Source organism: Arachis stenosperma, chromosome 1, assembly GCF_014773155.1.
Source record: "Arachis stenosperma cultivar V10309 chromosome 1, arast.V10309.gnm1.PFL2, whole genome shotgun sequence".
In the NCBI taxonomy this organism is placed as follows: domain Eukaryota; kingdom Viridiplantae; phylum Streptophyta; class Magnoliopsida; order Fabales; family Fabaceae; genus Arachis; species Arachis stenosperma.
In genome coordinates, this window is record NC_080377.1 from 46,170,118 (window position 1) to 46,242,206 (window position 72,089).

General features: G+C 38.6%; 2 protein-coding genes across 2 annotated transcripts; one reads left to right on the forward strand and one right to left on the reverse strand.

Annotated features, from left to right (window-relative positions):
• Nucleotides 1–25,384: 25,384 nt before the first annotated feature.
• Nucleotides 25,385–26,300, forward strand: LOC130979256 (uncharacterized). Its single transcript, XM_057902658.1, has 3 exons — nt 25,385–25,549; nt 25,856–25,957; nt 26,052–26,300. The coding sequence occupies exons 1-3, from the start codon at nt 25,385–25,387 to the stop codon at nt 26,298–26,300; spliced, it is 516 nt and encodes a 171-aa protein (XP_057758641.1).
• Nucleotides 26,301–41,345: 15,045 nt separating this feature from the next.
• On the reverse strand, nt 41,346–45,641 carry LOC130940856 (uncharacterized). The gene is made up of 7 exons (XM_057869126.1): nt 45,326–45,641; nt 43,739–43,845; nt 43,478–43,519; nt 43,261–43,348; nt 42,184–42,283; nt 41,832–41,932; nt 41,346–41,718 (listed from the first exon to the last, which is right to left on the reverse strand). The coding sequence occupies exons 1-7, from the start codon at nt 45,454–45,456 to the stop codon at nt 41,595–41,597; spliced, it is 693 nt and encodes a 230-aa protein (XP_057725109.1). The 5' UTR covers nt 45,457–45,641; the 3' UTR covers nt 41,346–41,594.
• Between the last annotated feature and the right edge of the window lie 26,448 nt (nt 45,642–72,089).

Sequence of the window (72,089 nt, forward strand, 5' to 3'; positions counted from 1 at the left end):
CACGCACCACCAGCTGGAATCATACATCTCTCAGACGGCTAATCCACGACTTCGTTGGAGACTTCTCGAGACACCAATTCAGCTGATTTTGGGGAGATTAGGGTCTCTGTGGTAGAGGCTAGAATCCTATGATGCAGTATTCTCTGATCCGGAAGATCCAACCTTGTCTGTGACGTTTTGAGTAAGATCATTAAAGAGAATGGATTGTACGCGCTTCACCCTTAAGCAGAGATGGATCCACACTAACCCTGGGGTTCAGATCAGGAGGACTATTGACGACCTCTCAATAAAGGCGCCAAGCACTTACAGCCTGCCATTGAAGAGATCACTCACAAGCAAAGAAGACAGTAATGCCAAAGTTAATTCAGAAAGACAAAGCAACTCCAATCCTTAACCATATTCCTATCTCTATTTATATATTAGACCTTTTTTATTCTATCAATCCAACAACCTTCTGATCTGCCTGACTAAGACCTGCAAGATAACCATAGCTTACTTCAAACCATAATCCTCATGGAATCGACCCTGACTCACTCAGGTATTACTTGGATGACCCAGTGCACTTGCTGGTACAGCTGTACGAAAGTATGGGGATTCGTGCACCAAGTTTTTGGCGCCGTTGTCGGGGATTGTTGAGTTTCGACAAGCTAACGGATTGTCTTACTCCCTAGATCAGGTAATTTATTTTATTTTTATTTTATTTGAGTCTTTTAATTTTTGATTTCTTCTTCCTTATTTTTTTTCGAAAATTTTAAAACCTTTTTCAAGAAATATTTGTCTTTTCTGTGTTTAAACTTTGTTCTTGTTTTGAGTTTTACCTATTTTCTGTCTTTCAATTACAAAAATTTAAAAACTTTTTGAAAAAGTTTATTTTCAAGCATCCTTAGCTTTTTATTTGAGTCTCTTTATTTGTGTTCTTGTTGAGTCTCTTATTTTTTTATTTTCTTCTTCTCTATTTTTCGAAAAAATAAAAAAGCTTTTCAAAAATATTTTTCTTTTCTTTGTTTAATCTTTGTTCTTGATTTGAGTCCTTTTGTTTATGTTCTTGGTAAATTTTTTTTCTTTGAGTCTTTGTTTTTGTCCTTATTACAATTTTCGATTTTTTGGTATCTTCCTTTAAAAATTTTTTCAAAAATAGTTTCTCTTTGGTTAAATCTTGTGTCAAATCTTTAAGTTTGGTGTCTTCTTGTTGTTTTTCTTTAATTTTTCGAAAATTTTATGTTTGGTTTTCTAAAAATTTTTAAGTTTGGTGTTCTTTATTTGTTTTTGTGTTCTTTAAATTTCTTGAGTCTTGTTCTTTGTGTTCTTGTTAGTATTCAAAGTGTTCTTGAGTCTTTTTTGTATTTTGATCTTAAAATTGTTAAGTTTTGTTTGCCTTTGTATTTCCCTCCAAAATTTTAGAAAATTAGGGGCATTAGATCTAAAAATTTTAAACTTTGTGTCTTTACTTGTTTTTCTCTTTCTTCATTAAATTCAAAAATAAAAAAATCTTTTCTATTTTTATTTTTCATTAATTTTCGAAATTTTTAAATAAAATTTCAGATTTCAATTTTAATTTTTTATCTTATCTTATCTTAGTCTTCAAGTTTTCAAAAAAAAAATCAAATCTTTTCAAAAATAAAAATCTTATCTTTTTCAAAAATCTTATCATATCTTTTTCAAAAATTAAAAATCTTATTGTTCCGAGGGTTACCTGAAATTGCAGGTCGATCTCGGTCGAGATCTTCTGTGTTGGTCGGAGCCGACGTATCCGGCAGGTGTTATAGCTGCCGGAGCTGGTGTGTCTGACTTGTAAAACTTGGTGATGGTGCTGATCCTTCGTCCCCGGAGGGTAGGTGGTACCTGCAAGGGACTCCGATGCTTAAGTTAGCAAGGGTATTAAGTAGGTATTGAGTAGAATCAGAGTATGAGTTATAACTAGGTGCTCCAGTGTATTTATAATGGTGAGATGTGGCCTCCTGTGGATAAGATAAGTTAGTTATCTTATTGATGAGCGGATAATTTATACGCTTTTTGGCATTGTTTTTAGGTAGTTTTTAGTAAGTTCAAGCTACTTTTAGGGATGTTTTCATTAGTTTTTATGTTAAATTCACATTTCTGGACTTTACTATGAGTTTGTGTGTTTTTCTGTGATTTCAGGTAATTTCTGGCTGAAATTGAGGGACTTGAGCAAAACTCTGAAAAAGGCTGACAAAAGGACTGCTGATGTTGTTGGAATCTGACCTCCTTGCACTCAAAATGGATTTTCCGGAGCTACAGTACTCCAATTGGCGCGCTCTCAACGGCGTTGGAAAGTAGACATCCAGGGCTTTCCAGCAATATATAATAGTCCATACTTTATTCGGAAATTGACGACGTAACTTGGCGTTGAACGCCAAGTTCATGCTGCTGTCTGGAGTTAAACGCCAGAAAAACGTCATGATCCGGAGTTGAACGCCCAAAACACGTCATAACTCGGAGTTCAACTCCAAGAGAAGCCTCAGCTCGTGGATTGATCAAGCTCAACCCAAACATACACCAAGTGGGCCCCGGAAGTGGATTTATGCATCAATTACTTACTCATGTAAACCCTAGGAGCTAGTTTATTATAAATAGAACATTTAACTAATGTATTTGACATCTTGGGACGCCTAGTCCTTAGACCTTGGGGGCTGGCCTCTCGGCCATGCCTGAACCTTTCACTTATGTATTTTCAACGGTGGAGTTTCTACACACCATAGATTAAGGGTGTGGAGCTCTGCTGTACCTCAAGTATTAATGCAGTTCTATTTTCTTTTATTCAATTCTCTCTTATTCTTATTCCAAGATATTCATTCGCACCCAAGAACATGATGAATGTGATGATTAGATAACCTTCATTATCATTCTCACTTATGAACGCACGTGATTGACAACCACTTCCGTTCTACATGCAACAGAGCTTGAATGTATATCTCTTAGATTCCCCAACAGAATCTTCGTGGTATAAGTTAGATAGATGGCGGCATTCATGAGAATCCGGAAAGTCTAAACCTTGTCTATGGTATTCCGAGTAGGATTCTAGGATTGAATGACTGTGACGAGCTTCAAACTCCTGAAGGCTGGGCGTGATGACAAGCGCAAAAGAATCAATGGATTCTATTCCAACCTGATTGAGAACCGACAGATGATTAGCCATGCGAGTGACAGCCGCAGAGGACCATTTTCACTGAGAGGATGGGATGTAGCCATTGACAACGGTGATGCCCTACATACAGCTTGCCATGGAAAGGAGTAAGAAGGATCGGATGAAAGCAATGAGGAAAGTAGAGATTCAAGAGGAGCACAGCATCTCCATACACCTATCTGAAATTCCCACCATTGAATTACATAAGTACTTCTATCCGTTTTATGTATTTTATTTATCCAATTTAATTCCATTTGACCCTATGATTCCACTCACTAACTGAGATCTACAAGATGACCATAGCTTGCTTCATACCAACAATCTCCGTGGGATCGACCCTTACTCACGTAAGGTATTACTTGGACGACCCAGTGCACTTGCTGGTTAGTTGAGCGAGACTGTGAAGTTAATTTTAGACCATGGTATTGTGCACCAAGTTTTTGGAGCCATTACCGAGGAATATTATTCGAGTTGTGTGAAAGTATAAATCACAATTTCGCCCACCACTTATCTTATCTTATCTTTAAGTGAGGTCATCTTTAAGGGAACCGCCTTTATCTTTATGGGCTTAAGCTGCCTTGGTTTTGGGACGTGTTTCTCTATTTGGGCCCTTTGTTTGGGCTTTCCTGTGACTTGGCCGAGCTCTTTAAAAGGGGGTCGGGTTGTCCTGACCTAAAGAGGTCGGTCGCTTTGTCTGTAGAACATCCCGGGTCGGACAGCTCGACCCAGGGTATGAACAGTGCCCCTGCTTGAGCTCGGTCTTCTTTTTTAGGCCGAGTCCTCGACTTCGGTCCTTCTTTGATGAAGCCGAACTCAAGCATTTTTTTCGATTCCTTTGTATCAGCTTTGAATGCAGAACGTTTCCTCTAAAAAATGCACGCTTTTACACCGGCACTTTTTTGGGAACGTGCGAGGGTTTAATGCTTTTTAATTTTGTGCATTAATTGCCCCGTTTCCCCTAGGCTCTTTACTTTGGATTATGAAAAACCTGAAAACGGTTTCTCTCCTTTTGCTCTTTCGTAACTTCTTTTCCAGTTCTCTCCATTCTCTGTTTTTCGTTTGCACTTCTGCTTTCCTTGCGTTTGCGGCGTCATTTGGAGCTTAGGATCTTGCCTTTCTTCCTGCGACATTAATCTTATCCGCATTCTTCGTGAGAAGGTGTTCCCAGATTTTGTCTTCCTTCTTTGTTGAAGCTTGCTGCTCTTTTCAGGTTGGTACTAGCGTTTCTTGCTTTTTTCGTAGCCTTCGTCTTTAATTTTGGTGAAGTTCTGGTTTTGCATGTTTGAAAGTTTGGATCTTTTTGCGATCTTATATTCGCTTGTTGCTGTGATATGCTTTTCCTATCTTCTGTCTTATGGTTTTTCTTGGAATTTCTGTCGAGTCTTTCTGGGGTTTTACTGTTGCTTTCTAGTTATTTTTGATACTAGTAGAAAATCTGCATCTGTTTCTCACTTTTGGGGATTGCTTCCTGTCTGGTCTTTGAAAAAAGGTTGCATCTTTAAGGGTCTCGTGCTTGTTTTTTGTTCGATAGGCTTGTAATGATTTGCTGTGTTTTTCTTTGATAAAAAGCACTTGTTGTTTTGAATCCTTTTTGAGAAATGCTGGGATATAATCTGTAGAGTATTTCTGGAAACCTTGTTTTGTTACTGCCTCCAAAGGATGCCCCAGGACTTTGGTTTGAGTCTTGGGGTTTTCCTTTTCTTACTTTTCATTGCCTGAGAAGTATTGACCGAGTTGTTTTCTCCTTTGTCCGAGATGTTTGAGGTAACCTTATTTTCTTTTCTTACTTGTAGGATTAGTTGGCCTCATGTCTTCTCGCAATAATATTGTAGAGATGTCGTCCAGAGTTCCTGAGGGGATGTCCGATTGGCTGGACTCCCTTGTTTTGTTGTGTGTTTCTGTTGTAGATGCGGAGTTTTGCATAGAACTGAGGAAGCGCCATAGGGTTTGTGGTAACAATGCCCGTGAGGAAGATTACGAGCTTGTTGCCCCTGATTCTGACGAGAGAGTTTGTTTTCCGACTTCTGTTGAGGGAGAGCGTCCCTTCTTTTATGCTTACGAATACTTTTTCAGTCAGTTGAACGTTTCTTTTCTTTTTACTGCTTTTGAGACCGACCTGTTGTGGTCGTGTAATATTGCTCCATCCCAGCTCCACCCCAATTCCTGGGGTTTTATTAAAATTTTTCAACTTCTCTGCCGTGAACTAGATGTAACACCTTCCCAGACTCTGTTTCTTTACTTGTTTGTTTCCGCCAAGCCTGGCGGTTCTTCAAAAAAGAAAGCTTCTTGGGTTTCTTTCCGGTCTGCCCAGGGCCATAAAGTGTTTGCGATGTATAATGAGTCCTTTAAGGACTTCAAGAACTACTTCTTTAAAGTTCGAGCTGTTGAGGGGGCCCGCCCCTTTTTTCTTGATGAAAATGACAAGCCCTCCTTCCCTCTAGAGTGGCAGAAGGATGTAAGAGTGTCTCGCTACACTTGGGAGATGCTTGATGATGTCGAACGCGCTTTTGTAGTTGTTCTAGAGGATCTCTGGGGGAAACCGCCCCATCTTGATACAAAAAGATTTTTGAATGATCCGTCCTTGGTTCGGACTGCTTTGGGTATTTGTTTGTCTATTTGCTTGATTTGTTTCTATACTTATTTCCTTTTTCTTCCTCTGTTGTAACTTTTTGTCGTGGCTGTTTGTAGAGATGTCAAAGAACAACGATTCCATGAAGGCCTTCAAAAGGGCAAAGAAGGCAACTGCTGCTCTGAACATCTCGACCAAGGTGGCCGGCGAGGGATCTTCACAGGTGCCCGTGAAGCCTCCTGTGCCGAGTTCCCTTGGGCCGAGGAAAGTAATTCCTACTCCTCGGTTTCATCAGGTCGATCCTCCACAATCTTCTGCTGCAGCTCCTGGTGCCCCTCCTAGTAAGAGGCAAAAGACATCCGAGCCTTTCAACCTGGATGCCCCAGATTTTGATGCTATCGAGTTTGTTGACCAACAAATTGCCCCCTATGGTGGGCTTTCTATGGACGACGTTTCTCATCTTCAGCATTTGGATTTTATCACTAAAAGTAGTGTGAAGATGGCTCATATGGGTGCGGCTGTATTCCGAACAGTTCAATGGATTCCAATTCATGCCACAAAATCCTTCATGGAAGAGGCCAAGTCGGAATTTGACCGAATCAAGGGTCTGAAGGAGGAGTTGGAGGCGAAGTTGGCGAAGGTGGAGAAGGAGCTAGAGGGTGAGAAGGCTAGTTCTATTGCCTTGGCTGCTTCTTTGAAGCTGGCCGAAGACATGGCATTGAAACACAAGGATAGCTATGTCTCGGCTTATAGGGAATTGATGCATCTTCGGGAGGATTTGGAAACTGCTCGGGTTAATTATGGTGAGCTTCAGGGTCACCTTGTGGATAGCGTAACTGCTGCCTCCGAGAACCTGATGGAGCAGTTCCGGGTTGTTGCTCCTGATGCCGACTTGACTCTCATCAGCCTGGACAATGTCGTGAGAGATGGTAAGATTGTCCCTGATGACCAGGATGATGATGAGACTGATCCTCCCCCAGTGCCTTCTCTTAAGGTGTCGACCTCCTCTGTTCCCCCCCGTTACATCTGATTCGGAATGCCAGATTCTAAACCGGGAGGATGGAACCGTAGACGCTGTGCCCCTTTAGACTCGCCCTCCTTCTCCCCGTATTGATGCTGCTGGGAACGCTCCCGATCTTGGCTAATCTTTTTTCTGCCTATTTCTGTAAATAGCCCGGTTTGTGGGCTTTTGAACTTGTTTTTGTGGATGATGTTTTATTGACTTGTCGATACTCTAGTTGCTGTTTTTAGCAACTTTATTTTGAAAACAAAATAGTTTTTCCGAGGCTGATTTTGGTGGCCTCTTTAAAGCTTTATCATACTATGCTTTTATTGTGCTCTAGCAGGGTGTCTGTCAGAATCTTGCTGCTTGGCCTTTTTAGATTGCTTTCGCATTTTGTTTGTAGCTTGGATCCTTTTGAGATTGTGACTTGTGGGGGGTCCAACTTGTTTTTCGGTTTCCTCGCTTTGTTTTGTGTTTTTAGCGCCTTATGACCGATTTCTTTATGTTGGTCCCCTTCAAAGTTATTCTTTGTAGTCCTCTTTCTTGGATCTTTGTCAGATCTCTTTCAGGGACTACTTGTATAACTTTTTAGTGGTAGGAGTCCGACTTGGTTATGTCGGTCTCCGTTAAGTTATTCTTTGTAGTCCTCTTTCTTGGATCTTTGTCAGATCTCTTTCAGGGACTACTTGTATAACTTTTTAGTGGTAGGAGTCCGACTTGGTTATGTCGGTCTCCGTTAAGTTATTCTTTGTAGTCCTCTTTCTTGGATCTTTGTCAAATCTCTTTCAGGGACTACTTGTATAACTTTTTAGTGGTAGGAGTCCGACTTGGTTATGTCGGTCTCCGTTAAGTTATTCTTTGTAGTCCTCTTTCTTGGATCTTTGTCAGATCTCTTTCAGGGACTACTTGTATAACTTTTTAGTTTTGGGCTGACTTTGTTATGTCAGGCCCTTCTAAGTTAAAGTAATCCTCTTTAATAGGGTTGGCCAGACCTCTTTCCAGGGTTTACTTATAACTTGGTTTGACTTGGTCCGACTTCCGAATGTCTGCCAGTCTTTAAGTTATTATATTAGCTATCCGTAAGACCTCGTCAGGTTCTTTTTGGATTGCTTTCGATAACTTCTTACATTATTCTGTGTTCATCTTTGCCGATTTGTAGAAAATGGTTGGCAACTTTAGATCGTCCTTTTGGTGAATCACGTTTTCACCTTTATCGGACGATTATCTTTATCGTGGTCGTGCAGTGAATTTGTTTTTCACTTTCTGTCGACCTGTTGCTTTATAATCGGACGATGAATACTTTAGATTAATGCGTCTTGGAATCTTGTAGAATATCTCAGTAAACTTTATTTAAAGAAAATGCAAATATATACATATGGGAATTTTCTCATCCCTTTAAGTCGGGTATGGTCTAGGTATCTACCTGGTGCCTCATTAAAAAACCTTTTCAGAAAAAAGAGCGCATCCATTTAGTGAGATCCTTTACCTTTTCTAACTGTAGTACCTTCTTAGGTTGCAGGCGTGTCATGATCGGGGAAGCTCTCGTCCTTCAAGCTCGGACAGTCAATAGTAGCCCTTCCCAAGTACTTCTATGACTCGGTAAGGTCCTTTCCAGTTTGCTGCCAGCTTCCCTTCTCCGGGTCGAGTTGTTCCAAAATTATTTCGGATCAGGATGAGATCGTTCTCTGCAAAACTTCGCGGCACTATCTTTTGATTATATCTGGAAGCCATTCGGCGCTTTAGAGCTTCTTCCCTGATCCGAGCTCTTTCTTGGATTTTGGGTAACAAGTCGAGCTCTTCTCTCTAAAGTTGGAAGTTTGCTCCCTCATTGTAGTGAACTACTCTAGGCGACCCTTCCGCAATCTCTACTGGAATCATCGCCTCTATTCCGTACACTAATCGGAAGGGGGATTCATTCACGGTGGAATGTGGTGTTGTTCGATATGCCCATAGGACTTGTGGAAGCTCCTCCGCCCAAGCTCCCTTTGCGTCTTGTAATCTCCGTTTTAATCCGGCCAATATGACTTTGTTAGCCGTTTCGGCTTGTCCATTGGCTTGTGGGTGTTCCACGGAGGTGTACTGGTGCTTTATATTCAAGTCAGCTACTAGTTTTATGAAGCCTGCATCTGTGAATTGAGTGCCATTGTCTGTGGTTATTGAATATGGAACCCCGAATCTTGTGACAATGTTTCTATATAAGAATTTCCGGCATCTCTGAGCGGTGGCATTGGCTAGGGGCTCTGCCTCGATCCACTTTGTAAAGTAATCTACCCCTACTATGAGGAATTTAACTTGTCCTGATCCCTGTGGGAAGGGGCCGAGAAGATCGAGTCCCCATTTTGCAAACGGCCAAGGCGAGGTCACACTAATGAGCTCTTCTGGCGGGGCGATGTGAAAGTTGGCATGTTTCTGACATGGTGGGCATGTCTTCACAAATTCTGTAGCTTTTTTCTGTAGAGTTGGCCAATAAAATCCCGCCTGGAGTACTTTTTTGGCGAGAGCTCGTGCTCCGAGATGATTGCCACAAATGCCGCCATGTATTTCTTCTAGCACTTCCCTTGTGTTGGAGGTCGGCATGCATTTTAGTAAAGGTGTTGAGATTCTCCTTTTTTACAGGATGTTGTTTATAATGGTGTAGTACTGTGCCTCCCTTTTTAACCTCTTTGCCTCCTTTTCTTCTGTGGGGAGCGTTCCTATTTTGAGGTAGTTGATTATGGAGGTCATCAATCCTTGGTCCTGACTTGTTATAGTCAGGACTTTTTCTTCTTCCGAAATCTTTGGCTTGGTAGCTCCCTGTTATTTGTGATGTGATCACTTGTGAATTGCTGTAGATGTTGAGTTTTTGAGCTCCGACCTCTTTAGCCAGCTTCAAACCAGCTAATAATGCTTCATATTCTGCCTGGTTGTTTGAGGTCGGGAACCCGAACTTGAGGGAGAGCTCAACTTGGGTTCCTTGGTCGCTTTCTATTATCACGCCTGCGCCGCTTCCATTTTTATTTGAGGAACCGTCCACGTAGAAATTCCATTCTGTGGGGGTTTCTAAGGCATCTGTGAATTCTGCGATAAAGTCGGCCAGATACTGTGATTTGATGGTCGTCCGAGCTTCATATTGGAGGTCAAACTCTGACAACTCGACTACCCATTGTAGAATTCTGCCTGCCAGATCTGTTTTCTGCAATATTCCTTTTATGGGCTGGTTAGTTCGAACCTTAATGGTGTGAGCCTGGAAGTACGGGCAGAGTCGTCGAGATGTTAGAATGAGGGTATAGGCAAATTTTTCTATTTTTCGGTAGTTCAGCTCGGATCCCTGTAGCGCTTTGCTAATGAAGTAGACGGGTTGTTGCCCATGTTCATCTTCTCTTACTAGTGCTAAGGCTATTGCCCGACTCCCTACTGCGAGATATAATATGAGCGGTTCTCCTTCTCGTGGCCGAGATAGGATAGGTGGCCGTCCTAAGAACTCCTTGAAGTCTCGGAAGGCTTGCTCACATTCTGTCGTCCATTCGAACTGTTTTCCCTTTCTTAAAGTAGCATAAAAGGGAAGAGATCTTATCGCAGCTCCTGCTAAGAATCGGGATAGAGCGGCCAACCTCCCGTTGAGTTGTTGTACTTCTTTGACACAGGTTGGGCTCTTCATGTTGAGTATGGCTTGACATTTGTCTGGATTTGCTTTAATTCCCCTTTGTGTGAGCATGAAGCCTAAGAATTTGCCTGCTTCCACTGCGAATGTGCATTTTGCGGGATTGAGCCGCATGTTGTGCTTCCTTATAGTGTAAAACACATGAGTCAGGTCGGATAATAATGTATCTTCGCTTTGTGTCTTTATCAACATGTCGTCCACATAAACTTCTATGATTTTTCCGATGTGATCTGAGAAGACTTTATCCATTAGCCTTTGATAAGTAGCTCCTGCATTCTTGAGACCGAAAGGCATCACGATGTAGCAGTAGTTTGCTTTCGGTGTTAGGAACTAGGTCTTTTCTTGATCTGGTGGATACATGGGAATTTGGTTGTACCCCGAATATGCGTCCATGAACGAGAGATACTTATATCCTGATGAAGCATCTACTAGAGCGTCGATGCTTGGGAGTGGGTAAGGGTCTTTTGGGTAGGCTTTGTTAAGGTCAGTGTAGTCGGTGCACATTCGCCACTTCCCATTTGACTTTTTGACCAAGACGACGTTTGCTAGCCATAGTGGGTATTTAACTTCCCTTATGAACCCTGCCTCTAGTAGCGCTTGTACTTGTTCTTCTATAGCTTGAGATCGTTCTGGTCCAAGTTTTCTTCGTCTTTGTTGTACCGGCCGTGATCCCGGGTAGACTGCCAATTTGTGGCTCATTAGTTCGGGATCAATGCCTGGCATGTCGGCAGCTTTCCTTGCAAAGAGATCAACATTATCTCGTAGGAACCGTATTAGTGATTCCTTTGTGTCTCCTTTTAGGATCGTGCCAATATTAGTTGTTTTATCCGAGGTGTCTCCGATCTGGACTCTTTCTACTTCTCCTTCGGGTCGTGGTCGGAGTTCTTCTCGCCTCTGAACTCCACCGAGCTCGATTGTGTGGAACTCTCCTCCTTCGCCTTGGAGGTTTAGACTTTCGTTATAACAGCGACGCGCCATCTTTTGATCTGCCTTTATTGTAGCTATCCCTTCCGCAGTTGGAAATTTCATGCATAGATGTGGAGTTGAAACTATTGCGCTGAGTTGATTTAGCGTTGTCCGACCTATTAAGGCATTGTAGGCTGAGCATACGTCGACCACGATGTAGTCTATCTTGAGTGTTCTGGATTGGTTCCCCTTCCCGAAGGTTGTATGTAGCGATATGTATCCCAGTGGTTGAACTGGGGTATCTCCAAGTCCAAACAGGCTGTTCGGGTATGCTCTTAGCTCTTTTTCTTCTAGGCCGAGTTTGTCGAAAGCAGTTTTGAATAAGATGTCGGCAGAGCTTCCCTGGTCAATTACTGTACGGTGAAGGTCGGCGTTTGCCAGTATGATTGTAATGACCATGGGGTCGTCGTGTCCCGAGATGATTCCGTATGCATCTTCCTTGGTAAACGTGATTACTGGGATGTCTGGCGCTTCCTTCTTTCCTTCGACATGGTACACCTCTTTGAGGTGTTGCTTGCGGGATGATTTGGAGATTTCTCCCCCAGCAAATCCGCCATGTATTACGTGAATATGTCTTTCCGGTGTGTGAGGTGATCGTTCAGATCGTTCGACATCCTCATCCCTTCTTCTCTTTCTTGGTTCGTCGTCCTGATTGGCCAAAAACCGATTTAGCTTTCCTTCTCTTACTAATTTTTCTATGACGTTTTTCAAGTCGAAGCATTCGTTGGTGGAATGCCCTCGAAGTCGGTGATATTCACAGTCTTCATTCCGATTTTCTCCTCCTCTTTTGCCTTTAAGCGGCCGAGCTGGAGGGATTTTCTCCGTATGGCAGACTTCTTTGTAAACATCTACCAAGGATACCCTAAGAGGAGTGTAGTTATGATATTTCTTGATTTTTTCTCCGGAGCGATCTTCCTTTTTCTTGGATTCTTTATCTCGATAGGCAGAATCGGACCTTGAGGCTTTGCCAAGTCGAGAATTTTCCTCCATGTTGATGTACATCTGCGCCCGTTCTTGTACTTCGTCTAGGGATGTTGGGTATCTCTTTGATATAGATTGGCTAAATGGTCCTTCTCGCAGGCCATTTATGAGGCCCATAATGGCAGCTTCTATTGGTAGACTCTGTATGTCCATGCATGTTTTGTTGTTGCGAAGACTCTCCCGATTTCCTTGTTTGATCCCTAGTAGGCTAGGTGCGTGTTTGGCTTTGTCCTTTTGTATGGAGAATCGGGCCAGGAGCTTTTTGGCCAGGTCGTCAAAACTCGAGATGGATTTTGGAGGTAGGTTGTCAAACCATTTAATGGCTGTCTTGGTGAGAGTTGTTGGAAAGGCTTTGCAGCGAACTGCATCTGAGGCATCAGTGAGGTACATTCTACTTTTGAAGTTGCTGAGATGATGGTTGGGGTCCGAGGTGCCGTCATATAGAGTCATATCCGGAAGTTTGAAATCTTTTGGGATTTTGGTCTTCATGATTTCTCTGGTGAATGGATCTTGATCTTTCTGAGAGCTATCCTCTGTAGATGGTCGAGTAGCTTTAGTTTTGAGATCAGCTTCAAGTTTTATAAGTTTATCTTCTAATTCTCGGCGCCGCCTTATCTCCCAACATAGATCTTCTTCTTTTTCACGTTGATGTTGGGCTTCTTTCTCAAGTTGCTCCAATCGATTTTGAAGCGCTTCTATTACTCCTGGATTTGATGAATTTTTGTCTCCGTTGGGTTCTGGAGTATCTTTGAGTATAATATCCGCGTTTTTATGCGGCGTTCTATCTTCCAAACCTGAATCTTGGTCGTTGTCATGGTCATCCGCCATGTTGATGGGATGACTTCCAGGTTCCCCGGCAACGGCGCCAATGTTCCGAGAGTTACCTGAAATTGTAGGTCGATCTCGGTCGAGATCTTCTGTGTTGGTCGGAGCCGACGTATCCGGCAGGTGTTATAGCGGCCGGAGCTGGTGTGTCCGACTTGTAAGACTTGGTGATGGTGCTGATCCTTCGTCCCCGGAGGGTGGGGGGTACCTGCAAGGGACTCCGATGCTTAAGTTAGCAAGGGTATTAAGCAGGTATTGAGTAGAATCAGAGTATGAGTTATACCTGGGTGCTCCAGTGTATTTATAATGGTGAGATGTGGCCTTCTGCGGATAAGATAAGTTAGTTATCTTATCTTATCTTATCTTTAAGTGAGGTCATCTTTAAGGGAACCGCCTTTATCTTTATGGGCTTAGGCTGCCCTTGGTTTTGGGATGTGTTCCTCTATTTGGGCCCTTTGTTTGGGCTTTCCTGTGACTTGGCCGAGCTCTTTAAAAGGAGGTCGGGTTGTCCTGACCTAAAGAGGTCGGTCGCTTTGTCTGTAGAACATCCCGGGTCGGACAGCTCGACCCAGGGTATGAACACTTATATTTTTCAAATTTCAATTTTCAAAATTAAAACTTTTTCAAATTCAATTTTCAAATTTTATCTTTTTAAAATCTTTTTCAAATCACTTCAGTCTCTTATTTTATCTTTTCTAACTTCCAAATTTTAAAATTCAATCTCTTTCAAATCTTTTTAAATTTCTTATCTTTTTCTAATTTCAAATTTCAATTTCAAATTTTTTCTTATCTTATCTTCTATCTTATTTTGAATTCAAATATTTTCTTAATTAATTAACTGTTTTCTCTCTCTTCTTTTTCAAAATTACCTAACTAACTCTTCTCTCTCTCAATTTTCGAAAATTCCCTCCTATTTCTCTCTTCTCTTTTTCGAAAATACGCTAACTAATTTTGAATTCTTTTTAAATTATTAACTTGATTTTCAAAAATAATTAATAAATAAAATAAAAATAAAAATATTTTAATTCTTATTTATCTCTTTTATTTCTACTTCTATTTATTCGAACTCTACTTTCTCTCATCTTCCATCTTCACTTTTATTTCTCTCTTCTTCTTCTCTCTTCACATCTAACTGGAAGCTCTTGGGTCCAAGTAGCACAAAAAGCTTTCTTCTTTTCTTATTTATGACCAGGAATAGGGATAAAAAACCCCTCTTGATTCCTGATCCTGAACTTGAGAAGACTCTAAGGTGGCGTTTACAACAAGCCAAAGCACAACACTTCAGAATAGACCTTTCAGAAAGTTTGGAACAGGAAACAGAGGACATGGCCGAACCTCAAGATGAGCCAAGAAAGGTCCTTGGTGACTTCACCATGCCTACTTCTGACTTATATGGTAGAAGCATCTTTGTACTTGTCATTGGAGCTAACAATTTTGAGCTTAGTCCTCAGTTAGTCTCTCTTCTACAGAAGAATTACAAGTTTCATGGACTTCCAATGGAATATCCACATCAGTTTTTAGTTGAGTTATTGCTAATCTGTGATACTATAAAGACTAATGGAGTAGATCCTGAAGTCTACAAGCTTATGCTCTTTCCCTTTGCTGTAAGAGAAAGCTAAGACGTGGTTAGATACCCAACCTAGAGAGAGTCTTGACTCTTAGGAAAAGCTAGTTAATGCTTTTCTTGCTAAATTCCTTCCCCTCAGAGAATGAGCAAAATTAGAGTGGATATTCAAACCTTCAAACAAAGAGAAGGTGAATCCCTCTACGAAGCTTGGGAAAGATACAAGAAACTAGTCAGGAGATGTCCTCTTGACATGCTCTCAGAATGGTCAATCATAGGCATGTTCTATGATGGCTTGTCTGAGATGTCCAATATTTCATTGGACAGCTCTGCAGGTGGATCACTCCACTTGAAGAAAACACCTGCAGAAGCTAGAGAGCTCATTGAGATGATTGCAAACAACTAATTCATGTACACCTCTGAGAGGAACCCTGTAAACCATGGAATCCCTCAGAAGAAAGGAGTTCATGAAGTTGAGACTCTGAATGCCATATTAGCTCAGAGCAAGATTTTGACCCAGCAGGTCAACATGATCTCTCAGTATCTGACTGGGATGCAAGCTGCAGCTGGCAGTACTTAGGAAGCTTCTTCAGAAACAGAAGCTTATGATCCTAATCAACCCACCATAGAGGAGGTGAATTATATGGGATAACCTTATGGAAACACTTACAATCCTTCATGGAGGAATCATCCTAACCTCTCATGGAAGGATCAACAGAAACCTCAGCAAAGTTTCAATAACAATCAAGGTGGAAGGAACCAGAATACGTTCAATAACAGACCACCATTTCCATCTTCTCAAGGGAACATGGAAACCTCTAAGCAGAGCCTTTCTGACTTAGTTACTCTGGTTTTCATCCTCTCTAAGACCACTCAAAGTTTCATGATTGAAATAAGGTCCTCCATTAGAAACTTGGATGTGCAGGTTGGTCAACTAAGCAAGAGGATCCCTGAGACTCCTCCTGACGCTCTTTCCAATAACACTGAAGTGAATCCAAGAGAAGAGTACAAGGCCATAACCATGGAGGTAGAGGCCGAAACTGAGGAGAATGGGGTGGCGTTGAACGCCAGTGAAGAAGCCCTCACCGGGCATTCAACACCCATCCTGGCAGCAGAGCTTGCATTGAACGCCAGCCAGGGAGCACTGGCTGGGTGTTCAATGCCCAAATAGGCAGTCATCCCATCGTTGAACGCCTAGTGAGGGATTTCCAGCGTTGAACGCCGGTGAGGAATCCCTCACTGGGCGTTCAACACCCAACCAGGAAGGCTTTCTAGTGCTGAACGCCAGTGAGGAACCCCTCACTGAGCATTCATACCTTACCATGCAGCCATTCTAGCGCTAAACACCAGTCAGAAACCCCTCACTGGGCGTCTAACGCCCACACACCCAGGGAAGCTGGCGCTGAACGCCTGCAAGGACATCCCTGCTGGGCGTTCAACACCTAGAATGCTAGAGGGACTGGCATTTAACGCCAGTAAGGGTGCACAGCATGGGTGTTTAACGCCCAAAGAGCTCATAAAGTTGGCGTTAAACGCCAGTGATAGCATACCCTTTGAGTGCCTAAATCCCACTCAAGAACCCTCTATCCCAGAACCTAAGGAAACCATAAAGACCATTGAGGTTCCCTTGCATGCACTTCTACAGTGTATGAGTTCTGATGACTACTCATCCTCTGATGAGGATGAAGACACTATAAAAGAGCAAGTTACTCAGTACCTAGGAGCTCTTATGAAGTTAAATGCCAAGTTATTTGGCACAACGTCTTTGGAGGAAGAACCTCCACTGCTTACTAAAGAACTCCATGCTTTGGTTCAGTAGAGGCTACCTCAGAAGCTTTTAGATCCTGGATGGTTTCTGATCCCTTGCACCATCGGCACTATGAACTTTGACAAGGCTTTGTGTGACCTAGGGTCAAGTATCAACCTCACACCACTCTCTGTAACGGAGAAGCTGGAAATTATTGAGGTACAAGTTGCACACATCTCATTAGAGATGGCAGACAAGACAATAAAAAAGCCATATGACTTAGTAGAGGATGTCTTGGTGAAGGTTAAAAGCCACTACATCCTTGCAAACTTCATTGTCTTGGACGTTGTGAAAGGGTGAGGATATCTCTGTCATCCTTGGAAGACCTTTCCTAGCCACTGCCAATGCTATCATTGATGTGGCTAAGGGAGAACTGACCCTACAATTAAGGGAGGACCACATCTTATTCAAGATGCCTCATCCCAATTCTCCCTCTAAAAGAGAGATAACTGTACAACACTTAGTGTGCCAACTCTCTTTTTCAATGTAGAGCTTTACAGAGCCCCCAAACATCAATTCTTAAGTTTAGTGTTGGGATGCCATCAACAAGCTCTAAGCACAAAGGTACTAAGAAAAAAATACCTAAAGGCTGGAGGGACAAGAAAGTTCCAACTGAAGGCCTCTCACCTGGCATGAGAGTTGTCTTCACCAAAAAGTCAGTCTTGCCACACACAGTGAATAACATCCTGTCTTTAGAGCATGTAGAGCTCATTCATGAGAAGACAGGAAGAAAAGTTCACTGCTAGGGCAAAAATCTGAACCGATACTCACCTCCGTAAGGAGCTAACCGTCAAGCTAGTGACGTTAAATGAGTGCTTGTTGGGAGGCAACCCAACCTTAATTATTTATTTCATTTTATTTTGTTTTTATTTTTCTTTTAGGGTCATGATCATATGCAGCAGTCAGAACAGAGATAGAATTCACAACAGTGAAAACAAAATACTCTGGATAGAGTGTTAAAGTAGAACGCCAGCCAGGGTATCCCTGCTGGGCGTTCAACGCCCTTCATGGGCAGCATTGCTGCCGTTGAACACCAGTGCAAGAGAGTAGAAAATCTGAAATTCCCTAACCTCTCTGGACAAGTAGGTCCCATAGAAGCTCCACCTACCCCCACCTTCTTCTACCCTATTCTTTCCCATTGTTCATATTTGCTCAAGGACGAACAAAACTCTTAAGTTTGGTGTTACAAAAGCTTTACTTTTTGACTTCTACCACTCCTAAGTATGGCACCAAAGACTGGTGAAACCTCAAAGAAGAAAAAAGAAAAGGCATTTGCCCCTACAAGAAGAGGATGGAGCAAACAAAGACAAATGAGCCTATGCACTACATTTGCCCCTACAAGAAGAGCATGCACATGGGCCTATGCAGCAACCTTAACAAAGACAAATGAGTGACATTAAAGAGATCAAGCACTACATGGGATCCTCAAGGAGGAGCACTAGCCACTGGATTCGTTCTCTTTTACTCCTTTCCTGTTATTTTTCTGTTTTCTGTCTGTTTATTTATCTGTTCTCTTATTCTAGTTGCATGATCATTTGCATTGATGTCTTAAAGTTGTAAAATGTCCCATATATCTCTCACCTTGCTTAGAAGAAATTTTAATTGAAAAGAATTGAGAGATGCATGAATTTCAAGTTTAAAATAAGAGTAGTTCAATTATCTTGATGTGGTGGCATTGTTTTTGTTTTTTGAATGTATGATTAAACAGTGCATATTTGAAGTTGAAATTTTAGAATGTTGGCTCTTGAAAGAATAAATAAAAAGGAAAGTATTATTGATAATCTGAAAAATCTAAAATTGATTCTTGAAGCAAGAAAAAGCAGTAAAAAAAAAAGCTTGCATGCAAAAAAAAAAAGAATAGAAAAAGCAAGCAGAAAAAGCTAAATGCTCTTTAAACCAAAAGATAAGAGAAAAAAGTCAATAACCCTTTAAACCAAAAGGCAAGGGTAAAAGGATCCAAGGCTTTGAGAATCAATGGATAAGAGGGCCTAAAGGAATAAAATCCTGGCCTAAGCGGCTCAACTAAGCTGTCCCTAACCATGTGCTTGTGTCGTGAAGGTGTCAAGTGAAAAGCTTGAGACTGAGCGGTTAAAGTCATGATCCAAAGCAAAAAAGGTGCGCTTAAGAACTCTGGACACATCTATCTGAGTCACAATCTGAAAAGGTTTACCCAGTTAAAGTGTCTGCGGCATGAATGTATTCGGTGGTAATACTGGAAAACAGAGTGCTTAGGGTCACGACCAAAACTCTGAAAGCTGTGTTCAAGAATAAAAAAGAACTTAACTAGGAGAATCAATAATATCATCTAGATTCTAAGTTCCTAAAGATGCCAACCATTCTAAGTTTTAATGGATAGTGAGATGCCAAAACTATTCAGAAGTAAAAAGCTATTAAGTCCCGCTCATCTAATTGTAATTAAGATTTATTAAAAACTTAGAAATTTATTGTATCTCAATTTTTTTCCTACTGTGTTTTTAGTTGCTTGGAGACAAGCAACGGTTTAAGTTTAGTGCTGTGATGAGCGGATATTTTATACGCTTTTTGACATCATTTTCATATAGTTTTTAGTATGTTTTGTTTAGTTTTTATTGAGTTTTTATAGGATTTAGTGTTAAAATTCACATTTTTAGATTCTAATATGAGTTTTTGTATTTTTGTACAATTTCTAGTATTTTCTGGCTGAAATTGAGGAGTTGGAGCAGAAGTCTGATTCAGAGACAGAGAAAGCACTGCAGATGCTGTCCAGATCTGACCTCCTTGAACTCAGAAGAGCTTTTCTAGAGCTACAGAAGTTTAAATGGAGCATTCTCAATGGATATGGAAAGCTAACTTCTAGAGCTTTCCAGAAATGTATAATAGTCCATACTTTGCTTCAGATTAAAAGGCCCAAAACTGACATCCAACGCCAACTTCCTGCCCCCTTCTAGGCGTCCAGTGTCCATAGAGCAGAGACCGGCATCTAAACGCCCAAAGAGGATCCTCTAGCCAACGTTCAATACCCAAAGAGCCTCATAGCACGTGAATCTCATCAAAGCTCAGCCCAAACACTCACCAAGTGGGGACTAGAAGTGGATTTTAGCACTAAATAGACTGTTTTACCCTTACTAGTCATCTGTTTAGTATTTAAAGTGTATTTTACATTCTCCTAAAGGAGTACAACCATTATTTTCGAGTTTTACTTTGTATTTTACATCAGTGAGTTTCTAAACCTCCTAGGTTGAGGGGAGGAGCCCTGCTGAGTCCTATAAATTAATAAAAGTATTACTGTTTCTTCTTCGATCTGTGTTTGATTAATTCTAAGATATATATTCATACTTCAATGTGGTGGATAGGATGATCAGTGACAATCAGTTCTGTTCATCACATTAAAATTAATGTGCCTAACAAACACCCGCGTCTACTTGGATTCGTGTGAATACTTCAGTGGAAAGCATGCACCACATCCTAGCGGTTACCAAACTTGTAACTGGTGGGAATAGTTACTTTCAAGGTACACAAGGTTCAACACATGAAAAATTTTTATTAGTTGAAGAGGTTTGTAAATATGGTGATAAACGAGATATAAGGGATCGAAAATTTTTACTCAGCAATACACTTATTCTCTCACACATTCTAGAGACTTTCTGTGATTTGTCTAAGCCAGTTCTCTATGTACATTTTCTTCCACATCTTTTTTATGTTCATTTCAATTTTGTACTCTTTATTTTATGCAAAAAGTAATTTCTTTCCTAGTATTTTATCAATTTCTCTTTTTTATATAATTTGTAATTTTTATTCTGAATTTCTGTAGAGTTCTTTATTTGTAAATATTTCAAATTTTTATGAAGTATAGTTTAATTTTTATTTATAATCAAATTATTTTATTTTTATTTTATTTCTGTAGAGGTCTAAGCACGTTTTATTTTTTACTTCATTTTTTTAAATTACATATTTTATCTTTTTCTCATGTTATTTTAATTATTTTATAATTATAATTATTTTTTCTCTCTTTTTAGATTATGTTAATATATATTAAAAATTAACTACTAAATTAATTACATATATTTTATACATATTAAAATATAGAATATAAAATATACTTTTTTTTTCTTGATTTGCCTTTTCTTTATTTTTTCAAATTACTTATTTTGTCTTTTTCTTATGTTATTTCAATCATTTTGTAATTATAATTTTTTTTAAATTATGCTAAAAATTAATTACTAATTTTTTTATATACAAATAATTTTTTATCATTTCTAAAAGTAGAAGAAAAAATACATCGATCAATTGCTTTTTCGAGGAGTCAAGTTTTTAGTTCAATAACATATGTAGATATAGGTATTTGATCATATGTACTTTTTTGAATGATTATATTCATGCGTTAATTATGAAATAAATTAGTTATATTAAAATGAGAATGTGTAATTAGATAGACATAGAATTCAAACACGAAAAATTGATAATCTGATATTCACACGTTGGAATAAAATATCTTAAAGATGCAAAATACAAGAAATTTTGGGATGAATGTTATGGAGAAGATGGTATTTTTGAAAAAAATTATTTTTTATTAAAGAACTAAAATAACACAAATAACACACTTAGGATAAAAATATGTTTAGAAAAAGATAAAATAATTAATTTAAAAAAGTGAAGAGGAAGGTAAATTAAGGGAAAAAATATGCTTGAACCTAAAGAGTAAGTATTTTTCAATCTTCTTCCTAAGTATGAGAATCAAGAGACAACTATCAATAATCAACATTATATTATAAAACTAATTAAAATTTAAGGAGACAAAATTTTGTCATCTTTACAATGACTACCGCTTCAATTGAATGATTTAGACACAATAAAAATACGTGTCAGCTTATTTAAGGTACACATATAAAATTTACACGTATGAATATTTTTGTTAATCTATACAGTAGACTTTATCTTGTAATAATATATGAATTATGAAAATAATTAGTGTTGTTCTGACGTGTGTATCTAGGATAGAATTAAAAGGAAGTGTAGAAAGATTAATTTTAAAGTAAAAGATAAATAAGTTTTTAATTTTTTAATTTAAAAATACATGAATTTTTTACTAATTTAAAATATAAAAATATTTTTAATTATCTAAATTACAAGACAAATTAGTCCTCTAGATGGACTTAGATGTCTCGTATTTTAAAAAGTGAAAAATATTTTTATATTTTTAATTAGTCAATAACTTATTTATTTTTAAAATAAAAAGTCAGAAACTTATTTATTTTTTACTCTTAATTTTATTATTGATTATATTTTTCTATTAGTTGATTAAACAGATATTATACTTATTACTTGTTAAGTATTTTCACAGATAAATTTTAATATATTTGGGTTTAGTTTTAATAATTAGAGTAACCTATTGATAGAAGAATTTTTAATTTGGCAAGTGTATCAAATCGCATCAAGTAATACTATGGGAGTAGATTATCATTTTCACGAGGATTAAACACTACAACAATTTCGGCAGATAGCGGCAAAAATTTTGCGGCGGTTTTGTAAAACCGCCGCTAAATAACATATTGCGGCGCATATCGCGGCGGTTAGGGGCGAGGCTGCAATCAAGATTGTATTTAGCGGCGGTTTTTCTTAAACCACCGTCAAATGAGGGGCTGGACTACAATCAGGCCGACATTTACAGCGATTTTTTTCGAACCGCCGCTATATTTCAATCAGGTTTTCATTTCACGGCGTCTTTTCGAAAACCGCTGCTATATGTCTGCGCGGTGATTTATTGTTTTACATTTTGCGGCAGTTTCGTTTAAACCGCCGCAAAATGGGTATTATCACATATTGCAATATTTTCCTTAGTAATAAACCATCTGGGTATAATCTAGTTAAGTAAAAACTACTATGTTAAGCTACATATGTTTAAATCATTGTTACTTAAACTCGTAACACTGCTTTCACATTCGTTTTACGTAAAAAAATTCATAAATTAAATAAGCTATATATGTTAACTCATGTGAACAAATTTACCAATAAGATTTTTTTGATTACGTTATTGGCATTTAAATTTGCTTTCAAACATGGATGTGAAAGAAGAAAATAAAATCATACTCTGAATTTATAAAGTTAAAATAAAGTCTTAGAGAGCATAAATCAAAGATACTCCTCTTTAAAGTTATGCCTTACTGAACCTAAATCAAGAATAAACATGTATAACTGCGACCTAAATCATTAAACTAAGGAAATTAGCGTAACTGTTATAATAAAAGATCAAAATTTCTCTCCAACATCATATTGACCTGGCGAAAAATGCTCTGTTAAGAATCTATGGGCTTCACGTTTTAGAGGATCTGATATTTCATATCCAAACCATGGCATTTTATTCAGATCAAAGCACATTTTCTTACCATGTATATCATCTTGTTTATCTTGTTGGTCTTCGAAAGTTTCATCGTCTTCTTCCGGAACCTTATTCAGATCAAACTGCATGGATCTGTCGACTGCGACAGAGGAGATATCATCTAAATTGTCTTCTGAATCAAACTCTTCTCCATCTAGACTGTCACGAACTATTTCTCTACAATATTCAGGTAAGACTGAAAATATCAACATGCACATAACAGAATGAGTATACATAGAAGAAATTGAGAACTTCGAAGTCATTAAATAATGACTTAGAAAAAACCAAACTATAAGATGCTAACACAATTTTAAAACTAAATGCAAATTTTCGACAATTACCATCACCCTTGTTAGTAGTTTGGGCAATTTTCTTAAACAGAAGCTCTGTAGCAATTGTTGTGCTTGCAGAGGATGACAAAAAGTCCTCAGTTTTCATCGATCTTGTTCCACCGTCATGTTATGTTCACTATTGTTTTCAAAACGTAACACTAGTGAAATTATATTGCGTAATAGATAGCAAGATTATCAAAAATGCAACCCTAAGAAAAATAACAAGTGTAGAAGGAATAAAGATTTAACATAAACTAACTTTTCCGTATTAAAATCATTGAAAGAAACAAAAATCCTGCTTTTACTCATGAGAATTCACAATAACATAAATATTTAATTGTAAATAAAAACTACACAAGTATAAAGTAACCAAAGAAAATAACGTACAACGTTGAGTTTATTTAACTTAGTTTATGACAAAAAGATCATTTTAAAATTACATTAAAATGCTTCATACAAGCATTACGCGAGATCATCAAAATTCTCTGAAGCATTTTCTATGAGGCCTTCTATATCTTACTCCCTTGTCAACAGTAAATCTCCAATGTCACCTTCCGCTGACATGTTCAACCCTGGCTGTGGAGAAAACCAACTTCAGCTTCTTCATTCTCTTCTCCCATGTCATACAAATCCCTTGGTTTCACATGAACCACAACACTCTAATCCTTAACTACTTCATCATCCACATAGTATACGGTTCATCTTCTTTATGATTACCAGTGTGTATCGAATGAGAGAAATTAACGCTAGTAAGTCCTAAATGGTGTTGTTTGATGCCTCTACTGGTAGTGGTATCAGCCCAAACACATTTGAACAATACCACTGTGAAGGAACAGCTGTAATTCAATTCAATTATATCTACAATTTTTCGTAATACGGAACACCACCAACAGCCACTCTATTATCACGCATGCTTGCATAACTTTTTGTATTAGATGATACATATACTCCACTATTTTGTGTTTTCATCCCGTTTTTCTTTGTAATAGTTATAAACTTGTACCCGTTAATATTGTATGCCCCAAAACGTCTTGCCTGAATCATGGGACTACACGCAAGCAACTTCAGGTCTTTCGAATGAAGCGTAGTTTCTATAGGAACCTCGAACCACATAACATTCATGCTTTATATTAAAATCAGTTTTCATATAGTACTAATTCCAGGCTAAAAACACATTGGTCAAGTTAGTATTCTGTCAACCTCATGCTTGAACCACCGAGAAAATTCTGCATGGACGACAGTATCTATCTTAGCCTGCGACCTTATCTGATGACGCAAGCTTCGCTTTGTCTTTTTCCTAAATGTACTTTATTGGAGAAAAGAAAATTAGTTCAACTATTCACTGGGAGAAAAGAGTTATATTGGTGTTTTAGAAATACATGCGTATACTTACTCAACGAACGGAACCACGGCATCGTAGTTGACTAGCACATGACGATGAGCTTGATGTTTTTCCATTGGAGTGAGTTCGAAATACGAAACATCCCCTAATGCCTTTCCAATAGCTAGGAACATACTTCCTCCTGAATTATGAAGAACATCAACGGGCTCATCATCAACTCGCCCTAGTTGGTTGATTCTAGTATCAATATTATCCAAATACCTAGAACAGAAAGTCAGGATTTCCTCAGATAAATAGCCTTCTGCAATTGAGCCTTCTGGTTGTGCCCTATTACGAACATATTGCTTCAGACGTCCTAAATACCTTTTATATAAATACAATAAAATGCTCAGTACATACACAATTAATTGAATTGAGTGTACTAAAGGGGTTTATCAGCAAGCTAACATTTCTATTGGATACATCCACCTATAATGTACTGGTCCACCAAGAGTAACCTCATCAACGAGATGCACCGTGAGGTGAACCATGACGGTGCAGAAGGATGGAGAAAAAAACATTTTCATTTGACACAAGGTTTGCACAACATGATTCTGAAGCTCAGCAAGCTGCATAGGGTTTATGGCTTTCCCACAAAGTTCTCGGAAAAATGATGACAAATTTGCAATCACATTGGACACCAGACTCGGAAGTGCATTCTTCACCAAAATTGGGAGTAATTGTTCCATCAGAATATGACAGTCATGACTTTTCAACCCAGATAACTTGCGTTGTCGCAAATCAACACAATGTCAACTAATTGTAGTGGGTCTTTCACTATGAGGACGATGCCGGAGAAAAATAAAGCGCGATATTATGAAGAGGATAGGAAAGATCTGGAAGGAATCAAGGCACCACTTGTATCATAGGTGTTACAAAGAAATAAGGACTTATGAAGAAAATCTTAAGCATCACCCAAAAGGAATAGAAGAAAATGAATGGAAAAAGTTCATTGACTATCGCCAGAAGGAAGAAACAAAGGTAAGCCTTGGTATATTTTATTATTTCCACAAAAACATACATGTGTATACATATTACTCCCCTTACATTTTATATTCAACATATCTTTCTCATTTACATTTGTTCTGTTATTTGTTCATAGAAAAAGTATAAACAGAACGCTTTAAATCGGAGCAAGCAACTTTACACACATACTGGGGGGCTCCAAAACATTGGCAAGAAAAAAAGACGAAGTGGTAATAAGTCATTATTTGCATTAAGATTTTGATCAATTTTTCTAAATATGTTGTTGTTATTTACTAAATTGTGTCGATATCAACGATATAGGAGAAAGATCAAGGAAGGCCCGTTGGTAGAGGAGAGTTGTTTATCATGACTCATAAGAAAAAAGATGGCTCGTATATCCATCCTGATGCGCGTGTTGTTAGTGTAAGTCATGTTTGAACATTTGAAGCAACTTAGCTTACTCTATATATCGTGCTACTATTAACTCATGCCTCTCCAATGTGTTGTATATTTGTAGGAAGCAATTGCGAATATTGAGAGGCAGGATGGATCCTCTAAGCACCTTTCACAAAATGATTCGCTAGCACAAATTTTCGGAAAGGAGCACCCAAGACGAGTTCGTGCCCTTGGTGCTGGACCATGTCCCACCCAAGTCTTTGATAACGCTGTTAGACAACCGTCGGGTTTTGCAGAGCCCAATGAAGAGTACGAAAGAAGGATTGCAGAATTGACGCCTAAGCTAGAAGAAGAGCAGGCGAAGAGATAGTCGATACATAAGGTCTTGGGATATATAATCCAATAGCAAGGAGTTTCTTGTCACCTGAGCTCCTCCTAGGTGATCCCAGGAAAGCTGCGATTCTAGCCCAGGCAATATAACGAGGTCCCAAACGAGTCCCTGAGATGGACCAGGTGCCTGATGTCCCGGACAATTGTTGAGTTGCACGGAGCAGCGTGTAGGGACACGATCGAGCCAGCGTGGGTGGATTTGGTTGGAGGGGGCCATCGATGTGATTTGAGGGGAGGGGTCATGGGCAGCGTGGTGGAAGGGGCGTGGCTTATGAGGAGCTATAGGTCGTGGTCGAGGTCAAGCCCGACAAGGAGGTAGAGACGGCCCGGATGATCGTAATGGTGAGGACGACGGTGGTGGTGATGGGGATGACGGAGGTGACGACGATCATCAAGGAGGTGGAGGAGGTGGTGATGGTGGTGGAGGGTATGATTGTGGGAGTGTGGTGGAGGTTTAGGGGGTTCAGGGGAACACCACGGTGGAAGTTGTAGGTTTAAAGGCGGTAGTGATTGTGGTCAGCCTGGAGGAGGTGAGGGACAGCCAGCTGGAGGTGATGCAGGGAAGGGGAGCCATGTATATGGTTGCGGTGGAGTGGGTGGGGGACCTAAGGCAAGCGGCGGTGTTCCTGGACACGGATTTGGAGACTAATTTGTTGGGGTTCCTACATGTGATGACAACCTTGCTGAGCATCAGACGTACATTATCCCAGGTTAGATGCTATCGGTGTAGATGGGTAGTGAGGGCCTTGACGCGGAGTTTGGTAGATCACACTTTCTTGATGAGATCAGCATGATCATACAAGAGAATAAGTTGGCCTGACGCAGGTCTCTGGTAGTTGGATACCAGACTTGGGTTGATGTAGTCCTAAATGAGCCTCCTTTCCGACCTGTGGATGACACATTTGCATTGGGTGGGACACCCACTCTGCATTCGCAACACCTAGTACATCACAGCCCGGTCCATCCACAGCACAGGCTGGCACACCGAAGGAGGTGTCCCAGGCCGGAGACGGTGACGGGAACGGTGACGGTGAGGAGGACGAGGTCCCTTTGGCGCAGAGAGTCCGGTAGGTTAGGCGTCCTCGACGTTGCTTCACCGGATAGAATTTACTATGTGCTTTGAGTAGCAACTATTTAGCATCATGTTGTGTGTTCGATATTTATTTATGGAGTCCAATGAGATGTGCATACTTGGTTGTGTATTCCATGGTTTATCTATTCCATGTTTTATGTATTCCATGTTGTGTATTTTAGTTTTAGTTATGTATTCCGAGTAGTTGTGTATTTCAGTTTTAGTTATGTATGCCGAGTAGTTATGTAATTCAGCTTATTGTTCTTTACTTGATGTTTTTTACTTCACATTATAGATGTATCTTTAGTAAAATACGAGTCCATAAGCGGTGAAACAAAATGCTCAAATAAACAAAAACTAACATAAACCATCCTTCCTAAAATAACATTAACATTGTGAAAACACAACACACATGACAGTAACGATAAAATAAACCATACAACGGTGACTAAAGATGAACTAAAAGATAACATGGTACAACAAATGCCCTAAAGCCTACACACATTACTGGCAAATGCAGAATTGATGGTCATTCTTCCTTGGGACACCTCCTACGTGTGTGGCCGGACTGTCTGCAAAGCCCACATCTCTTGGGTCTGTTTGGGTCAGCCTCATCAATGGTAGTCCGAATCCTGGTGGTCCTAGGGCGCCCCTCAGACGCACGTCTCTTGGCCTGATTAGGTATGACGGTCGGACCATCATACCTAATCAGGCCAAGAGACGTGCGTCTGAGGGGCGCCCTAGGGGTGGCCAAAAATCCTCTGAAATTGGAAGTGTGAATTCCATGCGATAAACATCAAACACGGAGCTAAGGCAATACACCTCGTGGACATAGGTGGACCAAGTCAGGCATGCATATGCACAACAAGCCAAGGTATGATGACATGGATAATGAAGTGCCTGGAAATAGTCGCAATCACATGTCTGGTCGGTGAGGGATACTCTGTATGTGCCTAGTGAAAAACTCCCTGTCGGAGTGGTCTCAGCCACAGTAAACTCTGAGTTGTCCCTGTCGTACACAGTCACGGTGAAAACACCTTGAGGCCTTTAGATTTGCCTCGATCGCCTTAATCAGATGCTAACTAAACTGTTGTCCGGTTCCTAACTGTGCCTCGGCCTATCTTCCTTTCCAAACGAATAGCTCGGCCAATCTCCCATAAGTGGCCTTCACCAACACATAGATTGGAAGGTTCCTCACACCCTTTAGTATCGAGTTCACACACTCAGATATATTCGTAGTCATGTGTCCGAATCTCTGACCTTCATCCCGATGCTGAGTCCAATGTGCATAGTCAATTCGATTAGCCTAGTTGCACATAGCAGGATCTTCTGCACGGAGAATGTCAATCCAGTAGTGAAACTCGACCTCAGTCTTAGCATAAGCAGCATTCACTAATAACCTCTGTGCATCCTTGCCCTTGAAACTCAGCGTGAAATTTGCCACCATGTGACGGATGGAAAAAGCCCTAGATGCAGTAGGCGGAAGCTAGCCACCATCAGGAGCTTCCAATGCAGCCTTTATCCTATTGTGCCTATTTGATATGATGAGTATACCTGGCTGAGGTGTCACATGTTGCCGCAGGTGAAATAGAAAGAATGACCACGACTCTACATTCTCACCCTCTACAAGTGCAAATGCAATAGGAATGATGTTGGAGTTGTCGTCCTGTGTAATCGCGACCAACAGGGTACCACCATATTTGCCATACAAGTGCGTACCATCCACACTGACCAACGACTTGCAATGATAAAAATGGCTCAATACATGGTGGGAATGTCCAAAAACGTCGATGGAAATAAGATGTAGAGACATCCACCTGCCACCAACCCGCACAGGACTCGTCTTCAATACCGCTTGATGCGCATAAACTTGTTATGCTACGAATTTAGGAAATTGCACAAACGGCAAAATTCCTTCCGGCAAGTGCACCGGTTATCGTCAAGTAAAAACTCACAATAGAGTGAGGTCGAATCCCACAAGGATTGGTTGAATGAGCAATTCGAATTAGAAGTTTGATTAGTTGAGCGGAATCAACTTTTAGATGTGAATTGCATAAAGTAAATGTGGCAGGAAACGTAAATTGCAAGGAATTGAAATTGCATAAACTTAAATTGCGAGAATTAAGGTGTGAGAAAGTAAATTGCTGAAATCAAAAGGGATGGGGGTGATTGCATGAAATTAATGGCAGAATGTAAAAGAAAGTGTAGATCAGAAATGGGGAGTTCATTGGGGTCAGGAGATATTGAAATCTCCGAATCAAAACAACTTCATCTCTTCCTCAACCAATGCATTCATTGAATTTTCCTTGGCAATCTTATATGATTGGATCCCAATTCCTTGGCTCACCAATTCTCTCTAAAAACAAACAAATTCCCAATCCCTTGGTTTAAATGTTCATAAGAAGAGATGTAGCTTGATCACTGATTATACCACACAATTTCATGGACCACAATTTGGTAGGATTACATGTCACAATATCCATCCAAACCCCAATCCAATTCACTGTGAGAAAGCTTCTCTAGCATGAATCCATCATTCCTTTCCCAAGGTTCCGAAGGATTCCAATTATGGGTAGTTTCTTTCCCAAGACAACTACCCAATGGAGTTAGATCGAGAAGCTTTCTAACAAAATTCAAGAGAAAAGATTGAAGAAGAAGATAAAACTATTATTGATTCATTGAATTACAATAGAGCTCCCTAACCCAATGAAAGGGGTTTAGTGATTCATAGCTCAGAATTCAATTACACAAGATGAAAAAAAATTCCGAAGAGTAAAAAGTGTCAACTAACTTAAATTCTATCCTATTTATACACTTTCTAAATTGAGCTTCTGTTGTGTTTCTTGGGCTTTGAGGCCTTTCCTTGATTTCCTTTTGCTTTAGGCTTATGGTCCATAATCCTGATGAGGCTGTGATCCAATTCTGTAACATTAATTGAGCAACTTAGTGATAACAAGTAATGACACAAGACTCAACAATTTGAAGTTCCAGACTCATCAATTCTTCAAGCCCAATCTCATAAACCATGATATTCACTTGGGTTTCATGCCATAATAAGTTTAAGTTAATATTTGTGCTCAATTGCTAACTTAAACTTCAATATAATTGGCCCAGAAACCTTTTCAAATGGTGGTGTTTAAGTTGAAGTTTAAGTTTTAGTTTAAGGTCAAACTAAAACTTAAACGTGGAATTGGAAGAAAGCACCCCAGGAGTGTACATAGTCGAACACGTTTAACCTCCAGTTTGAGGTCAAACTGGAGGTTAAACTTGGAAATGAAGAAAACAACCCCTGGAGGCAATTAGGATCAAACACGTTTAACCTCCAGTTTGAGGTCAAACTGGAGGTTAAACTTGGAAATGAAGAACACACCCTGGAGGAGAAAAACTATCGAACATGTTTAACCTCCAGTTTGAGGTCAAACTGGAGGTTAAACTTGGAAATGAAGAACACACTATAGAACACGTTTAACCTCCCTTGCTTGAGTCGTCACTTTGTTCTCTTGTCAACCTTGCCAATTTGATGCCAAATATAGACTATTATACCTCGTTGGAAAGTTATGGATGTCAGCTTTCTAACGCAACTGGAAGCACCTCAATTGGATCTCTATAGCTCACGTTATACTCCAAGGAAGGTGAAGAGGTCAGCTGGCCTGATTGCATGTTGGTACTATGCTCTTCTATGCACATTACGGGGCTGTTTTCTCCCTCAATTTTTAGTATCCACCATGCATGCCATATATGCTTGGAAAGCTCTAGATGTCTTCTTTCCAATGCATTTTGAATCACCTCTTTTGGAGTTTTGTAGCTCAAGTTATTTACGTTTGAAGAAGGCATGGTCAAGCTGTTCCATATAACACGTTTAAGCTCCAGTTTGAGGTCAAACTGGAGGTTAAACTTGGAAATGCTCCTGGTGCCTTTCTTACTTCTGGCGTTTAACCTCCAGTTTGAGGTCAAACTGGAGGTTAAATGTGGAATGCTTCTTGGTGAGAAAGAAGGTGTCGAACACGTTTAACCTCTAGTTTAGGGTCAAACTAGAGGTTAAACGTGGAATGCTCCTTTGGTTCAAATCATCATTCTGGCGTTTAACCTCCAGTTTGAGGTCAAACTGGAGGTTAAACGTGGAATGCTCCTTAGTGCCTTCTCTCATTCTGGCGTTTAACTTCCAGTTTGAGGTCAAACTGGAGGTTAAACGCCAGTTACAGCATTTCCTCTCTTCTCATGATTTTGGCGTTTAAGCTCCAGTTTAACCTTAAACTAGAGCTTAAACGTCCTATTTGATATTCAAGCTTCCTTTATTGATTTTGTTGCTTCCTTGCCTAGCCTCTTCTTCCCTGAAATCATCCAAACAATTTCATCAAAGTCTTGCAAAATTTCATGAGAATTCATCCATTCATAGCATTCAAGTAATATCATTAAAAACTCATGAAATTTGCATCAAAATCATAATGTTTTGGATAGTTCATTGCTTTGTTGTTCATTTAACCATTCTTGGTTACTTTAAGCTCAAGAAAATGCATAAAACAACTAAAACTAACAGAAAAATGCTAGTGAAACTAGCCTAAGATGCCTTGGCATCACAACACCAAACTTAATACTTGCTTGTCCCTAAGCAAGTCCTGAGATAATTGAGAAGAAAGTATGAAACATAAGCAATTACATTGGCTCTATTAGCAAGCAATTGAAGTTCATCAGAAGGGTTTTATGCAGAAAGTTGTAGCATCACTTTTTCATTCTTATCAGGTAGGATTATCACTTTTTATTGCATCCATTAAACACTGCTATGGCCTCTTGTTATTCTTATATCCTTGGCAAGTTTCTTTTCTTTGTTTTTCTTTTTCTTTGAGCTTATTTGCTCCTTGTTGCTCAGTGTCATGTGTTGCACAAGCCTTTGGCATTTTCTTTTTCTTATCAGTGCGCTACACATATCCACTACAGGCATTTTAGTTCACATTTCTTCTTGAGACATTGGTGCCCAGCACCTCTTTGTGTGACTAAATGTTTTGTATTTAGGTTGCTCTTGATAATGGACTTTTGGTTGATAATCCCGGGTTAGTTAACCCAAGTTACCAAGTGTTGAAACACTCCTCAGAACCTATTCATCCAAGCATATCCTTAATACATAAACACCACAGGCATTTGTCTCAGAAGTTCAAACCATTGGTGCCTAGCTTATTTTCTCAATTTTTTTTGCTTTTTGGTTGCCCTTTTTCAGTGGCTTTTTCTTCTTCTTTTTCTTTCTTTTTCATGGCCAAAGACATTTATTCATCAAGATCCATAGACAGCATCCTAATTTCCACTAAAAGTGACAATTCTAACTTTATTTCTTAGTGAGCTGACTATTCAATCAAACATGCATACCACCACTTAATCTTATTTGATTTCTTACCAAATGGAATTGAGTTACTTTTGTTCAAACATTTCTTTTATTTTTGGAAACAGAACAAGCAGGGCAAGCATACTTTTAAGCAAGTGAAGTTTATCCAGACACTTAGACTATCACTTATTTGGAAATTAATCAAACAGACAAACAAAAACTGCAATGACTCAAACTTAAAGCAGGGGTGCATGCAAACTTCTAATATCAGCAATTCACAGTACAAGCAATTAAGTGACAATACAACCTTTTAGCATCTTCTTTGTTGTTCATCATCCTTCCTAGCCTTGGTGCTCTCTTTGATGATGATGTATATTCCTTCCATGAGATTGATTGTCTTCCTGCAAAGCTATTAGAAGTTGCTTGTTCCCCAAGCACTTTGAGAATTGGTTAGCATGCATGTATGTTTGTAGGCCTCTGAACTTAGATTGGTGTGTGAACACCAAACTTAGTTCCTTGCCATATGCAGCAATTTGGATCATATGCAGAAAACCTCATGTGCTTTTATTAAGAAAATAACTATGAACTAGAAATTAAACTATTGTTTAAGTAGTTTCCCTGATTGGTTGGAGCTAGTGACTAGTCATGCTGAGGTAGAAATGTGCTTTTAATGAAGTTTTTGGTGGAACACCAAACTTAGAATCTCACATTCACCCTTGAATTGTTTTGGTGTGCAACACCAAACTTAGCTCCTTGCAATACAGATAAATCTACTTAACTCTTTTATTGAAATAACTAGAAAAGAAAAACTACCTTTGGTTGGGTTGCCTCCCAACAAGCGCTCGTTTACTGTCATTAGCTTGACCTGCTGTTCCTGACTTTCTTCCTTTTCCTCCAGTTTGTTAAGAGGAATGACTTCAAGTGGATAAAGGAGCTAGTTAGTGCCCCTTGTTGTGAATGCCTCTTTCCAGCAAGCTTTCCCTTGTAATTGGCTTGAGTGAACTTGCTTGTTGGCTCAGGAGTTGGATTGTTCTTCGACCTTCTCTTCTTCATGGATATGGTCCTTTGTTTCTCGGTCACAATCCTCATTTTGGTGCTTGTTTCTACTGCCTTCACATCCTTGATCTCAGAACTTGGTTGTTGTTGGACAGTTGGAGTATCCTGTTCATCAAAAGCTTCCTGAATTTGTGGTTCAATGAACCCTTCCTCTTTGCAACTCTCTGTTTCATTGGAGTGTGATCTCCCTTGATTGACTTTCTCCCTTTCTTGTTCTTCTGATTCCTCCCTTGGGTTTGCCATGGTATCACTAGAAGAATTGTGGGTAGGGATTTGCTTTGATAGATATCCAATTTGTGCTTCTAGCTTTTGAATGGCAACACCTTGATTTTGTAAGTTGGATATCACTTCTTCCTTAAAGCCTTTCAAATCGGCCACATCTCTGCCCATAGTTGCAATCATTCTTTCTATCCTATTTAATTGATCTTGAAATTGTTGGTTCGGATTAGGTTGGGCAGGTTGATTATCTTGGCTGTGATATGGTGGCTGGGAGTATATGTTTTGTGTGGGCTGATAGATTCCTTGGTTGGAGTGTTGGTAGTGGTATGACTCTTGTGTGTAGTGGAATGAGTCTTGTGGATAGTGAAATGAATTGTATGAATTTGAGAAGGAATTTTGTGCTGAGAAATGCTCAAGTGATGAAGAATTTGGATATGTAAAACTAGGAGGTGAGGTTGGATAATTCAGAGGTGATGGCTCTTGATGAATGGGGTGTGAATAAGTGAAATCTCTTTGGTTTTGATCTTCCCAGCCACAACTTGAGTAGTGATCAAATTCACCAAAACATGGACCATTTTGTGGCGCTGGGAAGTACCCCGTTTCCTGTTCCTGATACTCCCACCCACCATGAGCATAATAACATGAATCATTCTGTGGTGGTGGAGAGTTTCTCATGAATTTTGATTGACCAAAAGATGATGGATACTCCTTTCTTTTTTTGCAATGTGCTCAGTCTCAAACAATACTCATCCAAAGATAGTGGAAATTCCATAGTGAGGCAATATCACAAACAGCTAGTGGTTAGTATGCTAACAAGTGAATAAGCAAAGAAAACAAATTAAAATTTGCAGAAATTAGCAGTAATAAACTGAAACAAAAACTATTAACAAAAGAAAAGAAAAATTGCTCAATCTAGTTAACTTCCAATTGGAGAATTGTCAATCGAAAACCAATCCCCGGCAACGGCGCCATAAACTTGATGCGCATAAACTTGTTATGCTACGAATTTAGGAAATTGCACAAACGGCAAAATTCCTTCCGGCAAGTGCACCGGTTATCGTCAAGTAAAAACTCACAATAGAGTGAGGTCGAATCCCACAAGGATTGGTTGAATGAGCAATTCGAATTAGAAGTTTGATTAGTTGAGCGGAATCAACTTTTAGATGTGAATTGCATAAAGTAAATGTGGCAGGAAACGTAAATTGCAAGGAATTGAAATTGCATAAACTTAAATTGCGAGAATTAAGGTGCGAGAAAGTAAATTGCTGAAATCAAAAGGGATGGGGGTGATTGCATGAAATTAATGGCAGAATGTAAAAGAAAGTGTAGATCAGAAATGGGGAGTTCATTGGGGTCAGGAGATATTGAAATCTCCGAATCAAAACAACTTCATCTCTTCCTCAACCAATGCATTCATTGAATTTTTCTTGGCAATCTTATATGATTGGATCCCAATTCCTTGGCTCACCAATTCTCTCTAAAAACAAACAAATTCCCAATCCCTTGGTTTAAATGTTCATAAGAAGAGATGTAGCTTGATCACTGATTATACCACACAATTTCATGGACCACAATTTGGTAGGATTACATGTCACAATATCCATCCAAACCCCAATCCAATTCACTGTAAGAAAGCTTCTCTAGCATGAATCCATCATTCCTTTCCCAAGGTTCCGAAGGATTCCAATTATGGGTAGTTTCTTTCCCAAGACAACTACCCAATGGAGTTAGATCGAGAAGCTTTCTAACAAAATTCAAGAGAAAAGATTGAAGAAGAAGATAAAACTATTATTGATTCATTGAATTACAATAGAGCTCCCTAACCCAATGAAAGGGGTTTAGTGATTCATAGCTCAGAATTCAATTACACAAGATGAAAAAAATTCCGAAGAGTAAAAAGTGTCAACTAACTTAAATTCTATCCTATTTATACACTTTCTAAATTGAGCTTCTGTTGTGTTTCTTGGGCTTTGAGGCCTTTCCTTGATTTCCTTTTGCTTTAGGCTTATGGTCCATAATCCTGATGAGGCTGTGATCCAATTCTGTAACATTAATTGAGCAACTTAGTGATAACAAGTAATGACACAAGACTCAACAATTTGAAGTTCCAGACTCATCAATTCTTCAAGCCCAATCTCATAAACCATGATATTCACTTGGGTTTCATGCCATAATAAGTTTAAGTTAATATTTGTGCTCAATTGCTAACTTAAACTTCAATATAATTGGCCCAGAAACCTTTTCAAATGGTGGTGTTTAAGTTGAAGTTTAAGTTTTAGTTTAAGGTCAAACTAAAACTTAAACGTGGAATTGGAAGAAAGCACCCCAGGAGTGTACATAGTCGAACACGTTTAACCTCCAGTTTGAGGTCAAACTGGAGGTTAAACTTGGAAATGAAGAAAACAACCCCTGGAGGCAATTAGGATCGAACACGTTTAACCTCCAGTTTGAGGTCAAACTGGAGGTTAAACTTGGAAATGAAGAACACACTATAGAACACGTTTAACCTCCCTTGCTTGAGTCGTCACTTTGTTCTCTTGTCAACCTTGCCAATTTGATGCCAAATATAGACTATTATACCTCGTTGGAAAGCTATGGATGTCAGCTTTCTAACGCAACTGGAAGCACCTCAATTGGATCTCTATAGCTCACGTTATACTCCAAGGAAGGTGAAGAGGTCAGCTGGCCTGATTGCATGTTGGTACTATGCTCTTCTATGCACATTACGGGGCTGTTTTCTCCCTCAATTTTTAGTATCCATCATGCATGCCATATATGCTTGGAAAGCTCTAGATGTCTTCTTTCCAATGCATTTTGAATCACCTCTTTTGGAGTTTTGTAGCTCAAGTTATTTACGTTTGAAGAAGGCATGGTCAAGCTGTTCCATATAACACGTTTAAGCTCCAGTTTGAGGTCAAACTGGAGGTTAAACTTGGAAATGCTCCTGGTGCCTTTCTTACTTCTGGCGTTTAACCTCCAGTTTGAGGTCAAACTGGAGGTTAAACGTGGAATGCTTCTTGGTGAGAAAGAAGGTGTCGAACACGTTTAACCTCTAGTTTAGGGTCAAACTAGAGGTTAAACGTGGAATGCTCCTTTGGTTCAAATCATCATTCTGGCGTTTAACCTCCAGTTTGAGGTCAAACTGGAGGTTAAACGTGGAATGCTCCTTAGTGCCTTCTCTCATTCTGGCGTTTAACTTCCAGTTTGAGGTCAAACTGGAGGTTAAACGCCAGTTACAGCATTTCCTCTCTTCTCATGATTTTGGCGTTTAAGCTCCAGTTTAACCTTAAACTAGAGCTTAAACGTCCTATTTGATATTCAAGCTTCCTTTATTGATTTTGTTGCTTCCTTGCCTAGCCTCTTCTTCCCTGAAATCATCCAAACAATTTCATCAAAGTCTTGCAAAATTTCATGAGAATTCATCCATTCATAGCATTCAAGTAATATCATTAAAAATTCATGAAATTTGCATCAAAATCATAATGTTTTGGATAGTTCATTGCTTTGTTGTTCATTTAACCATTCTTGGTTACTTTAAGCTCAAGAAAATGCATAAAACAACTAAAACTAACAGAAAAATGCTAGTGAAACTAGCCTAAGATGCCTTGGCATCACCGCTACACTACCTGGCATTGTGATCTACACACTCAATACCCATCGTGGCAAGTCATTGTATGACTCTTCCCAATCTCTTTAAATCTAAGTCACGACTCTCTGTTTAGCCATCGAAACCCTCCTGCAAGTCAATCTGAAACCGAAGTGTGCCTCCGTGGCATTCTGTAGTACCTTGATCGAGACGGTAGAATCAGCTCTAATCATGGGCAGTATGAATGCCGATAGGACATGATATGATCAACAGATATCAATGTGGCTAGACAAGTGTGAGGACCATTGTATCGTTTTACCTCACAAATACTTCTACGCTGGCGAAGGCTAACCCAAATGAGCCATGGGCACCCACTGCTGAACTCCTTGCACTTACCATAGTACTTGCGATGATCGGATTCCAATACCTTGTACCCAACCCCACGGTGAATGGTATAAGTCTTCACGCTTAACACGACTTTTTCTTTATCCTGAAACTTCTGACCAACTTGAAATTCAAATACAACTCCTGTATTCTGTGTCTTTCTAGCTCCGAAACCAACAGGTACTCTGGGATCTTCCTGAGGTGCTATGGTATCAAAGGCTAGAGCTGAGAAGTGGGGGGGATACTGATTAGTACCTGAACTAGATGCTCTCCCACCCACAACTGGAGTTATCCGTGGTGTGTCATCGTCACTGTCATCAGCTATCGTGACGGGCTCTACATCATCATCATCATCATCATGCAGTGCATCCTCTACCCCATCGGGTACTCCAACCTCACCGAAGACCAGGACCATTGCAAGAGAATCACGCGTCGCAATTGCAGCCTCCCTCAACAGTCCAGTCTCACCAACCCATGGATCACCACTGCAGTTCAGATTAAATGTAAAGGAAGGAGAAGCAACTAAAACTGTCTCAGGTGCAATCTCCGGCACAACTGACGAGGCAATAACAGGCATGGAACTAGAGCAGGTTGCATGTCCTATGGATTGTGGATTCTGATTTGAACCTCTAGAACTAAATACCACATCCACAAGCTTTGCCAACAGCTCTGGAGTCCTCACCTCGAGAAACTGACGACGACAATGGAACAGAATCCCAAATATTCGTCACTGCTAATAACGAATGAATCGTACTTCATATCATCGCGTAAGATGGAAATCAGAATTCTATAGAACAACTTCTCCATGCGTTTCACGCCATGCAGACCTAGTTTCTAGAGTATAATATTCTTAAACTCAGTAAAATTCGTGGAAGGTTTGAGAAAAACACTTAGTATCAATAAACTTAATTTCTGATTGCATTTTTTTTCAATAGACCCTCTATAGTGCACAAGAGTTACAAAACTCTCATCAATAGCCATTGTGAATCTCACTATGGTAAAAAAAATTCACATTGAGCTCATATTTATAAACGTTAGTACTCTATAAATCGAATTAAGTATCTTCGATTTAATCATATGGTGCCATATATATTAAATCGACCCTAATGACTTCGTTTTATCTAAAAGGCTACGTATCATCATAAATCAAATTGAGTGGATTTGATTTACCTAGCAATTGAAAGTTGAATCTCTTTGCTTCGATTTAGTACGTGTTTGCTTAAATCGAATTTAATCAATTTGATTTACATAGAAATGCAACTTGAGACTTTGACATAGCCTTTTTCATATTGGAACATCTGCTTAATTTTGAAGGAGAGTTGGTTTATTAAAGTAAATTGCCCAATTTAATTTTATATTTCTTTTGCTCTGGAAAAAAATTCATGCTAGTGACTTTTGATTGTGATGGTAATGTTCGCGCAGTATTCTTGTGAGTGAAAAAGATAAGGCCCAAAATTCCTGAAAAAGAATAAAAAGAAAAGAAGAGACTGAGGAGAGGGGTTTATATTCTTGTGACTGAAACCGTTGCAGCATCTCTGGAATGAAACAAAACAAAAAGACAAGAACCTTAACTAGGAGAATTCTTCAATGGACCATGTTGAATGAATGGTTGGGATTAAAATAACTTTATAATTACATGTAAAATATCTTTCTTGTTCTCATAATTTGCTCGCTTTCCACTCTAACTTCTCTCTTTCATCTTCTCTTTTGCATCTCTCCCAATATGGTAAAAAACCAAAACCATTGACCAATATCTTAAATTATTAGACATGTATTGACGCCAGAATGAAGAACAATGAATTTACGGGTTTTGTAGGACAGTGATAACAGAAATAATTTAGTGTTGTATGTACGAACTACTATTCCTTTACTCTCAAAGCTGGCCAAAGAGTAATAAATTTAGGGGAGTTGCTTATCATTGTTAATTGGAGAATGAAACAAGAAGAACAACCACACACTCAAAGCATAAGCCTATTTAGCAAGTGTTTTCTCTCATTTAAAGTTTTTTCTATAAAATAATATATAGTAATTGAAAAATGATAAAGTGGAAAATTTAAACAGCAGCATAATGAGTTGAAGGTTGTGTTTAACACACAAAGAGCAGAACATCTTATGCCATGAAAATGGTGATTTTCAATGAAGAGAAAAAGATATTCTAAAAAAATTAAAATAAGAATAGAAGTGTAATTCTATTATATTGTAAGTTATATTTTTCATCAATGATCATCAAAGTCCGAAATTCTCCTTGTCCATAGAAGACAAAGACTGCCTTATTTTTAAAATATATATATTCTAACATATATTTCATATAAATTATTAATTTAGTAGTTAATTTTTTACGTAAAAAGTAAAAATTGTAAATCATATTAAGCTTGTGATTTGTGATGTCCACTCCAGAGTCCAGACTCCAGTTGTTCTTAGTGTCGCATCCTACTTACGATATTGGGATAAAGCGTATCTTTTTTTTTTTTTTTATCTTTCTTCTTTCCCCACATTTTATAATAAAAAAAATTGTAATGATACAATAAAATAAGCGCAAGTGATTTTAAGGCTTCGTTTGTTTTCTAAAATTGGAATGGATAAATCACAAAAAATACATTAAATGATTTTATCGATATACCTAATATTAAATATGTATTCTCAAAAAATATTTTAGAAATTAAATTTTAATATAATTTTTTATGAATATGATTAAAAAAAAGATATTTTTATTATTAAAATTTGGTAATTTTCGCTAAGTATATTTTTTTTGTAACTTTTTTATCAACAACTAATAATACTTTTAAAATTTAAAAATATAAAAATTAAATTTTTATTATATTTAAATAATTATCTAAATATTCCTATAAAATTTAAATTTTGATTCAAATGCATAATACATAAGCCGTTTATCACTTACAAAAAAAAAATAATACTTTTCTTAGACATTTTTATCACATTTTTAAATTATTTAAGGATATATTTTTATAGATAACAAAATTTAAATACATTTTTATCAATAACAAAATTATTCAGATATATTTTAGTAGTTAAACTAATTAAAATTGAAACTGAGAGACTAAAACTAAATATTATGTCTATTTATCAGAAATCAAAACTAAAATTTCAGTTTTAAACCAAATTTTAATTCTTTCCACATCTCAAGAAAGTGAGTAACATACAAAAGAATGAAATTTATAATAGAAACTAAAAATTTAATGACATTTCTTTCTAAAGATACTCTCGTTTACCTTTTCAAATTACAAATCTACTCGTCTCTATATTTATCTTAAACTAAACATGATACTACAACATTCAATACATTTTACACTAAACACAGTACAGAGACTAAATTTAATTTCTATCAAATAGTCTCTGTTTTTTAATCTTAATCTCCCTTTCAAACATAACCTAATTGTTGTAGAACCAGACCGGATTTTCATTTTCAATGATCAAACTATGAGATAGCCAGATGGGTAAGATTTTTAAAACCTTGAGCCAAACGAGCACGGAAGGTATGCACTAGTACCGTGTAAAAATACATAAGAAAATATCAGTAAATTCATCCATCACAAGTAAATCATACATTTAGATACAAAACACAAGCTGGAAATGAGCGAGTTTCTTCTTCAACTGGAAACAACTCAGGCTTCTACACGAGCCCTTACTTCATGTATTTTTGCAGGAATTTCCTGTGGAAATCATTCCTTATGGTATCATTGATGAATCGCTTGGCCACCTTGGTTTCACCACGGGCTTGGTTCTTAAACACCACATCATCGTCCCACCTAAAACAACCAAATGCACGCGCAAAACAGTTAACCAAAATAAAAATCATAAAGAAACCTAGCCAATAACTGCCGTTTTGGTTTTCAAGGAATATAAATCTGTAGATTCAAACCTTCTTTTCACGCTGAATGACGTAGGATTATTTAGCAAAGGGTTTCCTCGCAGAAGCTCTGCCTCCTTTACTTTAAGCTCTTCCTCTTGTTCTTGCCGTTCCTGCACAAGGACAACATACAATTAAAAGTAACATACTAAGAATCATGACAACTCTATTCAGACCCAGCAACTATCAGCTGTAATACACAAGCAGAATGGCTCGAGCACCATCCCTCCCACAACAAAGTAAATAGACAATAGTACTAGTATGGGAGAAAATGGAAAGAAGAGTTTGAGATCCCCATCTAGAGAGTTTCAGAGGCATGACTTGACAGGTTAAGTACAACAAAAAGAGGAGATAATAACTTTACCTTGCGTAGCTTTTCTTCTGCCCTTTCCTTCTTTATTTGTTCGAGCTCGGCCATCAAAGCTTCAGTGTCATCCTCGTCGTCATCGTCATCGTCATCATCACTGACATAAGTTAAATGACACTTAAATTAAACTATAATTCAACTTGTTTGATTCCGCAAGTTGAAGTAAGAAGTTTGACATCAAATACCAGAAAAGGAAATTTAAAGAGAAAACGACAATAGATCCCTGACCTTTTAACTCGAACATAAATCCTGACTAATTGAAAATATAAAAACATCCTTCACCTTCTAAAACGCGAGACATCCAAGTCCCTCCGTGGGACGGAAGCATTTAGATGTCTCGCGTTTTGAAGAATGAGAGACGCTTTTTGAATTTTCAATTAGTCAAGGATTTATTTGTCTTCGAGTTAAACAATCAAAGACCTATTTGTCTGTTTCTCTAATTTAAAATGCAGCAGCCAACAATACAACAGAGGACAAGGAATTATGAGATTGAAAATATCAGCTGCTAAACAAAAATAAAAAGCACAATGTGCTAAAATGACAACATAGAATTATTCACTTGGTTTGAGTTTATTTGGATTTGTTTCGAAATAAATGTGACAAAAGGAAAACATTTAATTGCTAATCCAGTAACTTCCAATGGTGAAAGCAATGCTAACACTTACATCCGCTAATAGTTAAGTGTCTATAAGTTATAGGATGTCATTTATATTATAGCATGTGTATATATATAAGCACCATTGCACCAATAATATATTTTGATCCATTTGTAATCACATAAGCATTATGTGAAGTCTTATACTTTGAATGTGTAAATAAAGTATCAATCAATTATTGCTTTGCAAACCATAAAATCAAACGATAAACATGCATAAATAATGAGCTAGAATTATTCCCACAAGGCTATATGCAGAAAGATATTTTGTCATGTTACTACTTTCTAATACTAGCATGCTTGCAGATTTGAAGCAGTAAAGATGATTTTAATTAAATCAGTGGCACATAAAGGATGCATGCTGCAAACTCATGCAAACACTCAATAGCTAAAATTTAACTGTATTTCAGATAGCAAACCTCTCATTGTCACTTTTGACTTCAACATCAGAATCATCTGCATCAATACTACGTGCAACAATGCGATCTTCAATGTCTCTCCTTGCACCTGTTACAATAAAGACCCACCAAATGAGAATACTGAATGTAGAATGCTGTTCTGCTTTCTCTCTTTCTATTTTTCAGTGAAAGCCCATGCTCAAAATATTTAATTTTTAACATTCGGTAAAGAGAATACCTTCCAACAAAAGATGGCTACCCTTTCCTCGATCTCTGTCATCTGCCAAAACATAGAAAATAGAATATTAGAATATAATAGCTTAGAACAAATAAACAGCTAGAAATTGACATATCCCCAACCCACAAACAATAATAATAATAATAATAATAATAATAATAATAATAATAATAATAATAATAATAATAATAATAGAAGCTTATCCGAGATGAGTTATTGCAGCAAAAATTTTTTAAAGAGAATCACTATTGAAATTTTTACCGTTATAAGATTTATTTTTCGATGAGAAATGCCTCCGCTCACGCTCTTCTAGCTCATCACGTAGGTTCCTTCTCTTCAATTCCTCCTCTGTGTCCTGGCCTTCTTTCCTGGAAAATTTAAAACGCATTCATTAGGGAGGAAAAGATACACCAGTTAAATGAGGGACTAACATTTTAACATGCATCATTGACATGGAGAATTTTTTCATCAGTAAATGATCAAAGGTGCAACATAACCAAAGGAGAGGAGCAATACATGAGAAAGACAGCGAACATAAAGATAATATCAAAAGTTTACACAAGAGAACATGAGAAGACGATGAAAACAGCCATGACACCCACACCTAACTGTAACCACACTGATTGAGAAGTTTTAGCAAATAAAGTTAGTAACCCTATCGCTTCAATCACTTCACCACCATCTAATATTCTAATATATGAATTCAAAAGAGCTTTTCATTACATTAACCCAGAAAAAAAATTGACCGTGATTACTTTCCAAACTTTCCATTATTCAATCTAGGGCACAGTGAAAACTTTTTTGCCCAGACAAAATTGTCCCAAATTCCATATTGCACCCCAGATGATATTACAACTGCTTCAAGGTACAAAATATATTGCAAATCATAACATCGTGCAAATATAAGCAAAGCATATACTTCTCTGTTAACCTACCCAGTTCATTCCTTATTACCTACCTATTTGGCTAATTGGCCTTTTTCTTATTATGGGTGTCCTGCATCTTCTGTTGGGAAAAACAGATACATATTTTGCTAGAATGAGTGTGATTATTCCTATGGTTGGGTGTGGCTGGTATTTTAGGTCATTCCAAATATATCTGCAGTTTATCTGACAAAAGTATTAATCTGGATATCGTTTGTGTGTTTCATCCCTAATTTGAACTAAAACTATAATGGGACCTAAAATTTTGCACCTCCAGTCTTGTTTCATATAAGAAATGAGAAATTATCATTTTTGTAAGTCCAAAAATTGCTAATAAATGTTTACTTTTGCTGCTCTAGCATGAAGCTTCCTTTTCTCCGTACATGGGTGAATATCTTGCAGCATTTTATAATAAAACCTACATACTAGAGATCATTGTTTTTCTTAACCATGGAGAAGTTCTCAGAAAATCTAAGAAAAAGAGAAGTCAGGGTAATAGGTAACACTTTCCCACCATCAAAGCAACAAATTTCAATAAACTGATATTTAAAATTTGGAATTCGCAATTGCATTTGATTGCCGGAATAAAAAACCCAACAAAGCAAAATAGATAAGTAAATAACCAATTAGGAGGATCTATAATTTCTCATAACAAATAATACCACTTGCGACAAATCTAAAACTACAAAAGAGTTTCAACTTTCAACCTAAACTATGAAGTCATTAACTCTCTAACACAACAGCTTGCGACTTCTCAATTAAAATCTTCACAGAAAACCTAATTCATGTTCAATCCCAAATTTCGAGTACGCGTAACGAAACCCTAGACTCTCTTTTCAATCGACACGATTACTCAACATATCACACAAAATTCAGAATTGAATACAAGAGAAATTAATTTCCGGGGCGGGGGGAGGAATCGTACCTGGGCTTGAGGGTGGTGTGGGAAGCGATGTCCCTGGAAGAGTATTTCTGTGAGGGACCGAAAATTCGGGTACCGCCTTGTTCGTTGCCACCCTTCGCCGGAGCCCATGTAGGTCGCGCTGCCGTCGTCATTTGTGGTTCTTTCTTGGATCAACGAGCTTCCTGAGACGGAGTTTTAAGGTCGTCGCTGCTTCTGATGCACGGATTTGGTTTTGTACAGTAACCGCCAGAAGATGATGACGATGACGGAAGAGGAAGGGTAAAAAGGACAAACGAGAGGAAGGAAGAGGAATAAATACTTAAATAGTGCTATGGGATGAGAATGAGAAAGTTTTATGGGCTCTTCAGATGTATTGGCCTTTTTATATTCGGCTTGGGATGAGACCGAATTTGGTCCTACCGATCTTGATCTGATTGGGCTTCACGCATTGAGATGGTTTACGACAAGTAAAATCAAACTTCATTACTTCACCAAAAACAAAAAGAAAACACTTGCAACACAACCAATACAAAAAGAAAAAAAAAAAAAAACACCTCCCACGCTAAAAATATATGGCAATTGCCGGGAGACCCAAAAAAAAGCTGCGACTAGGATCCCTCATAAAAATAGTTAAGTCGAACAAGTAAAATCACAACTCGTAGAGAAGTGAGTCAGTTCAACTCATATAACTCACAAGTAAGGATTTTGAGTCGAGCGAGCACAATTTGTCTTTTCTGACTCGTTTTTCTTTTTTGTTCTTTTTGAGTATGTAAAGTTTCTTTTGAATTACAAAATCTCTTTTACTTGTATGGATAAAAAATAAAAAAATTACAAAATTATGAAGTAATTTTGTTTTACAAAATAAATAAAAAGGATAAAAGAAGAGTTAAATGGACCGACTTATCTAACTCGTTCACTCAGACGAGTCTCGTTTAAAATTTTCTTAACTCGTTTAAAATACGGGACAATTCGTTTTTCTAATTCTTGCTCATCACAGGTGATGAGTCGGCGAGAACTTGTCCACTCGTTTGTTTATTTGACATCTCTAATTGTTTTAAAATTCTTTTAAAATTAGAGTGAATTATATTTTCTCTGGCATATTATATAAAAAATCTATTTGGTACGTCTTTAACACACAAAATAATCATACATTTAACTAATTTACATGGTTTAAATTTGATAAAAAGAATTTTTTAAAACCTGACCTAAATTAAATATATTCTAAAATGTGATTCACATGTTTTATAGTTTTAGAAAAATATAAATGATGCAATAATTATCTAGAATTTAATTTAAATATGATATTCTATATTTAAATAAAATATATAAAATAAATTATTTTATATTTTTATGTATTAAATATGCATACAGTTAGATTTATTATGTGATAGTATATAAAAAAGGATAATTTAAAAAAATACTAGAGCAATTCCCATAAAAATATAATTAAACTCTGAAATTCACACGCCCAAAATTATTTCTTGAGCATTTTTATTAGGCATATTAGTCGCAATAATTAAAAATTAGTCTCATGTTTTTAAATGGGTAAATATTTAACTTCATCTTTAAAATATTACCTTTTAACTTAAGTTGATGTCAAAGGACTTGAATAAATAAGTTAAAATTGAAAAATAAAAAAGAAAGGGTGAATTCTGATCTCAAAAAGAAGTGTACAAGATAACGTTTATAAATATTTAGAAGAGGCTATTAATGCTCTTTTTTAAAAAAGTAAAGAGTAAAGTGATAAATAAGTCCTGAAAGGATTTACATTTCGGACAAATTAGTTTCTAAAAACAAAAATAACAAATAGATACTCAAAGATGACACATAGTGAACAAGTTAAATCCTTCCGTTGATTGATAATCAAATTAACGATGATGCTAATATGTAATGTTAAATATAGTAACTAAGTTTAAGATTGAAATTACACCAAATCCTGAGGATAATTTAGTCCTTCTCTTGACTCAATTAAAAGCTTATCTTACGTTGAAAATGAACAGCACTAGAAACTCAACAAGCACGAAATGACAAATGGAAGGAAACGATGGGAGTGACTTGAGTAGTAGGGGAGATGCATATCATATCGAAGAGGTTCTAGCCACAAGTATGCTCCTAACTGTAACTGCCAATTGTATGCAACAATATATAAGTTCCAAACAGTGGAGAATTTTAACCGGTTGTTCTTGGGATGTCCAAACTTTAGGATAATTGTTGCTTTCATTTGACAAACATTATCATTTACATTACTCTTCTTCTTAGCATCCTTTTTCATTGCACCTTTGTTGCCAATACCCAAATCCTCAAATCTCACATTTGATTCCTTCATTTTTGATCGAGTGACCTTTCATTTTGGATACGCCTTTTTCACTTTTGTTGTATGATCATTTACATCAATATCATCATTTTCTAATCTAAGTGGTAGGGGCTTGTATGGCTCATCTTCTTCTTTCATACCTATCATCATCAATAACATCTTCTGATACAAGAGGGTTACTAGATTCATCACATGCAATAACATCTTCACCATCAAGTATAAGGTGTTCATAGAAAATGTAAAATTCATTATCATCCTTATTTGTCATCTTGTCCTCCCTTGACTCATTAATCTCAGCATGTCCTTCTATTGGATGCAATCAAAATTTAAAATTAATTGCATTGGGGTCAAACCACAAAATTAACTTGTAATCATGGTATCTCAAACTCTTGAACAATGCTTTAAAATCAAAGAAGTTTAAATGGTCTAAATCAAAGAACTTCACAACATTGTCTTTCTTAACAAACTCACCCTATGATGAAATATAGGAACAAGAAAGAACAAAGAAAAAATTAGAGTTTATATTAACTCACTTCCAAAACAAGTAACTAAAAACATTAAAAAAATTCATACACCTAAAAAATAAAGACATATAGAATAATTTAATAATTTATGCAGAGTTTTCAACCATAAAAAAAATCATCACTTGCTTACACACTTTTAAATAAGCACAGAAAAATTTTAGAACTATTGGAACCATACAAAAAAAAAAATAACCTTCTAAAATGAGAACTATTAAAAACTTTCTTCTTTCTTTGGTCTACAGAGACCAAGATCTTCACGAAAGTCACAAATTTTTTAAAGAAGATTTTATGGTTTATTTGAGTTTTTGTGTAAATAAAAAGACATGAGAAAGATAAGAGAATTTTTTTAATTTAAAGAGGGAAGGATCGCTGCAAACGACGACGTTTCCATTTCCACCTAGCAGCAATAATGGACACGTCACTGTTCATAACAGTGCACGTGGCCAACTCCATTTCGTTTTACAATTAACAAAAGAACTGAATGTGTAAATACTTTATATATGTGTTACTTTTTTTCTTCAAGAGTTAATATGTTCAATATATAAATTTATTTAGGATTATTTGCCACTTTACTCGAAAGAAAAAAAATTCAAAGTGATAAAAGAGTGCTATAGAACCCTTTGGTCGTGAAAATAACTATTTTATTAGGTGAACTCGATGCTTCTCTTATGTGGAAGATCACAATTTTTTCAGGAGATGTGGTTTCAGAAATACAATAGTTGTGTGCTCTTACACTATAAAAAGTTGCTTTAGTTTTTATTATGCAACCTTATTAAAAGAATGTGTTTTACGGTCTTTTCTTTTTCATGTAATTTTACACAAAATAAACTTTCACCTCTATAATCTATAATATATATAATGCTATTACCAGAGTTTGACCATGACTTTGGCATCTAACTTATTTGGACTACGACCCGTTTTGAGAGCATGTCCACCCTGGTGTTCCTTTTTTGAGGGAGGTGCTAGACTACGACCTCTCTGATTTCGGCACACAATTCTCGAACTTTTTTCAAGTATTTTTGGAGTAGTGGATCCTAGACTTGGTAGGTGTCGTTGATTTGTGAAGTGACCACCTGAAAATCACTTTTGACAAGCAAACTCTTAGCTCCGAGCATCTCTGCTAATGAAAGTCCAGCTAAGATGGCCTCGTATTCGGCTTGATTATTTGACACCAGGAACTCATACTTAATGGATTGCTCGTACAAGAGCCTTTTTAAGTTTTCCAGAATCACCCCCTACCTGAAACATTATTGGAGACTCCATCCACATGGAGCTCCCACTGCAGGGTCGATGGCTCGGTATCAGGACTGTCTCTTTCGGCCAAGAAGTCTGCCATGGCCTGGGCTTTGATAGCATGCCTCGGCTGGTAGTCGACGTCGAACTATGATAGCTCTATCAACCATGCCATCATCCTCCCCGCCAAGTCGGATTTCTGTAGCACCTATTTGATGGGTTGGTTGGTTCGAACTATGATCAGGTGGCTTTGAAAGTATTGCCTGAGCCACTAGGATGAGATAAGCAAAGCAAAGGCCAGATTTTTTCAACCTCGAGTATCGACTTTCTGCGTTCTGAAATACCTTGCTAATGAAATACACTGGAAGTTGCCGACTCCCCGCTTCTCGAATGAGTGTCACGCCCATTGTTTCATCCAATATCGCAAGGTATAGATATAACGGCTCACCACGTTGCGGTTTTGCCAACACCGGTGGTTTCGACAAAAGTTTCTTGAAGTGTCGAAAAGCTACTTCACATTCCTCCGTCCATTAGAAAGGGTTTTCTTTTTTCATTAGGTTGAAGAAGGGGAGGGCCTTTTGCACCGAGGCCCCGAGAAAACACGAAAGGGCTGCAAATCATCCTAACAGTCTTTGGACGTCCTTGACAGATCCTGGTGGAACTTACCATCTCCATTGCGAAGGCACATTTCACCAGGTTCAGGCGCATCTTGTGTTCACGGAGGGATCCAAAAATCTGGTGAAGATCACCCAACAGGAACTTCGACTTAGCAGTCTTGATGAGCATATCATCAACATACACTTCTATTATCTTGCCAATTTGACTCTGAAAAATCTTGGTCATCAGCCGTTGGTACATGGCCCCAGCATTTTTCAGGCCAAAAGGCATGACCGTATAGTAGTAGATGCCATCGGGTGTGATGAATGCTATTTTTTCCATGAAGCTCATATACTTGTACCCGGATGGCGAGTCGACTAGGTTGTTGATGTTGGGTAGTGGGAAGGAATCCTTGAGACAGGCCTTGTTGAGGTCCGAGTAATCAACACACATCCTCCATTTGTCATTGGGCTTTTAGATCATCACCATGTTCGACAACCATGTCGAGTACGTGAGTTCTCGAATAAAACCGGCTTGTATGAGGCTAGTTACCTGCCTTTTCACTTTAGCCACTCTGTCTGCTGACATCTTCTGTCGCTTCTGCACTACCAGCTTTTCCTCCCCTTTCACGGCAAGCTGGTGGGACATGAAACCGGGGTCTAGGCCCGGCATGTCTACTGGGGTCCATGTGAAGAGATCCCTGTTTTCTATTAAGAGGGACGCTGAGGGAACTTTTAGCTCGTATGGCAGGCTTTGATTGATGAAGGTGTACTTGTCCTCCGTCTTTCCAAACTTTTCAAGGTCTCCTTTCGGTTCAGGTCTGAGGCGTTCTTCTATCCTTGCATCTAGATTGGCCATGAATACCTTCGTAGCGTCAAGAGATTTTTTTTTGAAGGCTCGGATTGGTGTGATCGCAGGCTATTGCCGCCTCCAAATCACCATGTATGGTTCCGATTGCCCCATCACTTGCCTAAAACTTCATGGTCAAATATCCTGTGAATACTACCGCATAGAAGTTGTTCTGTCTCCCCAAAATGACATTGTATGAAGTCTTTGGGAATGACAAAGTCAACCATGCCAGTTCGTCTCTTGACTCTGTTTCCGATACTAATCGAGAGCTTAACTGCCCCGTCTGCCTTGATGAAGAAGTCTCCTAGGCCGACCACCCCGTTATGGTATGTGAGGAGGTCGGAGTCGCGGAGTCCGAGGGCATCGAAGATGTTCCTAAACAGGATATTGGAATCTGCACCTGTGTCTACCAGTATCATCTTCACTAGCCTGGATCCTATCCTGGCCGTGATAACCATGGGCGGGTCATTGTTAACGTCCCGAATCCTGCAATCTTGTGACGGGATACAAAATCGGGAAAGGTAGGTGGCGCGCAATGCTTAGAGGCCGTTACTGCGAGGACCTTGAGCTCTTTCTTTTGTGAGGACTTTAACTTCTCGCTTGATCTTCTGATGAGCGGATAATTTATACGCTTTTTGGCATTGTTTTTAGGTAGTTTTTAGTAAGTTTAAGCTACTTTTAGGGATGTTTTCATTAGTTTTTATGTTAAATTCACATTTCTGGACTTTACTATGAGTTTGTGTATTTTTCTGTGATTTCAGGTAAATTCTGGCTGAAATTGAGGGATTTGAGCAAAACTCTGAAAAAGGCTGACAAAAGGACTGCTGATGCTGTTAGAATCTGACCTCCCTGCACTCGAAATAGATTTTCTGGAGCTACAGAACTCCAATTGGCGCGCTCTCAACGGCGTTGGAAAGTAGACATCCAGGGCTTTCCAGAAATATATAATAGTCCATACTTTATTCTGAAATTGACGACGTAACTTGGCGTTGAACGCCAAGTACATGCTGCTGTCTGGAGTTAAACGCCAGAAAAACGTCATGATCCGGAGTTGAACGCCCAAAACACGTCATAACTCGGAGTTCAACTCCAAGAGAAGCCTCAGCTTGTGGATTGATCAAGCTCAGCCCAAACATACACCAAGTGGGCCCCGGAAGTGGATTTATGCATCAATTACTTACTCATGTAAACCCTAGGAGCTAGTTTATTATACATAGAACATTTAGCTAATGTATTTGACATCTTTTGATCACTTTAGATCTTAGGATCAGATCTTGGGACGCATAGTTCTCAGATTATGGAGGCTGGCCATTCGGCCATGCCTGAACCTTTTACTTATGTATTTTCAACGGTGGAGTTTCTGCACACCATAGATTAAGGGTGTGGAGCTCTGCTGTACCTCAAGTATTAATGAAGTTCTATTTTCTTTTATTCAAATCTCTCTTATTCTTATTCCAAGATATTCATTCGCACCCAAGAACATGATGAATGTGATGATTAGATAACCCTCATTATCATTCTCACTTATGAACGCGCGTGATTGACAACCACTTCCGTTCTACATGCAACCGAGCTTGAATGTGTATCTCTTAGATTCCCCAACAGAATCTTCGTGGTATAAGCTAGATAGATGGCGGCATTTATGAGGATCCAGAAAGTCTCACCTTGTCTGTGGTATTCCGAGTAGGATCCTGGGAATCCGGAAAGTCTAACCTTGTCTGTGGTATTCCGAGTAGGATTCCGGTAATGAATGACTGTGACGTGCTTCAGACTTGCAAGTGCTGGGCGTGGTGACAAACGCAAAAGAATCAAGGGATTCTATTCCAGTAGGCGCAGGAACCAACCAGTGATTAGCCGTGCTGTGACAGAGTGCGTGAGCGTAGTTTTCACTGCGAGGATGGGATGTAGCCATCAACCATGGGTGATGCCTCCAGACGATTAGCCATGCGAGTGACAGCCGCAGAGGACCATTTTCCCGAGAGGATTGAAAGTAGCCACCGCTGATGGTGAACCCCTATACACAGCTTGCCATGGAAAGGAGTAAGAAGAATTGAGTTGAAGCAATAGGAGAGCAGGCGTCCTTGGGCCATACAGCATCTCCATGCACTTATCTGAAATTCCCACCAATGAGGCTGCATAAGTATCCCTTTTATTATTTCTTTTCTTTTTATTATTTGATTTTCTAAATTCCATAATTTTATCTGCCTAACTGAGATTTACAAGATGACCATAGCTTGCTTCATACCAACAATCTCTGTGGGATCGACCTTTACTCACGTAAGGTTTATTACTTGGACGACCCAGTGCACTTGCTGGTTAGTTGAGCGAGACTGTGAAGTTAATTTTAGACACCGTAATATCGTCCACCAAGTTTTTGGCGCCGTTGCCGGGGATTATTCGAGTTGGAAAAGAATGAATCACAATTTCGTCCACCAAGTTTTTGGCGCCGTTGCCGGGGATTGTTCGAGTATGGACAACTCACGGTTCATCTTGTTGCTCAGATTAGGTAATTTTCTTTTCAAAAATCTTTTTCAAAATTTTTCTTTTATTTTTCGTTTTTCCAAACTCTATTTTCGAAAAAAATTAATAAAAATCCAAAAAAATTAGAAAATCATAAAAACTAAAAAATATTTTGTGTTTCTTGTTTGAGTCTTGAGTCAATTTTTAAGTTTGGTGTCAATTGCATGCTTTTAAAAATTTTTTCTTGCATTTTTCGAAAATCCCATGCATTCATAGTGTTCTTCATGATCTTCAAGTTGTTCTTGATAAGTCCTCTTGATTGATCTTGATGATTTCTTGTTTTGTGTTGTTTGTTGTTTTTCATATGCATTTTTTGTTTGTTAGAGTCCATGCATTAAAGATTTCTAAGTTTGGTGTCTTGCATGTTTTCTTTGCATCAAAAATTTTTCAAAATTATGTTCTTGATGTTCATCATGATCTTCAAAGTGTTCTTGGTGTTCATCTTGACATTCATAGCATTCTTGCATGCATTCATTATTTTGATCTAAAAATTTCATGCATTGAGTATTTTTGTTGTTTTTCTCTCTTATAATTAAAAATTCAAAAATCAAAAAAATATCTTTTCCTTATTTCCCTCCAAATTTTCGAAATTTTGGGTTGACTTGGTCAAAAATTTTTAAAATTAGTTGTTTCTTACAAGTCAAGTCAAAATTTCAATTTTAAAAAATCTTATCTTTTCAAAATCTTTTTCAAAAATCATATCTTTTCCATTTTTTCTTATTTTTCGAAAATTTCAAAAATATTTTTCAAATTATTTTCAAAATCTTTTCCTTATCTTTACATCATATTTTCGAAAATTCACTAACAATTAATGTGATTGATTCAAAAATTTGAAGTTTGTTACTTTCTTGTTAAGAAAGGTTCAATCTTTAAATTCTAGAATCTTATCTTGTAGTTTCTTGTTAGTTAAGTCATTTTAAAAATTAAATCTTTTCCAAAATATCTTTTTCTTAAAACTTTTACCTTATCCTTTTCAAAATTTTATATTTTTCAAAATTTGATTTCAAAATATCTTATCTAACCTCTTATCTTCTTATCTTTTTAAAATTTGATTTCAAATCTTTTCCAATCAACTAACTAACTTCTTGTTTGTTTCTTATCTTTTTCAAAACCACCTAACTACTTCTCCCTCTTCTATTTTCGAAAATATCTCTCTCTTTTTCAAAAATTCTTTTTAATTAACTAATTGTTTCATGTTTTAATTTTAATTACAATTTATCTCTAATTTTCGAAAATCACTAACCTCTTTTTCAAAATTATTTTCGAATTTTCTCTTCTCTTTTCTTATTCTATTTAATTATTTAATTACTAACACTTCTCTCCACCTCTCTTCATCCAAGAATCCGAATCTTCCCATTCATTCTTCTACCCCTTCTTTTTCTACTAACATAAAAGAATCTCTATACTGTGACATAGAGGATTCCTCTTCTTTTCTTGTTTTCTTCTCTTCCATATGAGTAGGAACAAGGATAAAGGCACTCTTGTTGAAATTGATCCAGAACCTGAAAGGACTCTGAAGAGAAAATTAAGAGAAGCTAAATTACAACAATCCAGAAACAACCTTTCAGAAATTTTCGAACAAGAGAAGGAGATGGCAGCCGAAAATAATAATAATGCAAGGAGAATGCTTGGTGACTTCACAAAGCCAACGTCCAAGTTTGATGGAAGAAGCATCTCCATTCCTGCCATTGGAGCCAACAACTTTGAGCTTAAGCCTCAACTAGTTGCTTTAATGCAACAAAACTGCAAGTTTTATGGACTTCCATCTGAAGATCCTTATCAGTTTTTAACTGAGTTCTTACAGATCTGTGAGACTGTAAAGACGAATGGAGTTGATCCTGAAGTCTACAGACTCATGCTTTTCCCTTTTGCTGTAAGAGACAGAGCTAGAGTATGGTTGGATTCACAACCCAAGGATAGCCTGGACTCATGGGATAAGCTTGTCACTGCATTCTTAGATAAATTCTTTCCTCCTCAAAAGCTGAGCAAGCTGAGAGTGGATGTTCAAACCTTCAAACAAAAAGATGGTGAATCCCTCTATGAAGCTTGGGAAAGATACAAGCAGCTGACCAAAAGATGTCCATCTGACATGTTTTCAGAATGGACCATATTAGATATATTCTATTATGGTCTCTCTGAATTTTCGAAAATGTCATTGGATCATTCTGCAGGTGGATCTATTCACCTGAAGAAAACGCCTGAAGAGGCTCAAGAACTCATTGACATGGTTGCAAATAACCAGTTCATGTACACTTCTGAGAGGAATTCCGTGAATAATGGGATACCTCAGAAGAAAGGAGTTCTTGAAATTGATGCTCTGAATGCCATATTGGCTCAGAACAAAGTGTTGACTCAACAGGTCAACATGATCTCTCAAAATCTGAATGGATTGCAACATGCATCCAACAGTACTAGAGAGGCAGCTTCTGAAGAAGCTTATGATCCTGAGAACCCTGCCATGGCAGAGGTTAATTACATGGGTGAACCTTATGGAAACACCTATAACTCATCATGGAGAAATCATCCAAATTTCTCATGAAAGGATCAACAAAAACCTCAACAAGGTTTTAACAATGGTGGACGTAATAGGCTGGGCAATAGCAAGCCATATCCATCATCTTCTCAGCAACAGACAGAGAATTCTGAACAAAACACTTCTAATTTAGCCAATGTAGTCTCTGATCTGTCAAAGGCCACTTTCAGTTTCATGAATGAAACAAGATCCTCCATTAGAAATTTGGAGGCACAAGTGGGCCAGCTGAGTAAGAAAGTCATTGAAACTCCTCCCAGTATTCTCCCAAGCAATACAGAAGAGAATCCAAAAGGAGAGTGCAAGGCCATTGACATAGTCAATATGGCCGAATGCACAAGGAGGAGGAGGACGAAAATCCTAGTGAGAAAGACCTCCTGGGACGTCCCTCAAGCAAGAAGGAGTTTCCTATTAAGGATCCAAAGGAATCTGAGGCTCAAAAAGAGACCATAGGAATTCCATTGAATCTCCTTCTGCCATTCATGAGCTCTGAAGACTATTCATCCTCTGAAGAGGATGAAGATGTGACTGGAGAGCAAGTTGCTCAATATTTAGGAGCTATCATGAAGCTGAATGCCAAGTTATTTGGTAATGGGACCTGGGAAAGTGAACCTCCCTTGCTCATTAATGAACTGGATACTTGGATTCAGAAAATTCTACCTCAAAAGAAACAAGATCCTGGCAAGTTCTTAATACCTTGTACCATAGGCACCATGATCTTTGAAAAAGCTCTATGTGATCTGGGGTCAGGGATAAATCTAATGCCACTCTCTGTAATGGAGAAGCTGGGGATCATTGAGGTACAACCTGCCTTGTTCTCACTACAACTGGCAGACAAGTCATTGAGACAAGCTTATGGACTAGTAGAGGACGTGCTAGTAAAGGTTGAAGGCCTTTACATCCCTGCTGATTTCATAATCTTAGACACTAGGAAGGAAGAGGATGATTGCATCATCCTTGGAAGACCTTTCCTAGCCACAGCAGGAGCTGTGATAGATGTCAACAGAGGAGAATTAGTCCTTCAATTGAATGGGGAATACCTTGTGTTTAAGGCACATGGCCATCCCTCTGTGACAGAAGAGAGTAAGCATGAAGAGCTTCTCTCAGTTCAGAGTCAAGAAGAGCCCACACAGTCAAACTCTAAGTTTGGTGTTGTGAGGCCACAACCAAACTCTAAGTTTGGTGTTAAGATCCCACATCCAAACTCTAAGTTTGGTGTGGACAACTATACAACATTGACCTGATCACCTTGTGGCTCCATGAGAGCCACTGTCAAGCTATTGACATTAAAGAAGCGCTTGTTGGGAGGCAACCCAATTTTATTTATCTAATTTTATTTTATTTTGTTTCTTTGTTATTTTTGTGTTTAATTAGGTACATGATCATGAGGAGTCACGAAAAAAATCAAAAAAATTAAAACAGAGTCAAAAACAGAAGAAAAAAATTTTTCACCCTGGAGGTAGCGCAGACTGGCGTTCAACGCCAGTAAGGTGCATCTGGCCGGCGTTCAACGCCAGAACAGAGCACCATTCTGGCGCTGAACGCCAGAAACAAGCAACAACCTGGCGTTAAACGCCAGGAACGTGCACAGAGAGGACAAACTGGCGCTGAACGCCAGAAACAAGCATGAAACTGGCGTTCAACGCCAGAAACATGCATTACATGGGCGTTGAACGCCCAGAACATGCACCAATGGGCGTTTGAACGCCAGAATGATGCATGAAGGCATTTTACATGCCTATATGGTGAAGGAATGGTATTTCTTTTCACCTCAGGATCTGTGGACCCCACAGGATCCCCACCTACCATATTCCCACCTTACCTCCTAATCCTATTTTTGTGATTTGAATACCCCATGTCACAATTCCCAATATTCTTCATCAATCACCTCAATTCCTTTTCCCAATTACCCCATTCACCATCCACATCAATCCACTCTTCCCCAAAAACCCCACCTACCTTCATAAAATTCAAATTCAATTTCCCACCCATTCCCTCCCAAAATGGCCGAACACCCACCTCCCCTCTCCCTATAAATACCCTTCCCTTCTACTTCATTTTCACACAACACAACCCCTTCTTCTCCCACATAGCCGAACCTACCTCTCTCCCTCTCTACCATATTTTCTTCTTCTTCTTCTACTTTTCTTTTCTTTCTTGCTCGAGGACGAGCAAATTTTAAGTTTGGTGTGGTAAAAGCATAAGCTTTTTGTTTTTCCATTACCATCAATGGCACCTAAGGCCGGAGTATCCTCTAGAAAAGGGAAAGGGAAGGCAAAAGCTTCCACCTCCGAGTCATGGGAGATGGAAAGATTCATCTCCAAGAGCCATCAAGACCACTTCTATGATGTTGTGGCAAAGAAGAAGGTGATCCCCGAGGTCCCTTTCAAGCTCAAAAAGAATGAGTATCCGGAGATCCGACATGAGATCCAAAGAAGAGGGTGGGAAGTCATAACCAACCCCATGCAACAAGTCGGAATATTGATGGTTCAAGAATTCTATGCCAATGCATGGATCACTAGGAACCATGATCAAAGTATGAACCCGAATCCAAAAAACTATCTCACAATGGTTCGGGGGAAATACTTAGATTTTAGTCCGGAAAATGTGAGGTTGGCGTTTCACTTACCCATGATGCAAGGTGATGAACGCCCCTACACAAGAAGGGTCAACTTTAATCAAAGGTTGGACCAAGTCCTAATGGACATATGTGTGGAAGGCGCCCAATGGAGAATAGACTCCAAAGGCAAACCGGTCCAACTAAGAAGACTGGACCTCAAGCCTGTAGCTAGAGGATGGTTGGAGTTCATCCAAAGATCCATCATCCCTACAAGCAACCGATCTGAAGTTACTGTGGATCGGGCCATCATGATCCATAGCATCATGATTGGAGAGGAAGTAGAAGTTCATGAGGTCATCTCCAATGAACTCTACAAAATAGCCGACAAGTCCTCACCCATGGCACGGCTAGCCTTCCCTCACCTTATTTGCCATCTATGTTACTCAGCTGGAGTTATCATAGAGGGAGATGTCTCCATTGAAGAAGACAAGCCCATCACCAAGAAGAGGATGGAGCAAGCAAGAGAAGCTCCTCACGGCCCTCAAGAGATGCATGAGGGAGCTCATCATCAACAATTCCCTGAGATGCCTCAAGGAATGCACTTTCCTCCCAACAACTATTGGGAGCAACTCAACACCTCCTTAGAAGATCTGAGCCATAATGTGGAACAATTAAGAGTGGAACATCATGAGCACTCCATCATTCTCCAAGAAATAAGAGAAGATCAAAGAGTAATGAGGGAGGAGCAACAAAGGCAAGGAAGGGACATAGAAGAGTTGAAGAACATCATTGGTCCTTCAAGAAGAAGACGCCACTAGAGGTGGATTCATTCCTTGTTCTTTATTTCTTTCTGTTTTCGGTTTTTAATATTGTGTTTACCTATGTTTTTGTGTCTCTACTTCATGATCATTAGTGTGTAACCATGCCTTAAAGCTATGAATAAAATCCATTACTCCTTCACCTCTCTTAAAAGAAAAATGTTTTAATTCAAAAGAACAAGAAGTACATAAATTTCGAAAATAGCTCTTGAATTTAATTTAATTATATTGATGTGGTGACAATACTTTTTGTTTTCTGAATGAATGATTGAACAGTGCATATGTCTTTTGAGATTGTTGTCTATGAGTGTTAAAATTGTTGGTTCTTGAAAGAATGATGAACAAAGAGAAATGTTATTGATGATCTGAAAAAAATTCATGAAATTGATTCTTGAAGCAAGAAAAAGCAGTGAAAAAAAAATGGCTAAAATTTTAGAAAGAAAAAGAAAAAGCAAGCAGAAAAAAAGCCATGAGCCCTAGGCAAGGGTAAAAAGGATCCAAGGCTTTGAGCATCAATGGATAGGAGGGCCCAAGGGAATTAAATCCAGGCCTAAGCGGCTAAATCAAGCTGTCCCTAACCATGTGCTTGTGTCATGAAGGTCCAAGCAAAAAGCTTGAGATTAAGTGGTTAAAGTCGTGATCCAAGGCAAAAGAGTGTGCTTAAGAGCTCTGGACACCACTAACTGGGGACTTTAGCAAAGCTAAGTCACAATCTAAAAAGGTTCACCCAGTTATGTGTCTGTGGCATTTATGTATCCGGTGGTAATACTGGAAAACAAAGTGCTTAGGGCCACGGCCAAGACTCATAAGTAGCTGTGTTCAAGAATCAACATGCTTAACTAGGAAAGTCAATAACACTATCCCAAATTCTAAGTTCCCCAGAGACGCCAATCACTCTAAACTACAAAGGAAAAAGTGAGATGCCAAAACTGTTCAGAAGCAAAAAGCTACAAGTCCCGCTCATTTAATTATAATTAATATTCAGTGACATTTTGGAATTTATAGTATATTCTCTTCTTTTTATCCTATTTGATTTTCAGTTGCTTGGGGACAAGCAACAATTTAAGTTTGGTGTTGTGATGAGTGGATAATTTATACGCTTTTTGGCATTGTTTTTAGGTAGTTTTTAGTAAGTTTAAGCTACTTTTAGGGATGTTTTCATTAGTTTTTATGTTAAATTCACATTTCTGGACTTTACTATGAGTTTGTGTATTTTTCTGTGATTTCAGGTAAATTCTGGCTGAAATTGAGGGATTTGAGCAAAACTCTGAAAAAGGCTGACAAAAGGACTGCTGATGTTGTTGGAATCTGACCTCCCTGCACTCGAAATGAATTTTCTGGAGCCACAGAACTTCAATTGGCGCGCTCTCAACGGCGTTGGAAAGTAGACATCCAGGGCTTTCCAGCAATATATAATAGTCCATACTTTATTCGGAAATTGACGACGTAACTTGGCGTTGAACGCCAAGTACATGCTGCTGTCTGGAGTTAAACGCCAGAAAAACGTCATGATCCGGAGTTGAACGCCCAAAACACGTCATAACTCGGAGTTCAACTCCAAGAGAAGCCTCAGCTCGTGGATTGATCAAGCTCAGCCCAAACATACACCAAGTGGGCCCCGGAAGTGGATTTATGCATCAATTACTTACTCATGTAAACCCTAGGAGCTAGTTTATTATAAATAGAACATTTAACTAATGTATTTGACATCTTTTGATCACTTTAGATCTTAGGATCAGATCTTGGGACGCATAGTTCTCAGATCATGGGGGCTGGCCATTCGGCCATGCCTGAACCTTTTACTTATGTATTTTCAACGGTGGAGTTTCTGCACACCATAGATTAAGGGTGTGGAGCTCTGCTGTACCTCAAGTATTAATGAAGTTCTATTTTCTTTTATTCAAATCTCTCTTATTCTTATTCCAAGATATTCATTCGCACCCAAGAACATGATGAATGTGATGATTAGATAACCCTCATTATCATTTTCACTTATGAACGCGCGTGATTGACAACCACTTCCGTTCTACATGCAACCGAGCTTGAATGTGTATCTCTTAGATTCCCCAACAGAATCTTCGTGGTATAAGCTAGATAGATGGCGGCATTTATGAGGATCCGGAAAGTCTCACCTTGTCTGTGGTATTCCGAGTAGGATCCTGGGAATCTAGAAAGTCTAACCTTGTCTGTGGTATTCCGAGTAGGATTCCGGTAATGAATGACTGTGACGTGCTTCAGACTTGCAAGTGCTGGGCGTGGTGACAAACGCAAAAGAATCAAGGGATTCTATTCCAGTAGGCGCAGGAACCAACCAGTGATTAGCCGTGCTGTGACAGAGTGCGTGAGCGTAGTTTTCACTGCGAGGATGGGATGTAGCCATCAACCATGGGTGATGCCTCCAGACGATTAGCCATGCGAGTGACAGCCGCAGAGGACCATTTTCCCGAGAGGATTGAAAGTAGCCACCGCTGATGGTGAACCCCTATACACAGCTTGCCATGGAAAGGAGTAAGAAGAATTGAGTTGAAGCAATAGGAGAGCAGGCGTCCTTGGGCCATACAGCATCTCCATGCACTTATCTGAAATTCCCACCAATGAGGCTGCATAAGTATCCCTTTTATTATTTCTTTTCTTTTTATTATTTGATTTTCTAAATTCCATAATTTTATCTGCCTAACTGAGATTTACAAGATGACCATAGCTTGCTTCATACCAACAATCTCTGTGGGATCGACCCTTACTCACGTAAGGTTTATTACTTGGACGACCCAGTGCACTTGCTGGTTAGTTGAGCGAGACTGTGAAGTTAATTTTAGACACCGTAATATCGTCCACCAAGTTTTTGGCGCCGTTGCCGGGGATTATTCGAGTTGGAAAAGAATGAATCACAATTTCGTCCACCATCTTCCAACCACCACGATGGTGGGATCCACCTCAGTTTCTTTCCTCGAAGGTGGTTTGGAAGCTCGTGGTTGTGGCCCTCTCTGATTTTCGGGGATATTTCCCTTGCAGGTTTTCGGGGTTCACGTATTATTTTCACGAACTCAGAGAGTTTCTCATCCAGGATGGCTTGCTCCAAAGCATCCTTTAGGTCAAAACAATTATGAGTCATGTGTCCTTAACCCCAGTGGTAATCGCAGTATAGGGACTTATTTCCTCCAGTCCACTCCTTGAGCTGTCGTGCCTTCGGGATCATGCCACAATCGACTATTTGCTAGTAATATTTAGTAATGGGGGCAGTTAGAGGAGTATAATTGGTGAACTTCTCGATCCTTGGGGGTCGGGAGGTTTCTCGGCTGTTCTTTGGCCCCTTCCTTTGGGGGAAGGATGGGGGCCGTGTGACGAAAGGGAACAGTAGCCGAGGCATTCCGCTTGTTGGCCACCACGACTTGGCTAACTTCTTTGTCGTTTATATATTCTCTTGCCACATTCTGGATCTCATGCATGGTCCATATGGGCTTAGTGATCAGATGCATTCCGAAATCCTCATTTGTTAGCCCATTGGTTAGGCAGAGATTGGTAATAGAATATGTTAGGCCGTTGATCTCTATGCATTTGTCGTTGAAATGGTTTAGATATTTTCTTGTGGACTCATTTTCACGCTGGATTACACCTAAGAGGTTTATATGATGTTTAGCCTTCATGATCTTAGTCGTGAACTGGGCTAGCAATCTTCGATATATGTTCACGAAGCCCTTAATAAATCCATGAGGTAGGTAGTTGAACCATTTGATCATTGGTCCAACAAGCGTTACAGGGAAAGTACGGCAACATATTGCATCTGGTGCCCCCATCAAGATTCATTCAGGTTTCAACTGTCGTTAAATATTCTTTCGGATCTTTCGTCTTATCATATCGCATATTCGTAAGCTTGTCAAAGTATCTCAGGAGGTGGAACTGAAGGATCTTGTCGAAAAAGGGGATTGCTCCTACGACGACAGGCTTATCGTGCTGCCTCTTCTTCTCCGTCGGAGATTGTTCACGGCCCCAGGCTCATCTCCTGTGACATTCCTGGCTCAAAGAACACAAATTACTGCCATGTGTTCGGGCCATATTAGCCATTTCTCGTGGCCTCCTGGTTTGCTGCTCCAAGGAACCTGAAAGGTTCCGTTCTCGGGGCCAGTCCCTGAATGTCCTTTTGAAGACACTAGAAACGGTCCCTAGCTTCTACCTCCCTTTCTAAGTTCTACAACCAGTGGCATAACTCTTGGATGATCCGAGAGTTATCTGACCCTGTTCCCTCGAAGGAGCGCTAACTGACCTAACTCGATAGGACTGCGACTGGACGATGGGCGAGCAGTTGCTACAACGCTCCGGGGCATTGGGTGAGAATCAGATGGGGTGGACCTACAATGATACTGGTGCACGAAATTGTGATCACACTTTTCACAACTCCGCACAACTAACCAGCAAGTGCACTGGGTCGTCCAAGTAATACCTTATGTGAGTAAGGGTCGATCCCACGGAGATTGACGGCTTGAAGCAAGCTTTGGTCATCTTATAAATCTCAGTCAGGTGGATTCAAATGGTTACGAGGTTTTGATAATTAAAAGATAAATAAAAACGGAAAATAACATAGAGATACTTATGTAATTCATTGGTGGGGATTTTAGATAAGTGTATGGAGATGCTTTATTCCTTCTGAATCTCTGCTTTCATACTGCCTTCATCCAGTCATGCGTACTCCCTTCCATGGCAAGCTGTATGTTGGGGGATCACCATTGTTAATGGCTACCATCCGTCCTCTCAGTAAAAATGGTCCAGCTACGGGTTACGTAGGGCTAATCATCTGTCGGTTCTCGATCATGTCGAAATAAGATCCATTGATCCTTTTGCGCACTGTCACTGTGCCCAGCACTCGCGAGTTTGAAGCTCGTCACAGTCATCCCATCCCAGATCCTACTCGGAATACCACAGACAAGGTTTAGACTTTTTGGATCTCAAAAATGCTGCCAATTGATTCTAGCTTATACCACGAAGACTCTGATCGCACGGAATGGAGGACTCTGTTGTCAGGAGAGGCAACCATGTGTTGTGAACCAGGAGGGCAAGAGATATGCATTCAAGCTTGTTTTTAGGCAGAATGGAAGTGGTTGTCAGGCACGCGTTCATAAGTGAGAATGATGATGAGTGTCACTTGATCATCACATTCATCATGTTGAAGTGCGAATGGATATCTTAGAACAAGAATAAGCTTGAATTGAATAGAAAATAGTAGTAATTGCATTAATTCATGAGGAGCAGCAGAGCTCCACACCTTAATCTATGAGGTGTAGAAACTCCACCGTTGAAAATACAAAAGAACAAGGTCTAGACATGGCCAAATGGCCATGCGTCCCAAATAACATGAAACAATCAAAAAGGGTTCAAAGACCTAATCCCAAGATCAAAGATGATCAAAAAGATGAAAATACAATAGTAAAAGGTCCTATTTATAGTGAACTAATAACCTAGGGTTTACAGAAATAAGTAAATGATGCAGAAATCCACTTCCAGGGCCCACTTGGTGTGTGCTTGGGTTGAGCATTGAAGCTTTCACGTGCATAGGCTTTTCTTGGAGTTAAACGCCAGCTCTGGTGCCAGTTTGGGCATTTAACTCCAGCTTTTATGCCAGTTCTAGCGTTTAACGCCAGAAAAGGGTCTTTGACTGGCGTTTTGACACCAATTTAGGCCATCAAATCTCAGGCAAAGTATGGACTATTATATATTGCTGGAAAGTCCAAGATGTCTACTTTCTAACGCAATTAAAGGCGTGCCAATTGGGCTTCTGTAGCTCCAAAAAAATCCATTTCGAGTGCAGGGAGGTCAGAATCTAACAACATCTGCAGTCCTTTTTCAGCCTCTGAATCAGATTTTTGCTCAGGTCCCTCAATTTCAGCCAAAAAATATATGAAATCATAGAAAAACACACAAACTCATAGTAAAGTCCAGAAATGTGATTTTTGCAAAAAAACTAATAGTTATATGCTAAAAGCTATCTAAATCATACTAAAAACTACCTAAAAACAATTCCAAAAAGCGTATAAATTATCCGCTCATCAATACTCCTATATCGAAGTCAAAAGAGTGTTTATAAGGTCGAAAGTTAGGGTTATTGTGCATATCTTGGGAGGAATCGGGGTTCCCTTTTTATAAGACTATGGTGTTTCCTAAATTGAAAAGATACGATGTGTATATGCAATACTAAATGCCAAAGATGACACAATCAAATTTCTTAGGATGCATTGGGTCACTGCGTTGGTCCCCGAGGAGTCGTGTCTAGGACCCATCCGTCATCGAATCCGAAACCCAGGTCCAAAATAGTATTTTAAACAATAGGTAAATTAGTAGCAATGTATACTATTTTTTTCAACAATGTCTAAAAAAGATATCATATCATATTATTATTATTTAGAATTTACTCACTGACAGAAGATTTTTGTCAGTAAAGAATTTCTCAAAATAACTTCATTGCAAGTATTGTTCTAAACCGACAAGCAATTCTCGGTCAACGTTTAAATTGTTTGTCACGGGTAGAAACCCAATAAAATAACCGAAGTATTCAAATCTCGGGTTGTCTCTCAAAGGAATTGATAGGAAGTGTACTTCTTATTGGTTATGGTTTTTTATATTTTGGGATTTAGGTTTGATAACAAGAAAATATAAATTGCGAGAAAATAAACTAACAACTAAGAAAGGTCCTAGCAAGGATTGAGAATTAGAATTTCTATACTCATTATCATCTCCAATTGTGATGGTAAATGTAGATTTCCTTCACTTAGTTAACCTCTAACCAATGAAGGAAAGTCAAGTGCATACAATCAACTTGAGTTCACAAGTCCTAGTCAACTCATAGTGAGAGATTAAATTTAGTGAAGTTCAAGCTAATCGGCAATCTTCAATTACCAATCAACAAGAGACTTTGACAATTCAAGAGTCTCCAAATTACTCAATCCAAGCCAAGAACACAAAAATCTAAATTAAAATCTACCGAAGCATTTTATCAAACACTTGAAAGGCACAAAATAGAAGCATAGAAAATTAATAAGAGATAGTAAAATCTAAGAAAAGCAATTGCAAAAAAAACTATAACAACAAATTAAAGGAAACGACAATAGACATGAAATACCTCAAATGCATTAAAAGGAAATTGGATCTAACAAGAAGAGTTCATAAACTAAATTGGAAAAATAAAGAAATAAACAAGAGAAGATAAACTATGATACTAGAACAATAAAAGGTAGAAAAGAAACTAAATTAAAGCAAGATGAAAATCTGAATTTGAGAAGAAATAAAACTAAAAGAAACCCTAAAATCTAAAGAGACGAGAGATCATTTCTCTCTCTAGAATTCTACATCTAAAACCTAACTAATGTGTGAACGAATGAATGATGAGTGAATTCATGTCTCCTAGCTCCACTCTACAACCTCTTGTCTTCATTTTCGGACCTGAAACTGGGTCAAAATCAGCCCAGAAATCGCCCCAATATTTTTCCGTCACTGAGGTACGTGCTGCTTGTCACGTATTCGCGTCAGCCACGCGTGCGCGTTGCTTTGACTCTGCACTGGCCACGTGATGCACCGCTACTTCGTGGTATATTTTGTGCTTAATTTATGTAGATTTTATCTATTTTTCCCACATTTATCCAATGAAATGGCATAGTTTCATGATTTCTTCCTAATTTGTGCTTAAGTGTGAAAACATGCTTTTTAGGCCTTAAATTGGTTGATTTTGATTTACCTTTGATTCCACTAGATGCCTTGATATGTTTGTTAGTGATTTTAGGTTTAAGAAGCTAGGGATGGATCAAAGGAATGAAGAGAAAAGCATGCAAGGTAGAGAAATCATGGAAAATTAAGGATTTGGGATGAATTCAATGACGCGTACGCGTAGAAAACGCACACACGTGAATTTGATGTCGCATGGCGATACGTACGCGTACATGACGCGTACGCGTGGAAGCAAAAATGCCAAGCGACACGTACACGTGACCCACGCATACGCGTCGATGCTCGCACATGACTTCATTAAAGTGAAAACATTGGGGGCGAATTCTGGGCTTCCCAAGTCCAAAGCCAACTCACTTCTGAGCCTATTATATGCAGTAATCAAGAGGAGTCAAAGGGGGGAGGGGAAGTCATAATTGAATTTTGGAGGGAAATGCTTTAGGATAGTTTTTAGAGAGCTTCTCTCTAGAATTAGGTCAGATCTAGATTAGGATTTCTTAGATCTAGGTTTAGTTTACGCTTTGATTCACTTTTCCTTTATCAATTCTTGTTCTTCTACATATCCTCTCTCTAGTTTTGCATTTAATTCTTGTAATTCTTTAATTTTATATTGATGCACTTTTGTTTCTTCTATTTCTCTTTAATGCAATTCATGTTCTATGTTCCTTTATTGTTGATTTGATTTGTTGCTGTTACTTTCCTTGTAATTAGTGATTGTAGATTTATATTTCTTGCAATTCTATCTTGCTTTCCTTTTATGCCTTCCAAGTGTTTGATTGAATGCTTGGGAGGATGTTAGTGTAGATTTTCTCCTCTTGGCTTTGGTTGAGTAATTGGAGACTCTTGAGTTATCAAACTCCTTTATTGATTGATAATTGAAAGTTGCTAGTTGATTTGAATTCCACTAACTCTAGTCTTTCCTTAGGAGTTGACTAGGACTTGAGAAATCAAATTAATTCATCCACTTGACTTTTCTTTATAGTTAGAGGTTGACTAAGTGGGAGCAATGACCAATTGTTGTCACAATTGAGGAAGATAATGAGGATAGGACTTCTAGTTCTCATACCTTGCCATGAGCTTTCTTAGCTATTAGTTTACTTTCTTGCCATTTACTATTCATGTTTCTTACTCAAAATCCCAAAATATACATCCCATAACCAATAACAAGAACACTTTATTGCAATTCCTCAGAAAACGACCCGAGATTTGAATACTTCAGTTATTTTCATTGGGGTTTGTTTTAGTGACAACCAAATTTTTGTATGAAAGGATTGTTTGTTGGTTTAGAAACTATACTTGTAACGAGATCTTATTATGAAATTCTAAACCATCAATTTTTTATTTATCAAAATGGCGCCGTTGCCAGGGAATTGCTATTGTGTGCCTTGTTATTGGGTATTGTATATATGTGAATATTGTGAATATGTTTGCCCTTTGCTTCTTTGTTAGTTTTTGGTAGTTGTAGGAGTTTGTTTCCTTTGTTTGTTACTAGTTTTTGTTTCTATTTTCTCTTGCTACTATGAATTCTCACTTTGGCTATGAGTTTGGTTATAACTATGTTGTAGGCAATGGGAGCTACAATGAAGATATGCACCAAGGATGGAACAATCAAAGGTGGGATGAGCCATATGCATGTAATCAATCCTCTTGGCAACAACTTCCACCAATGCACTATGAACAAGAGTCATTCTATGATGCATACCAATCAAATGGTTATGGTGAATCTCCTTGTGACTATCAAGAACTACCACCATATGCCTATGAGCCATACCCTCAACATAGCCACCAACCATACTCACAAGCACCTTTTCACCAAACACCTCCATATGACCCTAATCCATATCCACCATAGCAACCACCTTTTGAGCCATATGAACCATACATGGAACCACCACAATATCAACAATTCCAAGAACCACCCCCTCCATACTATGACCAAGAGGAACTACCTCCAATGTATGCAAATTTTTACTCACAAAAATTTTACTTTCAACTGCCACCCTCTATCAAGAAGAACCACTTTCCTATTATGAACCCTTCCTCCAAAATGATGGACCTTCCTATCCACCCCAAACCCCAATTGATGATTCTCTCACCTTGATACTTCAAGAACAAAGAGAAATGCAAAGGGAAGCACTAGAATCCTTGGCCACCTTGAATGAGGTGGTAAACCGATTAGCCTCCTAATGCTTGAGCACTCAAGAAACTCCCATGGCCACATGTGGAGAATCGGTTGAAGAGCATAGCAAAAAGGAGAGATTGGAAACGTCGGTGGGAAATGAGGATTGATGAAGACAAGGAAGAAGTGATTGAAGATTTAGGAGATGCGAAGTCTCCATGGGAATCTAAGGTCATAGAAAATCCCTCCAACAAGATTGAAGTTGATGTTGAGGAGGAAAGTACACAACCTCCAAGACATATTCCATATGAAGACTTGGATGGGATAGAGCGAGAATTGAGTTCCCTTGGAATTGAAGATCAAGCATCAAATCTTCTAAGTGAAGAAGATAAAATTGATGAACAAAGGGTTGAAGTTGAGAAATCTTGTGAAGAGGTGGAGGTACTTAGAAAATGGAGGACGAGATACGCTTTGTCAAGACCCTTGGAAGCTTCTTTGCCTAGGTTGTCATCTACTTCTATATTTGAGTTGGTGAAATTCATTTCTATTAGCTTTATTATCCCACTTGAATATGGCTTGCTTGAAATGGATGGTCAACTTAGAGAACTTTGCGGGATGAAGCGTAAGAGAAGGATGTTTCGTGGTTAGCGTTGCAAATCAAGGTTCATTTTGGTTGATACTTCAAGGGTTAAATACAAGGGTTGGACTAGTGCTCAATTAGGTGGGTCTAGAAGGATGTTTGGTCACGTCATTGAGAATTCATCTTGTTTGCCACTCGGATGGAATAAGGATGACTGATAAACCCCTATTTCATGGTTTATCTTGTGCACAATTGAGTGGTTTTTATCAAGTCCTTGCCCACTTATTCATATGATTTGCATGGTTTTACTTTCTCCTTCCTAATTTTGTGCTATGATTGAAAACATGCTTCTTTGGCCTTATATTTACTAATATTAATCCTCTCTTATTACCATTAGATGCCTTGATATGTGTGTTAAGTGATTTCAGAGATTACAGGGCAGGAATGGCTCAGAGGATGGAAAGGAAGCATGCAAAAGTGGAAGGAATACAAGAAGTTGAAGGAACTGCAAAGCTGTCAGCCTGACCCTCTCGCACTAAAACAATCATAACTCAAGCTACAGAGGTCAAAATGATGCGGTTCTAGTTGCGTTGGAAAGCTAACGTCCGGGGCTTCGATTTGATATATAATTCGCCATAGTGGCCGTATAGACAGGCGATGCAAACGCGCACTCCACACAGACGCGTCGCATCTACGAATCTCATTCCACGCAAACGCGTGGATGACGCCTCCGCGTCACTTGGCCGCGACCTGTACGGACCAGAAAGCACTTGGAGTGACTTCTGGGCTGTTTTTGACCCAGTTTTCAGCCCAAAAAACACAGATTAGATGCTATGAAGTGGGGGAATGCATCCATTCATCATCATTCATTCATAACACACTTTTCATAATTTTAGATGTAGTTTTTAGAGAGAGAGGTTCTCTCCTCTCTCTTAGGATTTAGGATTAGGGTTTTTAGAAATTAGGATTTATTTCTTCTTTATCACAGGTTCAATATACCTTTTACTTTATATCTCTCTTCTACTTTTAGATACTCTAATGCTTTCATTTGTATTTGATTTGTGTTGCCCAATTGGCTTATGAACTTTTCATGTTATGATTGATTTTCTTATTTAATACACATTATTGAGGTATTTTCAGATATATGATTTTAATTTAGCTTTCTACATTCTTGGCTTTAATTGATTAATTGGTAACTCTTGAGTTGTCAAACTCATTGTCGACTGAAAATTGGAATTCTTCAAGAATTAACTCGAGTTCTAATAACTCTAGCCTTTTCCAAGGAAAGACTAGGACCTGAGGAACCAAACTTATTCCATCCACTTGACTTACCTTCATAGTTAGAGGTTAACTTAGTGGGAGAAAAATCCAATTCTCATCGCAATTGATAAGGATAACTGGGATAGGACTTCCAGTTTTCATACATTGCCAAGAGTTTTATTAGTTATTAATTTATTAATTCTTGCAATCTATTTCTCTTGCTTAAAACCTCTTTCAAACCCAAACACTATTTTTCCATAACCAATAATAAATCATACTTCCCTGCAATTCCTTGAGAAGACGACTCGAGGTTTGAATACTTCGGTTCATAAATTTATTGGGTTTTGTTACTTGTGAAAACCAAAATATTTGTACGAAGGGATTTTTTGTTGGTTTAGAATCTATACTCACAACGCGACTATATTTTTATAAAATTCTTTACTAGCAAAAATTCTAATGTCAAAATGGCGTTGTTGCCGGGAAATTGCAAACGTGTGCCTTATTATTGGTTATTGTAAATATTTTTCAAATATATATATCTTATCTTATATTTTTTTTCAAAAAAAAAATCACATCTTTTTCAAAATATTTTTTTGTTAGTTTTTGTTTTTATTTTCTCTCACTACTATGAACTCTCACCCCTTTGGCTATGAGTCTGGTTACAACTATGTTGCAGGAAGAGAAAGCTATAATAGGAATATGCATCAAGGTCAAAGCAATTAAAGATGGACGGAGCCAAGAGGATCTGATCAACCCTTTAGGCGACAACACCTTCCAGGATATCATGGACAAAGACCATTCTACAATGCATACCAAGATGATAGATTTGGTGGACCCCCTTGTAGTTACCAACAAGCCCCATCATATGCCAATGAACCACCTCCTCAACATAGCTTTGAACCACCACACTCACAAGCCCCTTTTCATCATTCACCTCCATATAACGCCAATCCTTATTCACCACACCAACCACCATATTAACTATACCCAGAACCACCACCTCAATATACACCATCTCCTTATCATTATCAAGATGAACCACCTTCCTACAATGAACCCTTTCCCCCAACAAATGAACCCTCCTATCCACCCCAAACCTCCATGGAGAAAGCATTTGTCGATCTAAACTCTACTATACAAGCTCTCGCCGCCCAAATCGGACCACTAAATACCT

Excerpts from the sequence above, each read along its gene's own strand:
- LOC130940856 (XM_057869126.1), bottom strand. The coding sequence starts at position 45,456 with ATGACGACGGCAGCGCGACCTACATGGGCTCCGGCGAAGGGTGGCAAC. Across the intron at positions 43,846-45,325 it reads CACACCACCCTCAAGCCCAG|GAAAGAAGGCCAGGACACAG; the intron begins GTACGATTCCTC and ends TAAATTTTCCAG. Across the intron at positions 43,349-43,477 it reads TAGCCATCTTTTGTTGGAAG|GTGCAAGGAGAGACATTGAA; the intron begins GTATTCTCTTTA and ends TTATTGTAACAG.
- LOC130979256 (XM_057902658.1), top strand. The coding sequence starts at position 25,385 with ATGAAGAGGATAGGAAAGATCTGGAAGGAATCAAGGCACCACTTGTAT. Across the intron at positions 25,550-25,855 it reads GCCAGAAGGAAGAAACAAAG|GAGAAAGATCAAGGAAGGCC; the intron begins GTAAGCCTTGGT and ends TCAACGATATAG. Across the intron at positions 25,958-26,051 it reads CTGATGCGCGTGTTGTTAGT|GAAGCAATTGCGAATATTGA; the intron begins GTAAGTCATGTT and ends GTATATTTGTAG.